A 59,458-nucleotide genomic window follows, 5' to 3' on the forward strand; every position below is an offset into this window, starting at 1 on the left:
TCATGGCCAACTGACATTGTTTTAAACTGCCTATAGACAGATTTTGTAGATTTAGGGTTTCGTTAACTGCCAATGGGCCGATGGTTTAGGTTAATGATATATTGTTATCAAAGGTACCAGGATTATAATTTAATACGCCAGACGCGCGTTTCGTCTACATAAGACTCATCAGTGACGCTCAGATCAAAATAGTTATAAAGCCAAACAAGTACAAAGTTGAAGAGCATTGAGGACCCAAAATTCCAAAAAGTTGTGCCTAATACGGCTAAGGTAATCTATTCCTGGAATAAGAAATCCTTAGTTTTTCGAAAAATTAAAAGTTTTGTAAACAGGAAATTTTTTAAAAAATGACCATATAATTGTTATTCATGTCAACACCGAAGTGCTGACTACTGGGCTGGTGATAGACATTTATTTCGATTGTAAAAGCATAACATAATGATATTTTATCAATATTCTATTTTCTCTCTTCATTATTCCTTTTTTCTTGACGTCATTTAAGTTCCGCACTGGTTTCCGTATGATCATGGGTGAAGAGACGGATCAGAACATAATATTCCTTTCAAAACTTTCAAAAACCCGGGCTACTAAACATGCCGGCAGTAAATTCAGCGCCAGTTAATTGTTTCTATTTGCTGTTTTTAGTGGAGTTAATCAAAGAAATAGCCAGAACAAAAGTAAAAACATTGTTAAAAGAGTATTGCAAGGAAAAAATATCACCAAAGTTGGTCTTCTGTTGATAAACTAAACACACAAATCAAATAAGACTGATATTGTTATTTTATTCAATAAAATTTTTATTTCGTTTAAGAAATTTAAAGCAACTAAAGAGGCATAATTGTTAAAGATCAATATAAATAACAATCGTTTTCTTTCATAGTTTATCATCTTGGCGTTTCGCATCATTGACAAAAATTTGAAGGGGACGACCATTTGTTTTCTGGTGGGGGGCCCGAAAGATTTTGAAATGAATATCTTTGCTTGTTAGAGCTGAAAATAAACCTTCTTTCCAAAGACAGGATGAAAATGATTAAACTGCAACTTATAAATGCAGGTAATAATTGTGTACAAAAGTGAAAATAAATTTCCACAAGGCCGCGAAAAAAAATTAGCATGCATATCAACAGATAATAATGACAAGTCCAATGCACAAAAAATCCTCTTGCCTTCTCCTTACCAAGAATATAAAATGAGTCGTCACCTCAATGTATATAATTCTGAGAATTTGTCAGTTAAAGTTGTCCACAGATAGTATTATACATGTCTAGTAATATTATCAGTAAGACATCAACTCTGCTTGTAAACATTCCCGAACAAATATATGTTTTTCCGATCTATAAGTACCTTTGCATACACTGTTTCTTTTGTGATAAACTAACAACAATCCTTATTACTGCATCTTTTTGTTATATCTATAGTTAGAAGCAATGGGTGTCAAAGAGGCTTTATCCATTTCCTCCATAAATCTTAGTCGTTTATGTCTGGTACGAAATAATCTTCGAAATCTGAAGTGTTGATAGAAGAATTTGAAGCTATTGAATAAAAGCAGTCCTGGATAAGAGTACAAGGAAGGTAAATAATTCTAAGAATTATAAAATTAGACGAAACGAAAAAGTAAAAAAAAAATTAAAATCGAAGCGTCAATAATAAAACTTAAAAGAAACCCGAGACAAACAAAAACCAGTGACACGAGAATCAAACTATAAAAAAACAATTTTACATTCAAAACTAAAGACGCATAATGAAAACACTGACCCTGTAAAAAAACAAAATAGGTAAACTCAGGTATTCCAGAATGACAAGGTGTTTCTGATTTTTGTTTTTTTCACGAAGGTCATGCTAGGGATTGGAGGAAATCATGTCTAAATAGATCGTTCAAAGTATAATACGTGTATCGATATCTGTAATTAGACATGTCAATAAATAGCTTATTCAACTTTTTTTTCCGGGAACTCTCCGAAAGAATATGCCTTTGCCAAACACAATTCTCAACGCTAATCCTACACCTGATAATCCAGTATATATGAGGAAAGGAAAATGTTATGCGCCGCATAGAGATGCTGACGAGAAAAAATCGGTCCGAAAACTCAGTACTGTTTTTCCAACTAATCGTCTTCCCTCCGGATATAATGAAAATGTGGGAGCAATTAACACAACAGATGCTATAATTAAAGATTATGGAGGACAGAGTATATATCGCAAACGAAGAAAGTTGTTCACCATTTAGTTAATAGAATTATACAAAATGCATACATCTTGTACCAAAATAAATCACTTCGAACACACCTGTGAAATCAAGAGAATTGAGATTTATCCAGGAATCTTTGTTTGGAACCATACCTCGACGACGTCAGCGAATACGGTATGTACGTGTATATACCTTTCCTGGGCGGATAGAGAAGGACTGTTGCGTTTGTTCAAATCGCAGCCACAGTTGTGGGACGAGTAGAACAATATGTAATTTTTGCAACAAAAGCTTTCATTACGACTGTATAGATCTTTAATTATTCCCTTATCATTAAAACGTCCTAGAATATGAGTCATTTGTCTCTGCAGTTTGAAAGCCATTGACCCATATGGGCGTAAAGCGTTTTTTTTAATAAAGATTAATAAATAAAGGCAACAGTAGTATACCGCTGTTCAAAAGTCATAAATCGATTGAGAGAAAACAAATCCGGGCTACAAACTAAAACCGAGGGAAACACATCAACTATAAGAGGAAAGCAACGGAACAACAGAAACACTGAAGTGCAACAAAAACAGACACCAACATACACAGAAACGAACTATTTGATAACAAGTGCCATATTCCTGACTTGGTATAGCCGGGACATTTTAAGAAAACATGGTGGGTTGAACCTGGTTTTATGGCTAGCCAAACCTCCCGCTTATATGGCAATATAAGCAATATCGCTAAAATGACAACACCATGTGACAGAAATACAGCTCGAACAAACACAAGAAAACGCAGCACAAAGAAACGCACAATTAATAATATAATAGTCGTTACAACATGTAAACCGCAGAATAACAACGAACATATTCCATTAACAGCACAGGACATCACAAACTGACGTATTTTTGTAACGAATATATAATTTTGAAATTCATACAATTATTTTCACAATACTAGTCCAAACAATTATCATGACTATGACGGTATTAAAATGCTATTTTAAATAAATGATGTGACGACGTCATAATTATTTGGACTAAAACAAAACTTTATCAATGGAAAATGAAAATTAACTCGACTATACTGACAAATAAGACATATGTGAAATGTACCGAAAATACAGAATCCAAACCACAAACGATAAGACATAACACAATATCCAACCGAAGCCACAACAGAAACAACATAAATAAATACATGAATGTTTGGATGTATAAATACCGAGACACGTCGTATAGCAATGCAAATTCTCACTCGGCAAAACAGTCATATTCGGGAATAGGTCACGTTCGGTACTTAGAAGATAGACGACATAGATGTTAATCCATAATCTAAGACGTGGTAAAAATGTCATTAGTTAGTTTAGACACAAAAAAAAAATTGACCGAATCATATGTACATTTTAAACGACAATACAACACTGATGACGATTTATGGTGCATAACATACACTTATTTACCACTTAAACGTGTTTGTATGCTTCAAAACTTGTCCTATTCACAAATATTCCATGGCGCAATTTCACACATGTACTTTATGAATTCAACCTTTTCTTAACTTAGTGCATAAATCGAGTAATTGGTATTAATTAAACTTCATTAATTGAAAAGTATGCCATGATTTGTGTGTGATTACGTTGACGATTACGTTTTCAATGGCAAACCGTTGTAGTAATATTTAGATACGTTATCAACTTGGCGTCTTTTGGACTTTTGAAAAATTCTGGCCACGAATATGTTATTAAACAAGTAACGTAAATTATCGTAACGTCACAATATGATTTCCTGAAAAAATATGGTAAACGATAGTAACGTCATTAATTTGCCAACCATTGACTAGGAAAATCAACGTATGTTCTATGATGGAACAACGGGAGTGTCAAAGTTGCAATTTTAAAGGTGATTCGTTGTTTTGAAAACCGTACATGATAGAAAATGAGAGCAACGGTGATAAAATTCAATCCAAAAAGTGTGGTTCTAAAGCGATAGAATGGTGCCACATGTGGAGTAGGATCTGCTTACCCTTCCGGAGCACCTGAGACCAACCCTAGTTTTTGGTGGGGTTCGTGTTGCTTAGTCTTTAATTTTCTATGTTGTGTCATCTGTACTATTATTAGTCTATTTGTCTTTTTATTTTTGGTCATGGCGTTGTCAGTTTGTTTTCGATCTATGAGTTATACTGTCCCTCTGGTATCTTTCGTCCCTCTTTTAATTTTATATGAAATAATTTCAGACTAAGAAATACTTGTGAATTACAATTCAAATGTACAACGTGTCATTCAGTGATGAATTTGTGTAAAAGAAAAGATATATCAGATTCACTACAGTGGAAGAGAGGCAAAAGATACGAAAGGGATATTCAAACTCATAAGTCGAAAGCAAATTGACAAAGCCATGGCAAATAGCAAAACAACGACGAAAAGGCAACCAACAGTCCACAAGACACAACATATAAAACTAAAAACTGATCACCACAAACCCCACCCAGAACCGGGTGTGATCTCAGGTGCTCCGGAAGGTTAAACAAATCTTTCTCCACTCTTGGCATTCGTCGTGTTGCTCATGTAAGTACAAACTCGGTGATAACTCTATTCTAATCATGGAAATGTCTATCATGCCTTCTAACTTGCTCACTTAGAAAGATTACAATTTTTGGGGGTAGGTACATGTATTTATAGAATAAATATCTCAAATATTGAAAAATATTCAATGTGTGACTGAAAAACACATTACCCCAACTGTAAAAACCTTATCATAACCAAGACCAACCCCTTTCCAACGGTACTTTCGGCTTTTCGGTGTATTTTATATTTTACCAATTGTTTTAAAATGTAGCTAATGAACTTTATTACAAAATAATATAGATAAGATGTGGTATGAGTGCCAATGCGAAAACTATCCATCCAAGTCACAATGTGTAAAAAGTAAACAATTATAGGTCAAAGTACGGACTTCAATACGGAGCCTTGGCTCACACCGAACAGCAAGCTATAAAGGGCCCCAAAAAGACTAGTGTAAAACAATTCAAACAGGAAAACCAACGGTCTAATCTATATAAAAAACGAGAAACACTTATGAACCACACCAACAAACGACAACCACTGAACAACAGGCTCCTGACTTAGGACAGGTGCATAAAAATGCAACGGGTTTAAACGTTTTAACAGGCGCCAACCTTCACCCTAACCTGCAGCAGTGGTATAACATTACAACACAAAAAGACACAATAAAATATCAATCGAAATGGCGTAACTCGATCAAAAACACAATACACAAAAACAAGTAAATATATACTGAACGAATAAGTTTGATCTATGACACAATATAAATAAAAAAAATGTTTCAATGTCAAAAAAACATATTTAACCTAGGACAAAATGACGTTAAATAAAGTAACGTACACGGGTAAATTTAAATATAATAATGTTGTTGTTAGTACAGAAACATGTTTTACGAAATAAATTTGTTATTCATAGTACGAGTACAGAAGTGAACATTTTTCCCCGTCATACTAAATACTTATCAAAGGTGTACATATTAAAAATAGTAAGATGAGATATAACACAAAATAAGTAAACATTGAATAACAGAAATGCATCACAGGTCGAATTAACACGCAAAGGTACGATTTGAGAGTACTCGCAGTTACTGAAAGCTACTGAGTAAAAAGCCAAAAACAATAATACATGCATCAGAGACTAAAATCAATTAAAACACATCACAGGCAGGGATTTAGTGTTTTAACGCCATGGAGAGTCAAAAAAGACATGACTTGTACAATGCCAAAATAAAAGTAACGACAGGCAGTAGGATAGTTAGGATTTAACCTTATAATAAATATGTATGATGTTATATATAGATAAAACAATTTCTAAATAGAAAATAAACGTGGTATATTCTACTGTACATAAGCTTTTAAAAAAAGAGGCGGAAATGGTACAACTAACGAGACCCTCAGGGATGACTGGAGAATAGAAATATGGTCACGTTTAGTCTTCCACCGACCGGCAGAAAAAATCCTTACCAAAAAAATGGGATGCCCATTTGGTTGTGCGGGATGTACAAGTACCAAGCCACGTCCGGTCAAAATGGGGACGTTAAATCGATGCTTCGTGTAAAGAAAGTGCCACGCTCTCTGCACGTTAAGAACCCTTGCAACATCGCATTTAGGGGTTCGTATGTGACCTGTTGCAAGGCAAAATGTTTGTCCCTACCCAATATAACCGCATTTTGCCAGTAGCAGTCAAAATATCCCCGACATTCATTCCGAAGGGTCTCTATTACATATGAAATATTTGTCACTGGACGTTAAGCAACCAAGAATCACTCAATCAAAATAAATAACAAGTAACATTCAAACTCATTTTAATTCGTCGTCAACAAACAAGGAAAGCCATGGAAAAAACGATATAAAGTTATAATGAATACTGCATATATATCTTTTCAAATCATCACTGATTCCTCTTTTAAAATTGTGAAATTATTTTTCTCCAAAGTGCTTATCATACCTGTACATTCCTTATATTATATACCAGGTATTGCGAGTCCACTATCGAAGAAGTTCTATGTTATTTGTACATGCTTTGTCATGAGATACCCATCCCGTAGCCTTTGTTTGTTTTAATTTGTATTAGATTGTACAAATGAAATCGACGGTATTTGGGACTAGCTAAACTTAAAATCTAATCTATCAAAGGCGTACGACATGAAAGAATTGGTGTCGTCCGTTGAAGAGCTTTGCTACCGATAGAGATACGTTTTTTTCAAATGGAATTGTTTCCAGAAATTTGTCACGGGTGTTGCAAATATTTCACCAACAAAGAAAGGAATAAACGCAACTTAAACATCAATTTGAAGAAGTCAAATTAAACTACATTGTACATAGTTTATTAAATTTAGAATTGATTTAATATTAATAAACATTTGTCCATATATCCACTTGTCGACCAGTCAACCTGACAACCTGACTAACCTTAAAACAAATATCTGATTAAAATAATGAAACTAATCCTCAATAGCTTTAATTCAAGAAAAGAAAATCCCTTCTTTTAAAATGCAATTTAATTAGTATAGCTGAATTATGTCTTAAGTCTTTTACATGGTATCCACTTTGTAAACATGTGTGTTTAACTAAATTACTCAAACTCTAAGTGGTATAGAGCCGATGAAAATGTAAAATAGCAAAAATACCGAACTCCAAGGAAAATTCAAAACGGAAAGTCCCTTATCAAATGACAAAATCAAAAGCTCAAACACACCAAAAGAACGGATAACAACTGTCATATTCCTGACTTGGTACAGGCATTTCCTTATGTAGAAAATGGTGGATTAAACCTGGTTTTATAGCTTGCTAAACCTCTCATTACACTTACTTATTCTATACTTAATCCACCCTACTTGCAAACTAGGTTAATTTACCCATTATGAATTTGTGTATTATAAGTCAACAATTTCTAAGTCTTATTAGCTATCAAACCACACCTCATTTTATACTGATGCCAGGCTTAAAATTTTGTACTTCACACGCGGATTTCGTCCATCAGAATGCTTTGATCAAAAAGTTAAAAAGGCCGTATAAATCACAAAGTTAAAATGCAAAAAATTCCAAGAGGTTTTGCCAAATACAGCTACGGTAATTTATTTCTGGGGTAGAATATTCTTATGTTTTCGAGGGATTCAAAGTTTTGTAATTTAAAATTATGACTATATCATACCATTACCATAGTTTTTTTTACACTTGGGGGTGTAGGCATCTGGGCAACTAGATCTTCTGTACATACGGCACGAATCCCCACACGGCATTGCCGGTCAGAAACCAATTGCGTATTGTTTCATTATTAGACATAAACTTAACAGATAACTGAAACTCCATGCTACACAGAGGAACAAGTGATCAGTATGCTGGAGTTTCTTATTGACAACATATTTGTTGAATTTGGAGATAGACTTTTTCAACAAATTGTTTGCATTTCTATGGGAACGAACTGTGCGCCTCTCCTTGCTGGCCTCTTCTTATTTTCATATGAGTCGGAGTTTCCTCAGACACTTGTCAAAAATAAGAAGATCAAAGAAGCCAGGTCATTTAATTTCACATTCAAATATATTGATGATGTTCTTTCTATTAACAATCTGAACTTTTCTGATTGGGTTCCATTAATATATCCCCCTGAACTAGAAATTAAAGAAACAACAGACACGGCTTCCTCCGCCTCATTTTTAGACTTATACATCGAATATGACATACACGGTCATCTCAGTACCAGAATCTATGACAAACGAGGCGATTTTAATTTTGACATTATCAATTCCCCTCACCTTAGTAGCAATATACCAACTTCACCTGCATAAGGAATATACCTTTCCCAACTTATTCGGTATTCAAGAGCTTGCAGCTGCTACTCAGACTTTGTAAAACGTCACCAATGCCTGAGCAGAAAGTTGATGAACCAGGGGTATGACAAAGAACGTTTCGTCCTTTTTCTAAAAAAAAGTTCATCGGAAGGTACCAAGACCTTGTAGATAAATATTCTGTATCAACTTCACAAATAATACACGATGGTCTTGAAGTATAGATTCTGGATACTGACGTTGTTTATCATCTGTATAACGTGTTATAGTATTCTTTTATTGTCTTTTTGAATATTACTTTTACTGTTTAGTCTATTTTTGGTGTTATTCGTTTGACGTGGCTCGGTACTTATACATCCCGTCATTGTGTTATTGTACTATGGTAAATTTTTGTATTCTTGTCTTTCATTTTTGCTTATGTGCTTTGTCTTTATGCCTTTTTGTGTTTATTTGTTACATATTTGTTTGTTTTCATAGTGATTAAGATTATAACACAATGTTGACTGTTGTACCCCTATTTTGACATTTTTTCCTATTATGTCTGTTGTTTTGTTCACACATCATTGTCAATATAATGGAATTTTATGCGACTGTCATACAGGTGAGAGGTTTAGCTAGCTACAAAACCAGGTTTAATCCACCATTTTCTACATAAGAAAATACCTGTACCAAGTCAGGAATATGACAGTTGTTATCCATTCGTTTGATGTGTTTGAGCTTTTGATTTTGCCATTTGATAAGGGACTTTCCGTTTTGAATTTTTCTCGGAGTTCGTTATTTTTGTTATTTTAAAGAAAAAAATAGGTCTTGTACATGTTTCATTAAGTTGTACACACTACATGAAAATAATTATAAGCAACTCATTTGAAATGATATTATAAATATTGATACAGCATAATCTTTGATACCATATCTAAGAGATATACATTATTTCTATATCCTTGTAATGTAATGAGTAAATAAAGTTACTCTCTGATATTTCTAAACTATTGACAGTTAGTATACTATTCCCAGTACTGACTACATAAAATAAAAAGTTCTTCCGTAGTCTATACACATGAATTTGTAGTTATCATCTCTTACTCTGACAAAATTACTTTCTATTTCTGATTAAATCAAGACTTAAAATTTTGAGTTTAACATGAGAAATGTCTATAATTTTCAAGAAAAAAAAGTTTTAAATATCTGATCTACTGCGGTGCAAAGTGCCAGGATATCAGGCTAAGATTGACTGATGTGCTCAGATATACTTTCCTGGGTGATTCCTCTTCAAATCTTCACCCCAAGGGTGACTAGACTTATGTCCTCTTCCGACCGGCAATAACAAACACACTTGCCAAAGTTGGGCGTCCGTTTGGCTGTGCGGGATGTACAAGTACGCAGTCACGTCTGGCTAGAATCTGAACGTTAAATCCGATGCCTTGTGTAGAGCGAGTGCCAAGTACGTGTCCTGTTGCAAGTCAACCTTTCTGTCCTTATCAAATCTAATATACACCATTTTCCAGTGGAAGTCAAAATTTCCCCGACCTTCATCCCGGACGGCCTCTATTACAAGACCTACCTATGGTATTTATTGTTACGTTGTTCTCATCCTGAACATGCGTAAAATATTTGCCACTGGACGTTAAGCATCCAACAATAAATCTTCAAATTTGTTATTATGAATCTGTTTTAATGCCAGTGCTTAATTTTAATGCTAAGGCTATTTAGTTTGTAGATATTAGCTGATATTACAATGATTTCCGACAGAGCGTTTCTGGTCTGGGCGTCCACACCTGACAATCTCTCCATACAATCCTAAGAAAAAGATAACCAGTACGCCCTATTCAGAGTACTAAATAACTGCAGAACAGTAGCTTTTGGTTTGTCAGACCACCAATTAACTCCCTCCAATTTAGAACGTGTGTAAAAGTAGCCCTACTCTGACACAAAATAGTGATTTTGATGTCATTGTTTACTTAAACTAACCAACAAATTTGCAGAAATGAAACTTTTGGTGAAAGAGAAAACAAATATTTATGCCATTTGGACGAAAATTTACTTGTCTATGAGTTTGCATTAAAATTGAGGATTAATGCGCTCCATAGAATACTAATTTAAGATTTCCAAAAAACCAGGGGTTATTTTTAGTAGTACTTGTCTTCCGAAAGGCAGTTCTTTCTTAGAAGTCTTTAAACATGGGTTGAAAATTGGCATGTAGAAAGGTGATACATGTACAATTCAGGATATACCTGGTTTCTATGAAGTTAAACTTAAGGTAAAATAGTAAGAAAGCTATGAAAATTGCAAAATTTGGTTGAGTTGACAGGGATTTTGAATTGGTGGTCTGACATCTTTATGGTCAGTCCGATATTGGTTTTTTTTTAATATTAATATTATACACTGACCTGATAATAATAATAAAAAACATTACAAGGAATATAAAAGTTCCGCATCTAGGTACAGAGGGTAAATTTAAATTAAATATACTTGCCTTCTTCTCTTATTTTGAAAGATTCTTTAAATATCAAAGTTAGAATTAGTCACTTCAGATTGGAAGTTTTACATTATATATTGGTAACAGGTTCAGAGGTTAAGCTGCTAAGCTTATGTCATAATTGATGTGTAATGTTCAGGACACGAGGTAATAACTGATCAAGGCACCAAGAAAGAAATAATCTACAAATTAACTAGTTAAATTATTTAAACCTGGGAACCACCAATTCTGACTAGGAAATAGACAAATAGTCACTCTTGATCTTCTTCCGAACGGCACTAAACTCTTGCAAAAGGCGTGCGTTTGGCAGTGCGGGATGTACAGGTACGCAGCCACGTCCGGTCAGAATGAGGACGTTAAATCCGATGCCTAGTGTAAAGAGAGTGCCACGCTCTTTGCATATTAATAACCCTTGCAACACCTCTTTGATGGGTCCGTAGGTGGCCTGTTGCAAGGCAAAATTTCTATACATATCCAATACACCCTCATGTTCCAGTGGCAGTCAAAATATTCCCGACTTACATTCCTGACGGCCTCTATTACAGTACGTACCTACTGTTTTAATTTGTTTTCGTCCGAACATGCCTGGAATATATTTGCCACTGGACGCTAAGCAGCCAACAATCAATCAATAAAACCTGGGACTTTTACATTTATCTTTCTGTCTTAGATTATACATATCCTTATACCTATGACGTTGAATATCTGGCAAATCTCCTGTTAACGTGGATATTCCAATCCCATCCATGTTTTTCCGATATTTAGAACGAGCCTCTTGTTGGAATTTTGAAGTTTTACCAAAGCGGCACAAAATAGAATAGCTTTAGATACTGTTTCGAAGATATGAACACGTGGGTCAAATTAGAAAATCAGCATACAATGAACCCAGCATCACGTTAGTCTTGTCTGCATTATTATCAGACGAGGCATAAATCATAAAAGATGTACAGAAGCATCTGCTAAATTAAAACAAAATCTAGCCAACTCTGAAATATTTAGCTTTAAACCATTGTCGTGACGTCAGCCTATTCATTTACCGTGGATTCTTTTTTCTAGAAACAACGCTTCCTAAATCCGTCGCTGAAATGGACTTACCAAATTATATTCAATTGTTTTCTTTGTGTACCTAATTTCATTAAGTTTGAATTGGCTAATTTACTGATTTCTGTTCACTAATGGAATTAATTTAGAAACTTACCTTTAATTTTTGTAATTTCTATATGCCTTCACTGGGAATCGAACCCATTCTTGAAATGTGCTATGTGTTACTGACATCAACATATCGACGTAACCTCTCAGTTACCAATGGGTTACGATTTAAATGTCTATTATATATATATAAATGAACATATGATATACATCAGCACAACGGACACACAGGGCTTGTACCTCTTTATATAAAAATTAGACATACGTATAGTATAAGTTGGTAGCCGCGAGGTTATCATGGTTAATATCACTGAGTTAAAGGTAGGGCCTTGCCGGTTTAGGTTCGAATCCCGGTATTTTCTTTGTTGTCCTTATTCTTTAGTTTTCCTGTTTTGTTTTTTTATTGTTTTGCATGTTCTTGTTGATATTATTTTAATAATAGCGAGTTTTACCTTTTATTTTTGGATTATTATTGGCTATTTCACATATTTGAAACGAAAATGATTACATTCTATTGGTCCATTTTTGTTTTATAAAATTAACAAAGTATGATTTCATTTGTTTTACTACATAATTTTACAAATGTATATTCGCAAATTCCTATGCGAGAAAATCGTGATGTGCCTAGAATTAGGCTCCTTGCTAGAAATTTCGGTAACATACTTTCTTTGGTCGGATTGTTGTCTCTTTGACACATTCCCAATTTCAATTCTCAAATTTAATAAGAAAAAGTTCCGAATATGTCTCATTTTGTAAAAACAGATAATAGTCAGATGCCTGAAAATATGAAGACCTTTAAAGGCAGACGTGTCGTGTTATATTTGTATTTTTTAACCAATTAATTGTTAATGCATCGTTGGACACGATAACATGGTTATTTAAACTCACTTACAATACCTTCTAATTAAGAATAGGCTTTAAGTTTGAAAAGACATTAACACAATAGCTTAAGTTATAGATACAATGGATAAGCGTTGATTCATGAAAAACAAATCATTCGCCCTCCGGGCTCATGGTTTCTTTTTCAAGAATCAACGTTTATCCATTGTATATATTTAACTTCTTTTCATGCATTTATCATGCGTAAAGACAAAATTCATTTTTTTATTAGCTATAAAAAAAATTATACTGTTCAATATAAAAAAAGTTCAGAAACATGATATTCATCAGAAAAACAGGTTCGTGTTTATTTAGGCCTGAATAGGTTGTAGAAGTCAATTGACAGTTCAAGCTTAAAATTGTCACTTTTCACAATGCGACATCTAAACCTTGATAACCATAAAAATGATATTTGACTTCTAAATATAGTAAAAAACCTGATAACTTGTATAATACATGAAAATTTATAAATACATTTAATATATTTATGTTCCATCGATGAAGAGGGTGAGATATGTTGTGATTACATTTTTGTACTTCATTTCTTATGATAATAGTTTGGGAACATTTTGTGTTTTATTACGCTTCTTCTATTTTGATATTGGGCCTCATTTTTTAAATAATCACCATCAACATTTACAATTGTTTATGCCTCTTATCACCCCCGGTTTTTTGTGGGGTTCCTGTTGCTCAGTCTTTAGTTTTCTATGTTATGTTTTATGTACTGCTGTTTGTGTTTTCGGCGTTTTCGTTTTTTGCCATGGTATTGTCAGTTTGTTTTGATTTGTGAGTTTGAATATCCCTTTGGTATCTTTCGCCTCTCTTTTAAAATGTTCATTCGACGGGTGTAAAACCATGATAACTAAAGAAGGGTCTGAATTGGATTGCAATTAGATCCCGCATTTGGACCCAAGTCATGAAAAATATGAGGTTTACGCCACTGCACAGCACCTACATTTAATGTTGTCAATATTCAAAGAAGTCGTTAAGTTTGATAATATCTATTCTTGCCAATAGTAGTTTTAACAGTAGACAGGTTGTTCAGAGACAAAATGTGTTAAAATCCATAACAAACTATTAATTGACTGTTTTCGCGCAGTAACATGAATTTAGGTATGATCAGTACTATTGTACAATCTCCTTTTCACTGTCATGAAAATCATGTAAAACAATTTTCTACCAACATAACCAAGAATGTAGCACTTTTTCTCCATGTCGACAGCCAGTCAGTATCAATCAATCTTCAAATCATATAGACACGTGTTAAATCTGCAATGACAACTTCAACTTACACAACAGTATAGATAAAGGTTTTGCATTATACCAATGTATTTAGATCATGCATTGAACTTTAACTATATCTGAGCTAAGTATAAACTTATGTGTCTGAAGAAACATGTATATATGCCTTTTTTTTTATTGAATTTCATCAACTACTACCAGAAAACTGACGATCCCATTTTCAAAATAGGACTGTCAAACTCCTTGTGAAAATTATATGGAGGACACTATGCAAAATTAAACACAAAATGACAAAAAAAAATGATCGAAGATGACTCCATTTTAATTTTTACCACAGTTATGATGGTCAAATGATTATTAGACATTTTCTATATTGATTGTGTGACTTCAAACTTTTATAACTGTGGGATTTTCTTTTTCGTGTAATATTACAGCAGATTCCATTGAGTGTGTAGCCAAAGGTAATATCTTTGGTTAGCTTGCTTGTTAGCTAAACCGTGAAGTCATTATTAGGTCAAGTATACTACCCTCCTTTCGAAGTAGCATAGTCCAACAGACAGATCGATTGGTTTTCTGTCGGACTAGTCTATTCTTAAAGTAGGGTAGTTTACCTAACCTAACAATGACTTCACGGTTCAGCTAACAAGCAAGCTAACCAAAGATATTACCTTTGGCTACACACTCAATGAAATCTGCTGTAACATATGTTATGATGTTGATTTTCATTGATGTTCTAGCGAGCATATCCGTCGTCATCTGTGAAACGGATATTCCATAAAGGTAGACAAACTCGAGATTGAGTCCGTAAAATTTTTGAAGTGATGACTTCAACTTTACCACTTGGAACTCTTGGTTTAATAGCTTCTTTGTAAGCAGCAACCGTTTAGCAAGGCATTCATGATAGAAGATGCAAGCTCTTGAATATCGTATCAACTGGGTAATATATACTCCATATGGGGGCTCTGTTGTAATGTGGCTACATAGAATTGGGAAGCTAAAATCATCTCCTTTGTTGTTAAGTTTTGTTCTCAAACGAAACCTATTGTCAATTTCTATATGTAAGTCAAGATATGAGGCAGCCTTAACTGTATATGTATCCTTTGTTCAACGATGCGTTCATTGAAGTCGAAAAGTTTTGAATTATTTGGTGAGAGGGCAGCATCTATATATAGCGGAACGTGAAATTAAGGGATAATACTAGTTTCTTTTCATTCTTCCTTAGAAGCATCCGTATGAAATCTGCCACGTATGAAAAAGGAATAAGTCGGCAAGAAGAGAAGCACAGTCGGTTTCCAAAGGGAATGCTGATTGCTTGTTGAAAAACACGTCATCTGAACGTAACAATTATTTGTCAATCAAGAAATCAAGCATCTTTGTATTGTCAGTTTCCGTGATTTTTTTGTGTGAATCAAGAGTGGTTTTTTTTACAAAGAACGATATGTATCCCTCCTTTAGAAAAGATATTTGTATCTACGTTGGTCATACGTTTTTATGAGACGAAGCAGGACAAAATAAAGGAATATTTAAATCATATTTAAAGAAAGACGGGTGCATAGACAATGAAAAAAAATCAAGCTTAAAAGATCGGCTTTAAAGTAGTTTCGTTGAAAATATGAAAATATTGATTGATTGTTATTTGGTTTACTTTAAATTGAAAATATTTCATGCAAATTCAGCACGAGAACAAATTAACAGTAAATACAATAGGCAGGTTCTGCAAGATATGCCGACAGGGATGAATGACTTTAAGTTTCTCCGATTCAATTTCACCAAACGCATTCTCTGAAGAGTATTTTAACTGCTTGGTAGGGACGTAAACACACTCCATTAAAAGATATATATTGAATAACTAATCCAAGAATTGTAATATAGAAAAGTATTCAATGAGTGACCGAACAACACAATAATTGGTCATAATGCATGATCATGAATGCGCATAGCGCATGAGTTAATTATTAGTGTTGTCTGGTTAATTTATTTCACTGGAAAATGATCACGGTAATTCATTGCAACCAATGTAATAACCCCGTTTTTTCCGTTTTTTTTTCATACGAAATGTGTAACCATTGTTCGAATTCGGATTCAGATTTTTTTTTAAATTGGCATATTTGTCTATACTTGCTTTAGGGACCGGTCAATATTTTATTGGGGCGTTGGGACCTGTGCAATTCATATTTCTCCCTTAAAAAAGTCTATGTCCTACCCTCTGAATATAACAAAAAAGTTTCTGTCCTATATGAAATACTACTAAATAAGTATATGTCCTATCTAATCTATGAATAAATCAAACAGACTGTAACTTCATTTTTATCAGATTAATATAGATCACATATAGAAGTCTTTGAATTTGTCTGGAATTTTAACTGATCTCCTCCTTGAAGTAGGCAAATAAGATTCCTTTTCAATTTTACTTTCACTTTCACTGCCACTACTACTACTATTACTACTGTATTCATCATTAGTATTATTATCATAATTGTCATTATCACTGACAGAACTGTCATAGGCTCTTATTACAAGGTCATCTTCTTCATCACTTTGGATTTGTTCATTATCTAGATCTACATATATGTATAACTCATATATTGACGATCACAAATTTTTTGCTGGTGTGAAATTTTTGGATTAATATTATATTTAGTAACTTCAATGGTGTTCAAATATTGCAGAGTTGAAATATTAGCTCCCCACAAAAATAACCACTTATATGGTACATGTATATGAATTTATTTATACAATAATATTTTTTTATGTTTTCCATGATATGCAAAAAAAATTTCTTGGTAAGAAGGCATAATGCACAACCCGAAGGGGAGTGCATTATGCCTTCGAACCCAGAACTATTTTAAATTTGCATATCACATGGAACACATAATATTACTGTCATTATTACTCTGAATGTTCATGCGCAGAGATGATCTTGAATTAATATGCCAATTATCCGCCCACACATACATGTATTCATTGTGATTTTAATATATATTTAAACCGTGTTATATTAAAATCGATATAACACTTTGAATGTGAATATAACCCATTTGATATTACGATGGATCTTATTTGAATCATAATTCATTCCTTATAAAAATATGTCAAAACTGCAATTCTAATGAAGAGTAATACTCTACAATAGTTTATGAACAATTTGTATTATCTTTTTTTTTTAATATATATATTTTTTTCTGTCTTTTGACTTTGTTTTTTTCTTAATTTTCTAGTCAGAATGTTTTATTGTTAAATAGTTTTCCTTATTTTTAAAGATGTATATTTTATTTAATCCTACCTTTATTTAATGATTTGCATTTGGTTAATTTGTACCACACTTATGGCAGTATATCATATCACTTATTAAAAGCTCCATCAATGTTCTCTATTTACATTTGTTTATTGTTGTTAATTTTGTTTTTTATTAATCATGTTAATTTTATGGTTTTTTTTTTTTGTTATTATTTATTTTTTATACATGTATATTTTTTTCAACCTTTTTAAAATCATTACATGATTGTTCTATATTAAAACATAATATTAATGTCTGTATTTCCATTGTTGTTACTTGTTTGTTCCTCAATTAATCTTGTTTATTTTGTTGTAATTAAATTTGTATAGCCTATTTTCTAATTCATACATGTATATGCCATAAAAATATTGCTGTCCTATCAGTGCTGAAAACTAAAAAAGTAGAAATCCTATAAAAAATTAAGTTAAAAAAAATGTGTGTCCTACTGCGTTTTGCACCGGTCCCCCCCCCCCCCCCCCCCCCCCCCCCAAATATTGACCGGTCCCTTATATAAAATATAACGATACAACTTAATTTTGTGCTATACATTTTATGGTGTTTGGAAAGCACGTTATTTGAAGGGCAATGAAGGGAATTGAATTACATCCAAATTGTCAGTCTCTATAATGTATTATAAAAAAATATTGATGTTGTAATGTTTATGCCCTTTGGGGCCCATAATTGGAAATAAAATATCTTATCTTATATCTGTTTCTCGAAGCTTAGTTACTTGATGCTCAATAAAATTGTTGTTTATATAAATTCTTAGTTTAAAAGTACAAACATTTAGAAAAGTTAACTGTAATGTGTTACATTTCCGGCTGCGTTGAAGACCCATTGGTGGCCTTTGGCTGTTATCTGCTCTTTGGTCGGGTTGTTGTCTCTTTGACATATTCCCCCATTTCCATTCTCAATTTTACAAGTTGTCCCCTTATTTTTAATCCTGTAGATGCGTGTGGTAAAACTTATAAATATTATTTGTAAAGAGCAGAAAAATATTTCATATAACATTGGACAATGCCTTAGAGTTAATACAAAACATATTTATTTCTTTTAATGCTATCACCTTGAAGCACTATTCTGTCATTTTAATGATTGATTTGTGTTTGTCAAATAAGATTAACTTCTAGTTGTTCCCCTTTGCCAGAAGAGGGCGTCCTACGATAACTTCCGTAAAACGAAAGCCAGCTGTCAGGATGGTTGCACGACTGTTTCTGTTGTTTTTATTTATTTTTGTCATAAATGCAGCAAATTTGAAGCCTAGATTTGAGTATAAATACAGTTTTAAAGGACCACATCTAGTGCAAAGCGATAATAGCATTCCTTTCTGGGAATACGGTGGAGGTAAGGTGTTGATATTCGGCGTGTTTTGGTTGGCAGTTTAGTACACGTGTAACTTGCCGGTCAACATATGGTCCGTGTTTACATTTTTTGCATGGAATTTTAAATTCTTAGAAATATTTCTTATAAACTTACCACGATCTGCAATGTAGTTTTAATTGATATATATGTTATTTTCCTAATGCAAAATTGAATTGCAGACTAGGACAGGCTGGGAAAGATCCTCATAAAATTATGGGTACTCTCCTCATTTACAGGTATTATACCGCAAAAAAAGTGTCAATTATCAGTGAAAATAATATAAAATATGGATTTATAGATATTTTCTGTCATGGTGCAAACATTAGGGGTCCAGGGTTTCCTTTTAGGGTATGTGTGATTGTTGGTAATGATTTTAAAAAAAAAAGCAACGATCATAATTGCAAGAAAACTGCAGTTAATTTCCATTCCTAAATCTATAGACGGCTCATGTTAAATCAAAATAAAACAAATCAGCTGAGTGATTATGCAACATCCTCATGACACAAATCATTGTAAAATGATAACTCAAACAATTGCTCTGTTTGCTGTCAAATTGTTTTGAATGTTAAATCCAAGGAGGTACAAAGTTGTCTTTGTATTCATTTCACTTAATCATTAGCAGTATTGGGTCTCACTAATTAGCGACAAGAAGAATAATTTTAGCGACAAGAAAACATTTTTTTTATTAAGATTACTAATATTCCAAATAAATATTAAAAAATATGCATTTGATTTTTTTTTATTATAAATATATGGGCAGGAATAAATTGATATTTTTTTTTATTATATTGATAGATGAAGAAATTAAACATTTGTGAGGAAGAAAGGGATTGTGTAGTTTTTTTATTATCTTGATAGATGAAGAAATTAAATAATTGTGAGGAAGAAAGGGATTGTGTAGTCCCAGATACGCTTTGAATTACATGTATATTGTAAGCGTGTTTACATTCATATCTAACACAATCGTTATACACTATGTACATGGTGGTTTGCCAATTTTTGAAGATGCTTTATTTGTAGAACTCCCAGCCACGCTTTGCCATCTGTATTATGTAAGCATGTGGTTCTACCTTGGGGTCCATATTTTTTTTAAATTTTTTTTAATTTTTTTATTTTGTAGTCATTATAGTAATATTTACATTCATATCTAACATAATCTTTATACATTTTGTCCATGGTGGTCCAATTTTGATAAGCCGTAGATTTTTTACCACTAAGGTTCACTGTATTTTAGCCCTTTTTGAAGATGTAGTATTTGCACTTTTAGTACGTTTCCTTTGACAAGGATTACGTGCACATGCACTTGTTTTGGGGATTGTCAGCCCACCATCTGTTGAAGTGGTGGACTCGGGGTTTGCGTTTAACTTTCTCCCATAAGTCAAGAATTTTTGCAATGCAAATGTCTTTTCTTTCTCCGATTTAATCTGCAAGAGAGATTTTGTGCATTGAAAATGACTTACTGAGGAGCTTAGCTCAAAGTCTCTATGTCCATAAAGTGCGCCATTGACAAGACTTTCTTGCAACTTTATTTCTTTGTGTATTTTATTAATCAACTCTGGAAGTTTCTCAGGCTTCCAATCTTGATTAAGTTTCAAGATGTGATTAATTGATTCACAATTGTTGTTTTTCCATTGCAATGGAATTCTTGACTCTGTTTTTCGTGCATTGTACACGTAATCCCTAATAGTAGGAATAACTTTTTGCATAAGGTATGGACCAACGAGGTCTTCATATTTTCTTTCTATTTCAGTTACCTTAGTGGAAAAATCTACCGTAGTATCTGCTTCTATCAGACCACTATCCCCAAACAAGTCTGATAAAATTTGTTTTGCGTTTTTGTCATTTAAGCCAACCTTAGTTCGCAAATGCCTAGTAACATTTTCACTCAAGTGTCTTGTGCACAAGGTTAGTTCAGAAAAACATTAAACTATTCATAAAGTTAATATGATAAATATCGTTAAATGAGGAAATACACAAAATAAAAATGATGAAAAATATTCACATTTATGTTTTCCTCTTGTTTGATTTTAGTTCTTTGTATTTCACAATTTGTGTCTATATTTTCTGGACAATGATGCACAAATAATGCATTTTGCAAGTTTATTATATATTGTACAAAGAGAGTTTTAAAAACAAATTATAAAATAAATATATTATTGTTCTAAAACACAAGTAAAATTAATATCATAATACGACAGGGTAAACGTAATACTTGCTGTTATACATAATAAATAATAAAATATCACAAATAAATGTAGCAATTAGATCTATGTTTCAAAATTTTTTTCTATCTATTTATTGATAGAATATTAACTTTCTTGTCGCTAAAATTGTTTTCTTTTGCATATTCTTTTAATTTAATATTTATTTTGAATAAGTAATTTTAATAAAAAAAAATGTTTTCTTGTCGCTAAATAGTCTTCTTGTCGCTTCTTGTCACCAAAATTATTCTTCTTGACGTTTCTTGACGCTTCTTGTCGCTAATTAGTGAGACCGGCAGTATTAGTTCTTGGTCACTTTAAAATCTTTGTTTTCCTTGTCAATCTCCATTGTTTTTTTACATGCAGCCCTCAAAAGTAGGTTTAAAGACCAGATATAAAATTTCATAGCCAGGAAATAATTTTCAGATGGCGTAAGAAATTTGTTATGAAAGTCTAGTCAGTAGAGCTAATGAAGACTAGATAAAAAAGCATATCACTAAATTTTCTATTATATAGAATAGTAGACATAAAATAAGTTTGTCTTAGTTCAAAGCAAATATTGCTTATAGTTAACCCTTGTACATCTTTTGTTCTGATCTTCTTTATTATACTAGTTAAATCAACATTGATAAAAGAAACACAATGACCAAACCATGACTAAGTTAACAAAAAAGTAAATATTCATTGAGGTTTGATAATAAATTTGGAATTTTCTTATAAATTTTCCAGTACCAGTTGCAGTTGTTGCTGCGATTTTACGCTTAATCGTAACATTAGAAGATGTACTTGGCTCTTCAGAAGCCAGAGTTTCTATAGAGGAACTCTCCGTCCCTTTCTTTTTGTTTCTTAGCTGGTGAAACATCTTTGTTTTGGGTCAAATGTGGGTAGTTGTTTTGAAAAATCTGGACAGCAACATCTGTTCGGCTGCCATGATGTATTGGCCCCAAAAACACTTCATCATGCGCTTGAATTTCCAGTTAAGTTAAGCGCTTTATCATGTTTATAGACCCCGTTAAGATTAAAAATACTTGAAATCATATTTAAGATTTAGCATACATTCAAGCGCTCGTATGACTGTGAATAAAACTTAATAAAATACGACCAGAGGCAGGTTGATTATCCAGAATTTTACGGTCGCCAGGTCCAAATAGTACCAGTCACCAAATGGCAATGCAATGTAATTTAGGTCGCTAGGACGCTTTATAGGTCGCCCAGGTGACTGTTTTAATAGCCTAAATTGTGGGCTGAGATGTGCAACTTGTAAATCACAAGTCTCCTTTATACTGATGTTGATGGGGACTTCACTTCGTAGGCAAGATATAGTGCCCTGTACTTGTACATTCCCATTGTTTGCATTTTGATTATTTTTCATTGTCTTGATTGTGTTTAAACTATGGAATGTGTTAATTCAAAATGTTTTCAACAGTACAATTAATTACTATACAGAAATATAAGGAGATGGGACCTAATGACAAGGATTTAAACAACTTCAGGTCAAGTATGGCCTTCAACAATGAGAAAACCAATTCTTTGTGTGTTTGGAATAGGGGGGGTACAAAGATTTGATTGTTTGTATATTAATCATGTTAATATGTACTATATTACAGTGACTAATCCAGTGTTATAAAAGGTCCATGTAGCCAAATAACACACTTCAGATAAGAACTATATGAGTTACAATATTAATTTACTATACTATGATAATCACTATGAACTGGTCAAAATCAGCTGGGACTCACCATTTCATTTCAAAAAGCGATGAGTCTCAGGACTCACATGAAAAATCCTAGTGAGAACCTAGCATTTTAAGTATTTAGAGAAGCGGTTGAATACAGATAAATATATAATTTTAAGAACGCGTCCCAATTCCAAGCTGTGACATGAAAACTCTCTGTAATGTAAGGGAGAATTCTCCAGAATTGGGATTCAGGGTTGGGCTATCAGAAAATTATTTAGTCCCCACAAAAGATGAATGGTTGGTGTTTTAGCTATATATATATTTTTTTTTCAACAAAAATCTGTTCAATTAGACATGCATGTAATTGGCATGCCTGTCCAGTGATGGAAATAAGCAGGGGCCAAATAGTTCATGATCCCTCTTGAATCTGCCTCTGATACCAGTCTGCACCAAAATATTTTCCAACTATATATATAGCTACTAGTTCGAAGACCAATATTGGGACATTTTTCTGTGTAAACAAAGTTTTGCAAATACATACATGTACTAATGCAAATGAAATTTTACTAGTCTGGAGCATCAGACTAGTCACTAGTGTCTAACTGTGCAGACTGTCAGTGATTTTGCTAGCGCTCGTCATTTTCGTCATTTACGAAACGGTTTTCAAAATGACGAAAGAATTCCAAATCAATTTCGTCACTTAAATTTGGAAAGAGTAAAAATATTTTCGCATGAAAATACTATAATTCTACCTGTCTTATTGTTTCTGACAAGTTTATGACTGAGACTGATACAGCTAATGTCTGTAAAATGTAGGTGTATATAATGCATATTGTTAACCTGAGTTATATCTAAGTAGTATTACAATGTTTTCTTGATTCAGGAATCTTTTAATTAGACCAATTCTTTAAAGTGCATGTCTATGTAAAGTTTCTGATAAGAAATTCTTTTACTGTAAACCACTTATTTGAAACAGATTGAAAAGTGTTGTTGAATCGAAACATTCATGGAAATGATTCTTTTCTTTCCTTTCTTTACAGATGCCATTGCAAGTGCAGACAACATCAGAATAACACCATCACTACGTAGCAAGAAAGGTAAGGTCACAATCAGTATCCAAGTGAGGATTTGACAATGACATAGTACTTTATCTCAAAAGAGGGCCCAGATGGGGTTTACAGAATAGAGAATAATGGGAAAAGTGCAGAATAAAGGAAAAAAAAAGAATAGACAAAAATAGTCAAAGAGATTAAAATAGAGAATAATCATAATAATAGGGTGCTAAAACATAAAGAATAAAGAAAAATGGTATAAAAAATAAAGAAATGAAGGACCCTCCATCATGTCAATCCTGAAACTCTCAAAAAGGCACTTTTAGTAAAACTGAAATGAAAAAACAACACAAGCATGTAAATGAAATTGTTAGAGTCAAATAGGGCGCTTTAATTTGATAAAAATTGGGAATAGTGTATTTAATTTGAATTTTTAAACTGATTTCTCATGTATGGTTTTTTAAATGGGCATTCCTGTAATTGTTGCCAGGGTAAGTTTATGTGATGAATGATTTATTTTGCTTTTTATTAGTGTTCCAACAGAGGAAGAACTGCCCATATGTTGAATATGTTAAATATGAAATTGATTATGTTTTGCATAATCATGTGTTAATCACAACATATTTCTTTACAATTGAGAAAATAAGAATTCATGAGTTTACACTATTCATAAGTACCCAAGCATTAAGCTGATTTTGTTGTAACATGTGTTAAGAAAATATTCTCCATGTATTCTTCACATTAAACAGTTCAAATTACATGGAATGTCATTCCTTATTTTAATTTTCCAATAATCTACATGCATATATTGTTACAATGTTGCATTTAGTTTGGTATAACTGCTCATAAATTACACAAGTTAAAAAGCAAGCATTTAAAGTTCTTAGTGAAAGTTCTTAAATAATTTTCAATATATTAATTTGAGTATGTGCTTAGAAAATTAATATCATGTAAGGAATATTCTATATATATGTATCTTAGCTTTTTATTTTTTATTATTTATCTTTTTATCAATATACATACATTAATTTTAAGGAATACAACTTTAAAATGGGCAGACAAACAAGGGGGATAATCTGCACAATTTTCTTCAAAGTATCTGAAATAAAAGACATTGTTACATGTAGATTGAAGTTACTTAAGTGAACAGTATGACTGACACTTAAACTGTCCAGTGAAGCCATGTAATTGTCCAAATTACCTCTATCCCCTTTTGTATTTGCTGACAAACCAATAATAAATAGTTGTACAATAATCATAAATTTTAGTGTTGTAAAAAGGAAAGGATTGCTCAATGTATAACGCAGGGCACCATAATAGCCAGGAAAAGGGGCACGGGGCATCAGATATAAGGGTATGGCACTGAACCCTGCAACAGGACAACTGCCAATCAATGTTAGCAGAAGAATAAATTTTAATGAGCTGCTGATATGCAGAAATATTTTTTTTGTGGCTTATTTTCTTCATTCTTTTATTTCATACATGCAAGTATCAATTATCATTGCACAAACATTTTTTTGTCTTTTCCTACAGAGTATTAAAAGTAGTGATGGATTCAGTTATTTTAGTAACATGATCTTGTTATCTCAATGACTGTAACTCCTGAAAGCTTTTTTCTGATAATCCACATCTTAAGTTGATATATTAGTGAATTATTTTGCAATGGAAAGATTTAATGGTAATTTAAGGCTATTATGTCTTAAATCCAAATCATTGTTCTTTTACTTTTCTATAGGATGGGCATGGTCAAAAAACCCTATCACCTTTGACCAGTGGTCAGTTGAGTGTGTATTTAAAGTGACCGGTAGAGGAAGAATTGGTGCTGATGGATTGGTATGTTGAACTTAAGACTGATATATTGAAAGATACATGTATATTAGATTTAAAATGTGTAAATTTCAAAAAAGTTTCCATTTTAAATTTTTGATATTGTGGTAAATATTTACATAAATTCCTTTTTACTTTTTACCATAGAAATATAAAGGAAATTTTCAGACTTTCAGTTTGAAATATTTTTATAACAATAACTCAAATTCACATTTAAAATCACTTTTGAAACTGGAGCAGGTAACTTTCTATCTGATCACAGTTAACTACAAGCCCTACCACCCAGGCCTGTTGTCTGGTCAGTAACATTTGCCTGAAAAGAGGCCTCCCATGATTATGAATTTTAGAAAATTTTATGGCAGACTGTTTTTCGAGCTAGTAAGTCTAAAAAGTTTTTGTAAAGACTGTAATCATGAAGATATTAGTTTTACCAACTGGAATGACATTTAAATTAATACCGGGTAAATAAAATTAAGCCTCAATATAATTACAAAATTATGACAAATTAAAACTTGATATAAATTACAGGCAGTGTGGTATACAACACAGAAGAGCCAAGAAGGAACAGTATATGGTAGTATAGATATGTGGAATGGACTAGGTGTCTTCATGGACTCATTTGATAATGATGGACAGGTGAATATCAATAGCAGTTTCTATATTCTTGGGTTAAACTTAAATTTCTAGTTATGCAAAATGCCAACCATTACGGTTTGTCCGTAATTGTTACAATTTTTTAGCCGAAATTATAGTGTTACGGCAACAGTCTACTTTTTACCGATTTCCGTTCATTTCGGGTCCTCAACTTTTTTTGTCGTTTAGATAATAATGTGATCATTTTGACGCTTGATTGTAGTTAATAATCAGGGAAGCGTAAGCGTTTGAGTGATTCAGAATATAAAACACTTTTGGGTTTCTCGGGACTTTCTATATGTTAAGTACGATTTATCCATTTCTTGTTAGATTCCGAATAAATAATGAACGCATTTGAAATGAGTCCCTTTTCCCTTACTTATATTCCCCTGTATTTGCTTTTCAATTGATTTCACGATGTCATCAGCAGGAACAAGTGCTTCTGCAGCAAAGAAAAGAAAATTGGGGCAACGTTTTTCGTCCTGAATATTCCATTGAGTTTCCTTGTCTTATAAAATCAATTTAGTCAGGTCAGGAAGAACAGAACTGACACTTGTACACGTCCAAATCTTTCTGTTTCAACTTTGTCGTCAATAATGGTTCTGAAAACATTCATGACCTCTACCAACAAAAAGTGCTACGACACACATATACAAATAAACAATTGAAAAGTGCTAAGTCACCAACATACCAGACACTCCAGAATTAGACTTTAGTTATACTATTGGAGGGAGATGGAGGGACATTTCAGGAAATTAAAATTTGTAATGACAGTACATGTAAGTTGAAACAGTTAATTTAGATTTGTTAAATAAACAAACAGGTATTAAAATAGCCAACTTTTTATTACAAGTCTTTAGTCCTCACTTGCTCATCAACTTTGCATCTAGTTGTCAAAAATAAAGGAAATAATTTGCCCGTCACTTTGCATCTAGTTGTTTATAGTATTATTATGGTAAAAAAAATGAATTACTGTGATTACTGAAAAAAATCACAAATTACTGAAATCTCAAATTTTGTTTACTGATTGCACCACAAAGGGGTTGGCATCTATGGTTATGCATCTTCATCATGCTTTTATAACATGTGTTTTAAGATGAGGCAAAAATGGGTGTAGAGGGGACTTCCAAAATCTCCCCACATGGCCCACAACCATCATACTTGCTTCGAATGCTTTTGCACATAACAATGTGACATACTACAATAAATGACTCAAGGTTCATGTCCAAAAATTTTAAAAAAGGTGGGAGGTTATAGTTTTCGGACAAGAACTCAAAAATGCTTTGAGCAGTTTTCATATAACTTTGGTGACTGGTTTATATCTATTAAAATAAGCTTCCTTTAGTTTTTTATAAATTTCTGAGGAGTTATGGAACTTTATTCATTGAAAAAAGTGATGGGTGTATCTTGCAATCATGGCACAGCTCTTTATTAAACTTCTTCCAATTAAATTGAAAAAAATATATCAGTCCTTTACACAAGCTAGAAAGCTGATCTTTCACATGTATACCTGATATTGAAAAAATCACAAATAATTATTCTTCTCTCTTAATTTTGTTGTAAAAATCATAATGACCAATGCATGCAATGAAAAACTTGGCTCAGAACCTAAATTTTGTTTTGTTTATTAATTAATTTTTTTTAAGTAAACTTTCAAAGTACAGTACCAAGTGGCTTGTACACAAATTGACTATAAGTTATGGTAAGTATGATTTTTTTCCAGCACAACAATCCTTATGTAATGGCTATGGTGAATGATGGAACTAAACAGTATGATCATCAAAGGTCAGTATTATGTGAAAACTAACTCACAAAAACATGAACATTAGTCATGTGAAAACTGACACCGGAAAAACATGCATATTTGTCATGTGTAAAAAAAATAACATGTAGGAAAAACACATATAAGACACGTGTAAAATACTAACACTGGAAAAACATGTGTATTAGTCATGTTTGAAAAATAACGCAGGAAAAACTTGCATATTAGTCACGTGTGAAAAATAACAGGAAAAACGTGTTTTAGTCACATGAAAAAAATAACACATGAAAAACATGCATATTAGTCACATGTGAAAAATAACACATGGAAACAAGCATATTAGTCAGATTGCTGCAATTAGGATTTTAGTCTGGAATTGTTGAATTATGTTTGCTTAATGTCCAGTGGCAAATATTTCATGCATGTTCAGGATGATCAACAGTTGTTAAATTGTGTCAATCCAACCTATCTTTTGACCTAGATTGTTTATGATTTTGAAATTTCAGACTATTTCAATATAAACATTTGTTTATATTTTGTTTTTAATGAATACTTAATTTAAAAGTATAGAAAATTCCTTCAAACTATGAGTTTTTTTTTTTTTATTTTTGTCTAAAAAAAAATCTTAATTTCTTTGCTCACAACACATGTTTGTGGAAAAATCTTCAATATAAAAATAAGGAGCTACAAGTGGTATGATTGCCAATTAGACAAATATGAACTAGAGTTTAAATGAAGTGGAAGTAAGCAATTATAGTTCACTGTACAGCCTTCAACAATGAGAAAAACCCATACCCTGTAGTCAGCTGTAATAGGCTCTGAAAAGAAAAATGTGAAACTATTCAAACAAGAAAACCAACGGCCTAATTTATACCAAATCAAAAGTATGTTCTAAACTAAAAGCTTGGAAAGTGAAAAACATACACTGTTTGAAATCAGCATAAAAACCAAAACTTGCAGATTGGTTGGTTTTTTTTTCATCCAGGAAGACCAGAGTTTGCACTAAATTCTCTGAAAAGATCAGATTGAAACTCAAGATACTAGCATACACAAGTAATTTTAAAGTGGAAATGATGTGAAAAGATTTTTTTTTCTGCTTCAAGCTTTTAATGAAAATAATGAGCATTAGTTTGGATCATGAAGTTTTAACCGTCTTGTAGCAGTATGGGTTTTGCTCATTTTTGAAGTCTGTATAGTGATGTATAATTGCTTAAATTCACATCATTGGGATTCTATTGGATAGTTGTCTCATTGGCAATCATACCACATCTCCTTATTTCAGGGATTCAAATTTGCTTTAAATATTGAAATGTCCAGGAACATTTGAAATTTTCAGTGAAAGGTTCTCCGTAAGAAATCAATGGTCATGTATAAAGCATCAGTGTAAAGAATGGTAGGTCCTTGACTTTTGTAATTTAGAAATGAAAAGTCCTCTCCTAGAAAAGACAGGTCCCGGACCTCGGACCCACACTAATTTGAACCCCTGTTGTTTTGTTTTGAACTTCCTTTGATTGAATTACATATAATTGTATATTACAGTGATGGTTCTCAGCAACAGCTTGGAGGATGTATGAGAGATTTCAGAAACAAGCCCTACCCTGTCAGAGTTAAAGTGGAATACTACAACAGAATATTGACTGTATGTACATTGTTTGATGTCATGTAATATTTTCTTCATCTTAAATAATGATAAATGAATGGATTATCCTATGAAGTCCAAGAGAATGGAAAACTCTTATTACATTTTATAAATTGAATCTTATTCGGGCTTTTTAAAATGACTTTCTGAAAAGAATTTCATGTATAGGCCTAGTATTCTTATTAATCTGGTAAATATAGGTAATGTAGAAAGAGAGACAAAAGATACCAAAAAGATTTTCAAACTCATAAAGTCAAAGACAAACTGTCAATGCCATGACAAAATAGGAAAAAAACAACCAACAGAGAAACTACAGTAGATACAAAACACAATGTGCTGTGACTGGTAGATTCAAAACACAATGGGCTGTGATTGGTAGTTTACATAATGTGGTAGCTCAAAAGTAACAGTGCTATAGATAGGTTTGGAATGACATAATTTGAGTTTGGGTTATTTCCCTTGGCCACCTTTTTTGAGGGATAATTGGTTGATTTTCTTATTTAACTAACCAAGTTGAAACATGCGATAGAAACAAGCCTGATAAGAGATCTTTACTACATTTATATTGTAGTGATTAATTGAGCAAGGCTAAAAGAAATAAAAAAAAAAGCTCAGAAAAAACCCACTTTTTTTTAAGACTAGCTGTCAGTATAACTAATTGAATTTGGCTGATTAATGAAGGAATTTGTGCACTAAGACCTCAAACATGGTGAGGAAAGGGGAGTAACTCTTGCTCACATTAGGTCAATAGAAACCTATCTATTTGTTCTAACAATTCATAAGTTTTACACAAGATGGACTGAAAAAACTTTTTGAAGAAACAAATTCTCACTCTGTTTACTCATAAGCTATAATATTTCTACATTATTGATGAGGCAATTTTAGAAATTAACATGCTTGCCAAAGCCAGTGTGTTCAAAATGTAAAATTTAGCTAGAAATTATTGCAACTCGCTCGTAACACCATGAACTAATTTTTATATATAATCCACACAAAAAATTCTAGATAATGCATTAAATGTATCTATGATCAGAAAATAAATATTATAGATAACACTGTATTCTGTATTCTTTAGGTATTTATCAACACTGGTCTGACTAATAACAAAGATGATTTTGAGTTATGTTTACGTCAAGAGAATGTAGATTTACCTAAAGGTGGATATTTTGGAATATCTGCTGCTACAGGTGGACTCGCTGGTAAGTTTGGTTAAAGTTATTTTGTGTAAAAAAAGGTATTTCTAGTAAAATAATAGTGTGTTGTTTTTTTTAGACGAGGTATGTTTTTTGAAAAAAAAGGTGTTTCATGTGGTATATATATATTATTTGAAAATAATATTTTAGCTCTTGAAAGATCAGGCAATGTTTTAAGCCAATATTTTAATACAATTTGGAAATTATCATTGAAAAAAAATCTAGCAAAACATTTTTAATGATACATAGTCAGTCACCTTGTTCTATTTTTGTCGAGCCTTCGACTTTTGTCGAAAAAGTGAGACATAGCGATCCTACATTCCGTCGGCGTCGTCGGCGGCGTCCACAAATATTCACTGTGTGGTTAAAGTTTTTGAAATTTTAATAACTTTCTAAAACTATCCTGTAATTCTACCAAGCTTGGACAGAAGCTTGTTTATGATCATAAGATAGTATCCAGAATTTTGTAAAAAAAAAATTCCTGTTTTTCCGTATTTTACTTATAAATGGACTTAGTTTTTCTGCCAGGAAACATTACATTCACTCTGTGGTTAAAGTTTTTAAAATTTTAATAACTTTCTAAAACTATCCTGGATTTGTACCAAACTTGGCCAGATGCTTGTTTATGATCATAAGATAGTATCCAGAAGTAAATTTAAAAAAAAAAAAATCCTGTTTTTCTGTATTTTCTTATAAATGGACTTAGTTTTTCTGCCAGGAAACATTACATTCACTCTGTGGTTAAAGTTTTTAAAATTTTATAACTTTCTTAAACTATCCTGGATTTGTACCAAACATGGCCAGATGCTTGTTTATGATCAAAATTTAGTATCTAGAAGGAAATTTTTATTAAAATTTTGTACTTGTTTATCCATATTTTACTTATAAATGGACTTAGTTTTTCTTCCAGTTAACATTACATACAGTCTGCAGTTAAATTTTTAAAATTATTTATTAAGATTCATAAACTATCCTGGATTTTTACCAAACTTGGACAGAAGCTGCTTACAATAAAAAAAATTGTATCGAGAGGAATATTTTTATTAAATTTTTTCCTCATATCATTTTTGTTGAGCCTGCGATTAATAGCAAAAGTAGGCGCGACACTGGGTTCCGCGGAACCCTTACGACTTTTTCAGAAAAATACTTGTTCTAAAGCTTTAGGATCAGCAGTTATATTATCTTTAAATTTGCTTTAAGAACCTTGTCTTTTTTGTTTTGATGCAATTGAACTTTTCCTTTTTCAGATGACCATGATGTGGTTGCATTCTTAACCCATTCTCTACATGATGCTGATCAACTGGTAATTAATCTTTAATTCTAAAATAATAACGTTGCATGTTTGTTTCATAAGAATCGATACTTTCATGTGCAATATACAAAATGTGCTTCTGTCAACGCTTTTACACCCCAATAAGATTTCAAAAAGAAGCATTCAATTCTTATATAAAGCCTTAGGGCATTCCATTAAAATGTATGTGAGAGGGTAGGAAGGGAAGTTTAATTATTGAATGTGGGTCATGGGACTTTTTTCAGTATGCGTCTATTACCATTATGCAAAATTATCTAAAAAATGGTTCTTGGTTGTAGGGATATTTTGAAAGTCCCTTCCTACCCTCCCACATACATTTTAATGGAATAGCCCTTATCATACCCTCTCTGTATCAGATTCTGACGGTTGTAATACATATAAAAAAATTCATACCATTCCATATTAGAATAGAGAATATACCAGGGTTATCATAAAAAACCATACATCAAATAAAAACCAATAATACCATGGCCAAAAGAAATTAGACCAAAAAAACTTTTGAACTGTTTCACAATTTTCATGTTGGAGCTTCCAGGGCCAAAAGAAATTAGACCAAAAAAAACTTTTGAACTGTTTCACAATTTTCATGTTGGGGCTTCCATGGCCAAAAGAAATCAGACCAAATAAACTTTTGAAACTGTTTCACATTTTTCATGTTGGGGCTTTTTTTAGCCAACTATACGGTATGGGTTTTGTCATTGTTGAAGGCCTTAGAGTTGCCTATAATTGCTTACATGCACTTCACTTGAACTCTGGTGAATAGTTGTCTTATTGACAATCATACCAAATCTTAATTTAACAATAAAAATTGTTTATAAAATAACCATTGAGCAACACTAATCTTCTCAAAAATTTGGTTGAGCTCAGGTGCCACGGAAGGGTAAGTAGTTCCTGTTCCATATAAGAATCAGCATGTACTGTAAATTCATTTTTTTTCACCAGCAAAAATTTTCGTGAACCGAGGGAAAAAGTATTTTGGGGATACTGAATTTCATAGTTTGATAAATTCTGTGCACAAGTGTTTAATGAATTTCTATTCTATGAACACTTGAATTCTTGGTTTCACTTTAACATCCGATATCCACGAAAAAAATAACCATCAATATCAATGCAATGAATAAAACACATTTGGTTTATGGAAAGTGTATAATGTTTCAGGGGAGTTGCTTTTCAGCTGATTTGATAATTTGTTGCTTTCAAGGTTAGGGACAGGGTAAAGCGCTCACAAATTTTAAATTCTGTCACATTCTTGATGTATCTGTCCCAAGCCAGGAAACTGTAATCTAATGGTTGTCATTGGTTGCTGTCTGCCATGTTTGCTTTTCTATTTCATTTTTGTAGTGCATTAAACAGGCCATTTGTTTTCTCTTTTGAAGGGGAGTTGAAGGTAAAATGGGAAAAAAAGTAAAGTAATAAAGTAAATAAAAATCAATATCAAAATGGGTGTCAAATAAACAATATATACAAATGAATAGTTTCTATATTTTGAAGTTTTTAACTAACAAGAAATGTTATAGATAGATTTGTGTTTTCTACACAGGCAGCAAAGACACAAGTTTCTGAACAAGAAAGACAGAAATATGAGAACGAGTTTGATACCTATTATAAAGAATTAGAAAAAAATAAACAAGAGTAAGTATACTAATTTCTCTGGAATGATTTACATTTCCAGACAGATGATTGTTTATTTTATAATCAGTTGTGTTTTACTTGATCACAGTTCTTCATTGGTCAAATTCAATAATACTGATGTAAAAATTCTCTCTTTCCTCTGATTTCACTATTGTTACAGGATCTCTGCAGATCATTAAAAAAGAAAGATAATTTTTGCTTGCATATTATTTAAAATATCATGGAAGAAACAGATTCCACCACCATATATCTAGCATAAGTATGATTCTTCTCTCAATTGTGACATATTGAATATTTAAATCACTTTGTGCTTTAAATTTGTATTATAAATATTGCTATTTTTCAGGTATAAAGAGCAACATCCAGATCAAGTTCGCCAAGATTATGAAGGAGAGGTAAATAGAAAAATATCTACGTTCATAGTTACTGTATTTAGAATTTTCACCATTAGTTTATTTTCCCTTATGATGTTAAGATGATAAAATCTTAAAAATGTATTCTCATGTAAATCTAATCTTTTTTGGAAGATAAGAATTATTGACTAGCAAATGCAAAAAATAAAACATCAAAAACATTATTGGACTTAGAAATTGCAATCTCCACAAAGATTAATCACTGAGTGTTAATCTGTTTTCTCTAATTCTTACCCAATTTATGCCTTTCCTGACCTGTTGATTATTTTTATTTAATCAACGTGTGGTACGTTTGATCTCAGTTCTCCATTGGTCAAAATTCAATTATGACATCATATTTTCTTGCTTTCCTCTGAATTTCCTATTGTGACGTCATGGAAAAAGGCGACCATGTCTGATGACGTCACATAGAAAGAGCACAACTTTTTTGTAGATCATTCGAAAAGAAGGATTAAAATTGTCTGTATATCGTCTAAAAATTATTAGAGAAACAGATTCTACCACAAAATCTTGTGCAATACGATATTTATCCACTCTCAACAGTTAAATTTAAAATTATTAAAATGCTCAGCGAGCCTCACGTTTTAAATTTGAAAATTTAACTGTCTCGAGTGGTTAAATATTGTATCACACTTGATGCAGTGGTAGAATGTATATTTCTCAAACAAATTTATTTAACTGAAATTCACATACGTTAACTTGTGACCAAATTTATTCTGTTGATGAAGTACAGTCAAACCTTGTGTCGAACTCGGATGAGTCCTGGTAATTTCTCGGTCCTGGTAAAATTCCTGTTTGATCAATGCATAATTACCTCTGATGAGTCGAACTCGGTTGATTCGAATACTCGGTTAAGTCGAGTAAATTTTATAGTCCAGTCGAAGTAAAACTAATGTAAATTGACCCCAATGTCTCGAAGTTTGTAAGTAAGAATTTTCGAAAGATGCAGACCTAATGATAAAAATTCAAATCGAATGTATTTCTGATGTCACCTAATCATATTCAAAAGAGATTAAAGCTGAGTAAACATATTTGTTTGTTTAACAGTTAAAATGACATGTTTATGGTGAGCGCTAATTAACACCTTCGTTGATGTTAGTGTGTTGAACATTTTTCACCTGAGATAAAAACGAAAGGAATTTAAATGACCTAAGCCAGGATTAAATGAATCTTTAGATTTAAAACTCATTAATTACAATAAATAAAGGATTAGGACAATTATAACAAATTCATGATAATTTAATGTAAACATAGGTAAAGCAGACCACCTCATCAGAGACCGTTCAGAACTTATTTCGTGCCGCGAGTGATTTCATAATTTATAGTGACTGACCTTTGTAAATATTTATGTATACTATTGATTTTATTTGTGCATGATTTGTATCTGTACTTGTGTGTTTAATTATTACGAAGGACCAAAAAAATGAAGATTGAAAACACAATCATAAAGTGTCATATCGAAAAAAAGGCACACTTTCATTGTATCTAGTTTACACAAATCTTATACTGTATTTCATGCATTACAAATTTATAACAACACACTCGACCTCGGATGAGTTGAATACTTTGGTCCGGTCCCTTCAACTTCAACACAACGAGGTTCGACTGTACTCAATTTGCCAACTTATTTTTGTGGATATTTATTGTGGTGTTCAGCTCTTTATTGTCGACATCTTGATGATTTGTTTTGTGAGTTTTAAATATCTTGATGGATTGATATTTATAAGAGAAGATTCACAACTGTTTATTTTCACGTTGTTTTTTCTGCTTGCAAAAATTTATTAGTATTCAATATTATTTTGTTTTAAATAAAAAGTAGGTAATGCTAAAAACACATAAGGGGCAGATTAATGGATTGATAGTGGCATACTATTTATATAGTGTCTGAAAGTTGTTCATTACCAGATAATTTTTATCCATTCAGTTAAATATATATAAATATCTTAAATATAAATTGTATTCTTTTGTTTTTAGTTTGATAATCAGGGTGAGAGAGAATTAAGGATGATATTTGAAGGACAGAATTCTATCCACCATGCTGTTAAAGAACTGAGAAAAACATTAGACGAGTTATTAGGTAGACAGGAAATGGTTCTTACAAGAGTGAGTCAGTTGTCAACAGGTGGCGCTGTACAAGCTCCACAAGGTGGTGCTCAACAGGTTAGTTGTGATCAATTATTTTTATACCAAACAAAGGATCTGTACAAAGAATTATTTCGTATGATAGATGAATTATTTGAATATTCTCAAAAATGCTTTAATCTAGACAGTATTTTTTTCCATCAGCTCAAATAAGATTTGCAATTTCAGAAAATGATGTGTTATGGGTATATATATTTTTTAAAGCATATTCAGCCAATGGTATCATGTGTCATTATTTCAACATTCTGGTTTAAACAGTTTTTCTAGATTTTCTATACAATAAAAGGGTTAATGCATGAATATTAATGAATCATATCCCTCACAAGTTCATGCAATATATTATTAGTTACATAGTGTGCTAGTGACCTAATACGATATATATGGGGTCAGTAAATTCCATATGGGGTGAGAGGGAAGCTGGAATCCCCATATGGAATTTACTGACCCCATATATATATCGTATTAGGTCACTAGCACTCTATGTAACAAATTTATCTTGCCGACTATCTTAACATGTGGTATTTAGACTAGTGGCCTTTCAAAATGATCAAGTCTTCAATACCGTTAGTATTAAGAATCTACTTCCATTGGTCTATACAAAAACAAATGCCAACAATAACAACTTGTTAGCCTTAAATGTGTTTTATGAATTTATTTCAATTGTTCATCATCAATTTCTTTGTCTATTGAAACCTTTAAGATTTTTCCTCAATACCGTGTTGTTTTTATAAAGGGACGTAACACCACTACTAACCGTGTATTGAAATAAGCCCTGCCTACTAACCCAATATGGAATATACACGGTCTCCACACGGTTGCTTTTAACCAATCATATTCCTAGAAATGAATAGGAAGTCAGATAAATTTTCATCTCAGGACAATGTTCACCAAAATACATGCCATAACCCTATAATACTGTTATAATGGTACAACAATTTATAAATACATACATTGAAATACTTTAGTTTAAACATATTTTATTCAGAAAATAATCTGAAATGGATCGAATAGCAGGCTAAAGCATATATACATCCTCTCCAATACAAAACAACAAACAACATGTGGAAAATATTCAAATGAATAAAGACAAATACATTCTAAGGGAAATAACTCAATAATATAACATAATAATGGATAAATGCATAAACGTGTTATGGAGAAAATTATAATAAGCTGACGGGAATCCTATAAGAAAATATATAAAATAAATAATAACAAGTATCTAATTTAGTTGTTGAATACTGTTTTCTATTGTTAGGTTTTATATTTATTACTTCCTCAATCAGAGAACAAATTTAACCATTTGAAATACTTTAAAACTATATCAATTATTTGTTTGGACATTGCAGCAGATGGGAGGAGGAGGAGTTCCACTGTTAGATACTATAAAAAGACATGAAGTAGATAGAGTTATGAATAATCAAAATGATTTAATACAGAGTGCTAGAGAAATGAGGTAAGCTTAACACCATTTACTGGGGATTCATTTATTTTCTTTGGAAACAATTTTCGAAGATTGAGTAAAACTTGCATTTTTGTGGATATTTAATTTTGTGGTTTTGCCAAATTCTGCATGCAAGTCTATAGAAAAGGAGTAGGTTCAGTAAGACCCCATTTTGGCCCCAATTTATAGCAGTTTTACAAAATTGTTAAAATGTAAACTTTTAGCTATTTATTGGAAAGTAGAATACTTCTGTTACATAAATATGTACTGTTTTTGACAATACAATGGACATATATCGGGTACTAGCATCATTAAGTCATGCTAAATTACTGAAATCTTTACAATTTTAGCATTTGAGTTAATTATTAGACATTTTCTGTCTTAAATGGAAGTGGCCGAATTTGTGTTCATTCTTAATATTTAAATGTAAGTTGTATTTGATGATAATAATAACATATATAAAGGTTGATAGTGAACGTGGATGCGGCCACTTTCATTTTTGACAAAAACCATCTGAATAATGACTTAATTTGGCATATTTGATAGATTTTTCATATCTAAGCTTGAATTTGAGCGTCTTTAATGACTAAGTCAGTTCAAATCTTTCACATAAACTAATTGAATCGACTGAAGTAGACACTTTAAAAGTGTTTGAAAAGTGTTGAAAATCTTTCATCAGATGAATCTGAAATTTGAGGCCAAAATCAGCCCTTACTGGACCTACTCCATTGTAATTCATTGAACATTTAAACTCATGGTTCACCTTTACCAACGAGATTGATGAAAATTGGTATCACAAGAATGATAATGAACCCACAGTTTTAAGTTTTTTTGTTGGGTTTCTGTCCATCCATACTTTGTATATCCAACTCAAATAAACCAGGAACTCATTTATAAGGAACAAAGATTGATTTTAAACATATAATTTTTTTTTGGTTTTTGGTCACGTGATTTGTCAGGTATGGCGTAGCATTCACTTTGCTATGTCTACAGAAATGAGGTAAGAATGGGTATATCACAACTGCTCACAAATTGTTAAGTTCAATCTAATGTTACTTTTAAGTACATATTTTATTTATTTTGTTATATCAGAAACATTATTTCTTTAACCAATTGAAAGCATTGGTGGCTAAGGGGTTTAGATGGTCAACATTTAGCTTTAGAATGCAGATCCATAATATTAATAAAAGAAGATGTGAGGTATACATCAATGAGATAGCTACAGAAATCCAATAAAAAACTAAACAGGTCTATAGCTCGCTATGTGGTATGGGTTTTGCTCATTATTGAAGGCTGCACATTGACCTATTGGTCTCTGATGGAGAGTTGTCTCATTGGCAATCATACCACATCTTATTTTTATCTAGACATCTTGAAGCATTGCGTAATTCAAAAACTTAATTAATAATTATGTCTTTTTCAGAACATTATTAAACGATATACAAAATAGAGCCAACGTTATACAACAGAACATGGGCCAGGGCGGAGGAGCTGGGGGCGGGGGTGGTGGCATCCCACATCATACACAACAAGCTATATCAGAGTTACAGGAACATATGAAATATGTCAGACAAGATGTAGTTAATTTAGTTAATAGACCACAGGTAAGAAAATACTATAGTAAGACACAATTTACTCTATATCCACCGTGCTTGCAAATATGGCAGTATTTGTTCACAAGATGTAGTTAATTTAGTAAATAAGCCATAGGTAAGAAAATACATATACAATGGTACAGTATACTTTATATTTGGAGTGATATACACCACAAGTAAGGAATTTCAATAAAACTACACAATGAACTAAATGTATTTTTAGTGTTAAATACTCATTGCTGGTAAATGTGGCATTGTTTTGTTTACAAGATGGAGTTAATTTTGTTACTAGGCTATAGGTAAGAAAGTACTATACAACAACACAATTTAAGTTCATATTTAGAGTACTATGTTCATATCACTGGCAAGTTAAGAATCAATGCAGTGTATTCAAGAGTGTTGATCTTCCAGAACATGCATGAAATATTTGACACAGGATGTGAAGCAAACAACAATCAATCATCAAGAGTTTTAACCCTCAACCATGATAAACTTTCTAGGTTTCACTATGATCCTTAGAATTATTAAGTTGGATTGAACCTAAGTTACAAGCATAAATGACTTATAATCTAAATATGTTGAAGGGGAGATAATCAAACTTGCTTTCTTCAATATACTATTAGTATTGCAAGTGGGGATATCCTTTTGCGAGTTCACTCAGTTTTAGTTCTTACAGTTTGAAATTGGTTGCAATGATAAAATAACAAAATATAGTGCTAATTTGTTAAATTATTTTATTAAAGTTTTGTTAGATAAATGCCATGACTGTTTATGTCTCTGACAGTGTAAATAAAGTATAAATAGTTAAAATTAATACTTTTTCAATTATTTAAATAAAGTTTAATTTTGATTGGTGATTATTATTATGGATTCTATTTTTAGGCAGCTGGAGGTGTCGCCTGTCCACCACCATTAGCAGTGTCCTGTATAACACCAACATTATTTTTTGTTTCAATAATAGCACAATTTGTATTATTAATAGCATATATGGTTTATCGGTGAGTATTTTAATTGATTGGTACTTCTTTTGAGTAATTAACCAAGAAAATATTATAATTAGATTTTCGTTGATAGATAAAATTGAGAATGGAAATGGGGAATGTGTCAAAGAGACAACAACCTGCCCAAAGTGCAGACAACAGCCCAAGTCCACAATGGGTCTTCAACACAGCGAGAAAATCCCACACCTGGAGGCAGGCTTTAGCTGGCCCCTAAACAAAAATTTGTTCTAGTTCTGTGAAAATGGACGTCACACTAAACTCTGAAACATATAATAGAACTAAAATTAAAAAAACATACAATACTAACAAAGTCCAGAGGCTCCTGACTTTGGACAGGCACAAAAATGCGGCGTGGTTAAGGATGTTTTGGGTATAGAAATATGGTTACTGGGACTTCTCCTGTCTGGCAGTAAGAGTTAGCATGGAAAATTTGTCAGCAAACATTATGCCAATTTAGTTTTATCAAATTACTTTGCAAGGGCCATGTTATTATTCTTCTTTTATTTATCCAATTAAGACCTTTAAACTTTTACATGAAAGGACAAGTGACTATGCAAAAACTGAGTTATTGGAAACCTCGAATTTTGTTTTACCTTAAAAGTGATAAATTGAGTAATTTTCATTGTAAAATACAAATTTATACATGAGCCTTAAACTGCTTTATTGTATAATTATTGTCTTGTTTTGCAGGTCAAATAAAGAAGCACAGGCAAAGAAGTTTTATTAGGAGATATTGTTATTTATATTGGTATGAATGTGAAGATGAATGAGAGAAAATATGTGATGAAGTTCAAGATCATGACAGATATTTTATGAAGTTCAAGATCACAATTTTTAAAGTGCTCAGGGTCTCTTATATGGAGCATTAATAGATATTTACTACTTGGTTGATTATTAAACTTGATTCTTATCGATAAAACTGAGGAAATATTTAGACAAAAAGAAGATCTGATTTTTTATAGGTCTTTTTCAAAAGTGTTTTAACAGAAAAACAGACAAATGAATGCACTTTTTGTAAACTCATAAACTCATAAATGATTTCAATTATGTAATGTTGACAAGATAATTATATATATATAAACCAATACTATTTTTTTATGCAAATGAACTTTGTTTATATCAATCACATTTTCGTGTCTGTAGTGAAATAGTGCTTGGTTTTGCATGTTATAGGGATTTCTAGATAAGAAAAAAATTTTCTCATTTAAAACCAATATTTTGATCATTTAAAAAAAAAATTATACTTCTCATGAGAAAAATTTTCTGTTACTTAAGAATGTACAAAAGTGCTTTTGAGGCATATTTGATGCGGTTGAAAACAATATTTTTTTCTTGTTTTATGGCAAAATGTACATTAAATATCAATCTTGATGACATTCCCATATATTAACATTCCCTTTGACTTAGCTGTTAAAAAGATGGATTTCAACATTTATCTTCCAGAATGGTGTATTTTTCTTTTTAGAAATATTATACAATGTCTGGATGAACTAGGAATTTGAAATACATGTACCATCTTTTTGGAAAAATTACAGCCTCACGTCTACAAAAATATCATTTCAGATAGTGTCACTTTCAAGCAATAAATTACCATTATGTTAAAAGACTCTTTGGAGAACACTGTAAATATTGGTAATCCTTTTAGAAAGAAAAAAAATCTTAATCCTTTAATAAGATTTATGAAAATATGCATGAACTGACTAGAGCTTTTAGATGTGCTAGGTAAAATCATCTTGATTTGATGAGTTGATATTCACATTTAAAACATCAATGTAGAAATTTAGCTGATTTTTTGTAAGTTTATATATTGGAGAGTCACAAATCAAAAACTGATTTTATATTGTTAATTCAAGAAACTCTTAAGGCTGCATCAAATTGTTTGATATATAATTATATTACTTATATTATTTAAGTTTGAATTTTAAATAGAAATTGACAGTTAAATAAAGATATCTGTTCAGCTTTTACAGTTAAATAAAGATATCTGTTCAGCTTTTACAGTTAAAGAAAGATATTTTTTTAGCATTAGCTGATGCAAGATTGAAGATTTAGTTAATTTTTAATTTAGATCAAGTTGACAAAAAAAATTGAAAATATGAATGAAATATGTCACAAATAGATGAAGAAAAATATACCCCATAGAATTTTTATGCCATTAATTTTATGAATGTTGATGTTTTCATAAGGACTTGTTGTTGTTAACGAATTTTGTTGTCAAGAACATGGTGCTAATCACGGTAAAGAAGATGCTTGAGTAGAACTATAAATTTTATAAAACAAATTAGAATAGATGTAGATTTTTGTATATCTTGATTCAAGATCAGCATTATGTTTTCAAGCAATCTGCTTAAAATACAGATCCTGCTTCCAATCTATGCTTACAAGGATCTGAAAATGCTCCATTCTACATTATGTTTTAACGACCTTTCCGGATCCTCTGGTTTTGTTGGAATGATACAGCACCTTCAAAAATTTGAAGGCTGAAATTTCATTGGCTGATGTAACTATTTCCAGAACGGAAAATAAAATGGAGTGTTGTCAGATCCTAATAAGCAAAGATTGGACACAGGATATGTTTTTTATTCAGATTGGTTTTCAAGTTAATACAGGTAGCAAAATCATTGTTACATCATAGCTATTTACTCTTTCTCTATGTGAAAGATAAATGACTATCTTTTGTAACTATATGATACAGCTGTGTAGTTTACAGATGATATTTATAAATTTTAATATGTTTTGTGTGATATAGAGTAAAATGATGTTTGTTTACATATCTGGGTATATCTCTAAACCCTTTGATAAAAATTACCTCTTTCTTGCTAGTTATTCCTAATGAGAAAAAAAATTATAAGAATTCAAATGTTTATAATTAGCTCAAAAGCTTATCAATTTCACAGCTGTATAGAATTTAAACTTGGAACCTAAGTAAAAAAGTAGTTATGCCCCAAAATTGTCATTTTGGTCTGCAATATCAACAACTTCAATATATATTTTATTTTCATTGAAATAGAATTTTAATTGGCTTTATGTTTGTATCATTCTTATCATTACCATGTTCAGTTCTAAATCTTATTTGGTGCAATATATTTCTATCAGTGCTTCTTGCAGTTTTAGACTGAAATGTATATTTTCTGAGTGGTCTTGCCTTGTTTAACTTAATGGTGCAATCAGTTATAAAGCATTTTCAATTTTAGTCAGGTTGGCAATTTATTTTATTTTTGTTCTTTTTCAAATTCGTTTTTCTTTTCTGTTGGTTCTGAAATGTATAATCCTGTATATTTTGTAATTTGCTAAAATTTGAATAGCTTATTTTATAGATATAAAAAGGCTAGTTAATAGATTAATTTAATGTTTATAAAGTTCTATAAATACATTATAGTGTAACCATTGTAGCAATTATGTAGGTGAAATAAATTTAGTCGATCTGATTATGATTAGAAATCTCTATGTAGTTTTTAGTAATAAATATCATTTAGAATTCTGGGGATCAAACTATTAAGCAAAATAATTTCAAATCCCCAGGACCCACCAATTATTGAAAATTTATAAACTTTGCTCAAAATACCCCACCTTCAATGCCAAATTTAGATAAATTAAGTGCAAGTCCGACGAATGTACAATGAAGCCTTTTACTATTATATTGTATTCATTCAGAATTAATAGTACTCCCCCACCTCAGAAAATATGTGACAGTGAAATCTATAAATAAAAGTGATGCAATTTATTTTACTGTATAAATTAAGGACAACAGTTAATATTGGTAATTGACTCATAATAAATAAATTTCTATAATAAAAAATTCGATTTTGAAGGTTATTAGAAGGAATTTGAATATATACTTTCATAATATGTTATAGACGTTACATAAGAAACAAAATCAGACACCATATTTTAATGAAAATGCTGTGTCTTTCATGAACTCTGTAGTTTTAGCAGACCTTCTCTGGCTTGTGTTATGTAAAATTATTTTATGTAAATTGCAATTTTCACTGTCTTTTTATATTGCCAAAATATTATTCTGTATAAAAACTGCATCATAATTATTGTGCACTTTATTAGCGTTAAAAAAAAACCTTTCTTGAACAAGCATAATATTCATATAACGTTGACTAAAGATCTGTATGGTGCTTTGAACATTAAATATGCATTCTTTTATTTCCATATTTTGATAAACTGCTATCATTTGAATTATGTCGATTTGATAAAAAAAAAAAAGAAGAATAACCTTCATATTATGTCTCAAAAAAATTGATAAAAGCAGTATTAAATTATAGGAAACATATATTTGAGTTAAATGATATGGTCTTAAAAAATGGTGATTGTATTGCTTTTTAAATGAATTCAGATATTTGATAAATGCATTTGACTAAAACTGTTTTTTTTTTATTAAGAGAAAAATGAAGAACAAAAACAGGTTCCTTTTCACTGAGACAACATAATTTTGTTGAAACAACTCATTCCAACAGTTTATTTTATAATTTTGAGAAAACGAATAACCTGTTGTTAAAAGATTCAAAAATAAATAAATGGAGACATGGGGTATATGTGAATGTGACAGCAACCCAGATACACAAACACCAAAGACACATAGGGTAAAACAACATGCAAGTGATATACAATCTCATGGTCGTAATTGATAGTCTAGAAAAGTTACAATGATTTAAAAGAGTAAACTCTAGTAAATTTGCATTTTTGAACAATGGACACTAATGGGAGATAAATGATGCATCCAAATAATGCTATAAAATTCAAAATGTAAGTTTTCATTTTTGTGAAACCTATCCCGCAATATTGATAAAAACAAAGCAAATATTTACAGTATCAGATTGACTATCAATGCTTATTTCTCCCAAGTGGACAAAAACATTAAGCTATAACAAGAGACATTTGCATTAATGTATATCAAGACGTTGAATATAAATTCCTATTGTTACATATAAAGAGAAATATTTAGATTGACAAGTCATACATATTAGTAGTTATAGCTAAATCGGCTGACTGATACTGACGTTTTACCTGCTTAGTTAAATATAAAGGATGATTCATTTAATAAATTCATATGACAAATTTACAATATGCTGTTTAATGTAGTGAAAATAACTACAGTGAAACCTGTTTTACGAGACCTCAAGGGAGAGCAAAAAAAAGGGCAAAAATAGGCAGGTGATCTTTTTATACAGGTTCAATTTTAATGATATGCACTACAAAGAAACCTAAAATTAATGGTCTTATAACACAGGTTTTTGCTCAATACAAGTGGTCTCTTAAGCAGTTTTGACTGTAGATAAAAGAACTAGGAAACTATATTTTTTAAATGAAATAACATTCATTTGAATATCAAGTATAACATATTGTCAGCATGCAAATTTTATAAAGCTAAGGTGTTAATATTTAATGCATGTTGATATATTATATAAATTTTATTCCATATTGTTGACATTCCATTTTACATGTATTTTATCATGGATGACTGTTGAGTAAAAGCGTAATGTCATGTGAGAGATTTAATTGATTGTATATGATATATGCAAAGGATTTATATTTTTATTAAAATTTGTCAAATTTAATTTGATTTGCTGTGACCAGATTCACAGATAATTGTAAAGAGGGAGGTGCTCATTTTCCAAATTCCCACTTTTCCTTTTCCCCAGATTATACTTTTGTTACCTCCTATATCCTACTTCCCAAAAGCATGTCACCCCCTCTGTTAATAACTAATTATTCAGATATATTTTATTAATCAACTAGGAATTCAATGATTAAGAAGTTTGAAACTTGGATTTCCAACAACAGAAAAAAATATGTAATAAGTAATTTTCAATTATTGTAATTTTTTTTTTGTTACTAACAGTTATGTTGTGTATTAACAGAAATACTATAAATTATTCATTGTATGGTTGTATGATTGGTTAATTCGTTTTATTATTATGCTTGTATGTATGCCAAAAACAGTTACTTCAGATCTGGGACAATTAAGCATTTATTTCTTTACAAACAGAACTCTTTTTTTTCCTTATTACAATATTTACATTTAAAAGCAACTCTTTCTTTATAATATGCCGATGATAAATTTTGAAAATGCAGATCTCATCTTTTTTATTTTATTTTGATTTTTTGATTGTAAAAAATTACAATGTCGAAAGTTTTTAAAACCTATTTTGTATTTAAGAATTAACATTGAAATTTGCCATTTAAAAACGTTTTAAATTTAAATCATAGTAAAAAAATCCTTGTTTAACCAAAGCTTCCATAATAACCATGTTACCAAGGGGAGATAATGTTATAGTGATAAAAGATGGCTTTTCCATCTCACTTAGAAATCGGTGTCACAATTTTGTAAATACTGTTAATTCAGAAACAGTTGCATGCACTTATTATTGTGATGGTTGAACAAAATTTTAAAAATCTCTGATAAATTATTGCAATTACAGAAAATGGTGCATACAAATAATGCTATCGAAATTTGAATTGCAAGGTTTTATTTTTGCAAAACAAATCCTGTTGCAATTTTTTGCAATAGTTCTGAATTACAGTAACAGGAAATTGGATGAATTGTTGCAATTTTTTCTCATTGATATTACAGTGAAATCAAATGTTAAAGCCAAAGCTGTAAGGTATTACAAAAAAGAAATCATTTCATTTAACTATCAAAAATATGCATGTAATCCCATTCAGTAATGTACGTACCGTTTTGTAAATGGTGAGGCATTATTTACCCCTGCAAAATAACCATAAAATTATAGAGGTTTTGGTATCATTTGGAAAATATTTACTTGTTGACATATTGTCCAAAATTAGGATATTAGTTCTACTAAAATGATCACTAAGGAGAAATGGCAAATTGAATCTATTTTTTAACTACTGCAAAATTTGTTAAGTTTGTTATGAAAACATGTATGGATGAAGTGACAGCAATCTTCAACTACATTTCTGCCATGACTGTATTTTCTAGTCATTCCTTCTGTTGAGTATTTGGTGTCTGGTACATTAAATTTCATTATCAGGAATACTGTTATTTTATTTAATGCCTTAAACAACTACTACTGTGTGGTGTTTAAAGACCTAGTCTACCCCATGGGATCTTGCATGTTCAGATGCCATGGACAGTTGCTTATTTAAATGTAAGAACATGAGACAGTGGTCAGTCATACAATTAAAGGGTACATGAGTGGTGGAAGATATCGAAGGGATATTCAAACTCGCAATAGGAAGACAAACTGACAACACCATGACCAAAAACAAACAACAGTCTACAAAACACAACATAAAAAACCCATGACTGAGCAACACAAACCACAGCAAAATTCGGGTTGATCTCAGATGCTCCAAACTTACAAAAAGACAAACGATCGTTATCTCACAAATGAGACAAAATGAGTTGACAATGCATGTACCACTGTTTGAAATGAAAAAGAAGGGATTCAAGACTCAAAATCCTTACACGCTTCATAAACAAAAGCAAGGATCAAGGCTTTTATTGCTGTTCTTTTGTCTCAAAGTTACAATGAGTCCTTCTACACACAACACATGCTCGCACCTCACTGCAAGTTCAAGATGTAATTACAAAATCCTATCCAGTGGCAAAACTCATAGTTAAGAAAAAGAGAAAACAGCTAATAATGTCATGAGGACAAAATTGGACAGACGGGATTTGTTACAATGTCTGGAATATGTATTTACACAGAGACATGCAATGAAAATTGAAGACAGTTTTAAAACAACACTTTTCTACTGTTATAGCTATAGTTTTAAAAAGTTGTCTTGATGTCTTTTAATAGTAATGGGTCAGAAAATATTTGCCCAAAAATACATGCAATTCAAATTGACGTTAAAAAGTCATGCCTTCTGTTTATTATCTGTAAAATCTAAATACCGTAGTTGAATGACTAATTGATTGATAGTTGGCTGTGCAGATTTTTTATCGTATTTACTGATGTAACTCTTTCATTTTGCCTTTGAAAAGAACATGCAAGGACTCTTAAGTATTTTCCCCCAACGAATTTTTAATGTGCAAAAAATGTACTTCAGTAACAAATTTTGAAATTTTGAAATTATGAATAATACACGAAGATTAAAGTTAAAAATGCATAAAACTTCATTCAATTACCTGGGGGGGGGGGGGGGGGGGGGGGGGGGAGTAAAGGATCAATCATATTCAAGATTCCTTGTGACATTGGAAATCTCAAAAATAAATTGGAACATGCGGGATAAAAGCTAAAGTTGCCTTTAAGAAGAAGGAAAAAAAATGTTTATCTAGGGCAAGTCACAAGTAATCAAAAAATGAGTTGATACTATGAACTTGATAGTCAATAAACTAGAGGCTCCAATGAACATGTATCCTTGACCTGGCAATTTTACATATAACTGATACAATGCAGCAAGGACATTTGTGTTGATTGGAAACTATGTAAGCTTTAATCTGGTCTCGCAAAACAGAGTTCCTGGTTATTTATTACGGGTTTCAAGGTTATATAAGTAAAAATGAAAGAACGGGTTAAAATTGAGACTTGTGAGCAAAAACTCCTGTAAGGAGTCGATTGACAGTTCATTCATATTGGCTTATTTGTAGATATTGTTTTCATTCTCAAAATTTTTCTCTATCTACCATTTCCCACAAAATATAACCATGGGTAAAAATCCTCATTTAGGTGCTGAGTGACGATTTCCGCCACGTTGACTTATTTTTCCTGCTGATCATTATACTATTTATAGTTTCTCTCGTGTCTATTATCGTTTCCTCCATAAACGCAAACATTGGTAAAATATTAAAACAATACGTTATAAATTGCATGCGTCCAAAGCGTTTCTCTGGATTTACCTCCCTCAGGAACGCTCAACGCGGAACATTTGAAGGCAAGGAATGTATAAGAGCTATATGACCAAAAAGGACCTACAAATCGCCATGCAATGACCCTGGCATCTTTGCTGTTTTTTTTATAAGCAACAAAAATTACTCCATGGTAAAAATCATCATTCAAGGGAAATAACTCATAACAGAAGTCGACTGACGATTTCTTTCAAAAACGCATGAAAATGGACAACAATCGTAATTCGAACAAAAACTTAAAGGAACAAACTGACGGTTTCAGCCATGTTGACTAATTTGTAGATCTTATTTAGAAATAATTTATATGTTTACAATTTCTATATATCTGCCACAGTTTCTGCAAAAAAACTCAATAAAGTAGGAAATCGTCATTCAAGGACAACAAATCCTACTAGAAATACATCGACAATTTTGGGGGAAAAAATATTATTCATATGAATCAGTCTTGCTAAATAGAGTTTCTCTCAGTCTACTATAGTTTCCTCAAGAAATAGAAGAAATCAAGTTAAAGTCGCCATTCAAGGACAATAACTCTTATAAGGAGTCGATTTTCCTGTTGACTTAAAATAATAGTCGATCCTTTTTGCTATATACAGTTTCAGTTTTACCCTCATCCATATCTGTGACATTCTAAATTGTCATGACACAACCATCTTTACACAACTCATATTTTGACCTTTCCATTAAATCAGTTCTTTTTATGGGTTTTAGGCCAAATTTCCTACTATAGTCATTGCTCTTGCTACGAAGAATCTTATGCTTATATTACATCCTTAATGTTAAAGAGGTTATCTAAAAAATAAAAAAAGTGACTTAATATTGAAATTGCTTACGATCCTAAGGTTTCATAACTTTGCTAAAGTAACTCACCGCTGGAAAAAAATTGGAAAAAAATTAATCAGTTATAACAAAGTTTATCTTCCTTAATGGAACTTAAAAACAGAAACTCAAATATTTATTACATTATCAATGTCCAAGTCTGCTTTTTTATTACACATGTTTCACACAAAATGTTTATTTCATTTTTCTTTCCCTACAATTTATGTGGGAAGGATGTGCTGAGAACATGTACAGGAAATATTAAATCGAAATTGACATATTTCCTCAATAAATGAATACATGCACTACTTTTGAGGTCGAAAATCATAGTTAAAATTCACTTTTAAAAAACAAACAAGGAAAAAACAATTCGACTATTAGTAGTAAATAGTAGTGAAATTATTTTGTTCTATAATATTTTTCTACATCATTATAGCTTGGAATCACAGTTAGTAAACACAATTTTGTGCATTATTGTTACGCTCGTTTTTGTAACATGTAACCTGGAAAATATTTATGCAAGAAAAATACCAGTGCCTTGCTACTTCCAAGTGAACTGTCAATGTAAGAATGAAACAGATAATTCGAATTTGATAATTGATTGTTCCAAAACAAATACCAGCAGCATTCCAGACTTTCCAAGAATTGCGTATAGTATAGATTTACAACACAATCGAATTCAGGTTATAAATGGAGAAAAGTTTCGACCTCTCACTCACCTGACCGTGCTAGATCTGTCGTTTAACGTCATAGCTGCTTTTAATAGACATTCTTTTGAAGGTATGAAGAAGCTAGTAGTTCTTAAACTTTATAATAATCCTCTGCGATTTAAAGGGACTTCAATTCCAGTAGATGCGTTCAAACCGCTGAGTGGACTAAAACATTTGGGCATTAAAAATATTATCCCGCCTATTGACCGCTCGAGTTATTATAATATCCCAGATGAATCACTATCAGATTTAAAAATGCTCGAAACTGTGGAAGTAGATATATTAAAAGCAGATCAATTTGGACACGTTTATAAATCTTTGATTCATCTGCATACAGTTAATATGGGTAAATGTTGGTTTTATCAGATTTCTAGTACTACTTTTAGATTTGTACCCTATTTAAAGAACCTTGATATAGACATTTCTTGTTCTATAAGGTTTTTACGCAACTTTCATTATGGTATGTCTCGATTGAAAAGCTTAACGCTACGCAAATTAGGTACAAAGTTCATTATAGAAGATTTCCCTCGTATGGTTTGCGAATTAATGCAGACACCAATTGAAATATTATCATTTAGGAACACATTTACTGAGAAAACAGAAGACTTATCTACCATATGGAATACTCTTTGTCATTGTTTATACAGTTCACGTATAAAAAAATTACGAATAACAGAGAACAACTTTGCAGAACCCATATCGGAATTAAGAAAGCCTCCAGACAGCTTACGTTTCTTGAACCTTTCCAGTAACAAACTTAATCAGTTTGGTGTCAAATTAAATAAAATTCGCATTTTGATTTTGAGTGATAACTTTCTTGGAGGATTTCTTCATTCAAACAGATATATGATAACAAACAAAAGTGTGTTAGAACATGTTGATTTGTCACAAAATATTATTTACAGACTGAACGTCGGGTTGTTTCATGGACAGCCTAATTTGAAACACATTATATTACGTCAAAATGGCTTACGCGAAGTCACATTCAACTTGCCACGATCGCCTAAACTTCGATTTTTAGATTTATCAAATAAGTTGATAACGTTATTTAATGTTAGGAATATGACAATGTTTGACAACAGCGCCAAGATATCTAATCTAACTATTGATATATTCAACAATTCCCTAAGCTGTGATTGCGGAACATTACCTTTTCTCATTTGGATCAGGAAACACGCGTGAGATTTTTACATCTTAGACAATACAGATGTGTACTTGATGATGGATCAGAGGTGACATACAATGCACTGAACGAAATAGTACATCAACAACAAAAGAACTGTGTCTCGTATCGGATATTCTTATAGGTTCCACCATAAGTGTTTTTACCGTATTCGTTCTTCTTCTATCCGCTCTTGTTTAAAAGTACAGATGGAAACTGCGGTACAAGTTTTATCAGGCAAAAAGTAAACACTACAGCTACAAGGCTTCGACCGAATATGGCGTCGATTTCTCTTACCATTCTTTCATTTCGTACTCTGACAATGATAGATCATTCGTTATAAGAGATTGCATTACAAACTTAGAAAAAGACGGAGAATTTAAACTTTGTGTCCATCAACGAGATTTTTTGCCAGGTCAGGACATCACTGTTTACATTACTAATGCTATTCATGAAAGTAGAAAAACCATTTGTATAATAACTAAAGCGTTTTTCGAGTCTTATTACTGTATGTTTGATTTCAACATGGCGAGGATGGAAAGTATTTACTCCAGAGATGGCAAAAACATTATATTCTTAATATTTCTAGAACAGATTCAAACAAAGGATATACCACTTGTGATGCTAGAACTCGTTCAGAAACAATCATATATAGAATATCCGAACGATGAACAGGGTAATATAGTGTTCTGGGAGAAAATCAAAGAAGCGTTCCGTTGTTGAAATATAATTGTTTGCTCCCTTCGGACATTAAAGGGTGGTTACTGATAAGTAATATTTGTTTTTCTTAATGCAACGAAGTGACTTTTTAAAGGTAACTAAAATTGATATTGCGGTCAAATGCTTCCATTTTTAGCTCATCTGACCCAAAGGGTCAAGTAAGATATTCTCATTACTTGGCGTTCGTCGTCTTCGGCCGTCATCGTCCGTTAACTTTTTAAAAAATCTTATCCTCTGAAACTAATTAAATTGGCCAACTAGAACAAAACTTGACCACAATCATCATTGGGCTATCTAGTATCAAATTTGAGTCCAATAATCACGCCAACCAACCAACATGACTGACATGACTAAAATAGAACATAGAGGATAAATTCAATCTATATTATCTTGAAATTGCTTACGCGAAGCCACATTCGACTTGTCACGATCGCCTAATTTTCGATTCTTTGATTTATCGAATAATTTGATAACATCCCTTAATGAGAGGACTATGGCAATGTTTGAAAATATCGCGAAGAGATCTAACTTAACTATTACTTAACTTGTACAACAATCCCCTCATCTGTAACTGCAGATCATTACAGCTACAATGCTTCGAACGAAGATGGCGTCGATAGATCATTCGTCATAAAAGATTGCATTACAAAATTTAAACTTTGTGTTCATCAACGATTTTTTTTGCCAGGGCAGGACATAACTGTTAACATTACTAATGTTATTCATGAAAGAAGAAAAACTATTTGTCTGGCGTACAAAATTTCTATCCTGGTATCTATGATGAGTTTATTGTATAATAACTAAAACGTGTTTCGAGTTTTATTACATGTACTGTATGTTTGAGGTCAACATGGCGAGGATGGAAAGCATTTACTCCAGAGATTGCAAGAACATTATATTATTAACAGTATACCAGTAGCCATGCTAGAACTTGTCCAGAAACAATCATATATAAAATATTCGAACGATGAACAGGGAAATATAGTGTTGTGGGAGAAGATCAAAGAGGCGTTACGTTCTTCAAAAGATATTCTTGAAATTTAATAGTATGTTTGCTTCAGATGTTAAAAAATGGTACACGACAAAATTGATTGATTGCTTGGTGTTTAACGCCACTTTCAGCACTGTTGTGCTTTTTAGGGGCGGTCAATTTTTATTGGTTGAGGAAGCCCGAAGAGAACCACCGACCTTCGGTAGGAAAACTAACACACGATAAATAGATTACTGATACAAGTAATATTTGCTTTTCTTAATGAAACAAAGTATCTTTTAAAGGTATCTAAACCAAGATCAACGTGGCAGTAAAATGCTTACTTTTTTTAGAGAGGAAGGGGGTTTTTATTTAACAAGTGTCAAACAATAAATTGACTTAGTGTTTACATAGCAATTAAAATTGTTGTTTTTCAGAAGGTAAAGAGAGACCTGTATCTATGTATAAATATTATACTTTTTAATAATAATATTTAAAAAGAATACAAAATTCTTCTAATATTGTTTACATTTCGATTTCCGATTATAATCTAAAATAAAAGTTAATATCAGCTTGAAAGACATTTATACTTGTACAAATAAAAAGCTAATATTTTTTTAACAATTTAAGAATGTTTGAAATACTTAAAAGAGTTGTTTTCAAAATTAATTATAAAATATGATCAATATTCTGTAATTAAACGTCGCATTAAATATATACTCCAATGAGTGTCCGCCAAGATCACCTCGAGAAACTGCTTTTTCCACTTCACTCAATGAATCTGAAGACAATCACATCAACTTGAACTTGCAACCGCTTACAAAGACAACATAGATCTTTGACTATTGGTAAGACAAGCTGAGTTTTAAATCCATTGTCCCATCAGAGCTATTGAAGATGTATGGTTTACTACACTTGAAGACGCTGAAGAGATTGCAATTGACACGAAAGCTTTCAACCGCCAACAATGGAACCCCTTCTTCAACGAGGAACTAGGCAAATAGAATCGCTTAAAGTGAGGAAGCAAGTCAATATCTTTTTCCTTAGTTGTATTTGGTAAACCCTTTTAGAATTTTGGGTCTTTTATGATGTTCAACTTCGTACTTTATTTGGTCTGTTTAATTTTTTTATTCGAGCGTCATTGATGAGTTCTTTGTAGACGAAACGCGCATCTGGCGTAAAATATTTCAATCCTGGTATCTATGATGAATTTATCGACATTCTGATAGAAATTCTCCAGAGGATTCAAGCCTACCAGATACAAGGAGGAGCTGGGAGAACTCGCCGACTGTCAACCCCGAAAGAATGATTTTTTGAAGGTGAACTTGCCGTCTTCGTCTACATCGATCAAGACAACTTCCACCTCCACATGAATATACGATAGCAGTGTGCAGTGTATTATATTGACATTTAACTAATATAATCAATATACATTTGTTCAGTAAAAAACTTATCATTTTATAAATTATTCATTGTACTTAATTACAAATGTTTATAGTGCAGAATTTGTTGTTTAATATCGTTAGCTTATACATTTTCTTGTGCAAATTTTTTTTTTTTTTTTTCGTTACTTAAATTGTCGTTTTTGTTAATTATACTTTTTGGGCTTAATTTAGAGAATGTAAAGTGCTAAATTTGTCGTATGATACTATTCATATGCACGCAAGCTACATGTAATAATCTATATTGTAATTGTCCATTAATGCAAATATTCATTTTGTTATAATTTTATACGATTGTAAAACTATTGCGTTGTAAATCACTGTAAATGAGTGCTCTATGATTACATGAATATGTATTTTTCCTAATTTTGACATTTTTGATTTTTTTGTGATTCTCTGTAACTCCATCATTGTCCATACACAGGTAAATTTTATAAATTTCTCTTTCCAAAAAATCACGTTTCTCATGGCCAGCAATAACTTATTACCTGTTTACGAAAATTTCAAATGTTGGAGAATCCATTATTTAAGATAATGAAACGGCGTTTTAAAACTATATTCTAGACAATTTTAATTTCCCGTTCTGGAGAAACGTGATTTTTTGGCAAGAGAGATTAATGAAATTAATCTGTGATTGAAGTTACAGAGAAGCACAGAAAATTAAAAATGCCACAATTAGAAAACAATTAATAGGGAAAAACTCTATAAATCCAGAAAAAGAATTTGACTAGAAAAAGTGTTTTCAAAGTTTCCTAATGATCTAGGTGTTCTTTATTCAGAGTATGCGGGTCTTTTAAAAAAAACTATGTGGTCAATTATGGTCCCAAATAACCTACATTTTTTTTTTATATTTAACTTAAATATATATGTTTGATTATAACATATAGTGGTTCTACCGTATAACAAAACAGGCATAAGTAATGAATAGTTCAAACTGCTGCTATTTTGTATTTTCCGTTTTCTGACTGTGTAATTCGTGTAGGATGAGTGCCATGCTCACTACACGTCAAAAAAACACTTGCAACTACTATGAGAAATCCGTACATGTATGTGACCTATTGCAAGGCAAAATATGTTCTTATCCAACGTGACCAAGTTTTCCAGTGGCATTCTAAATTTCCCGCCTTTCATCCCGTTCGGTCCACCTTGCACAACCTTCCTTTTGTATTAATTGTTAATTTTTACTCGTCCTGAATATTCATGAAATATTTGCCACTGGACGTCAAGCAAACAACAATCAATCAATCGGTCTATGCAATCCTAACTGTAATCATACACATTTAATAATTGTTTTAGAGACAAATAAAAAGAAATGTTGCCGTTTTAAAGCAACACTGGTCATTACATACAAACATATTTGAGTCAAATAGATAATTAGAAATACATTTCTTACAAATATTTAACACAATTTTTTTCTTTCTCTCTACGCCGGTGTATATATTTCCAATGGTTGCGTTGTGTTCATTTTAATCTTTAATTTAAAAATTCAAGGATAGCAGCACTATTTGTATGTAGATTCATGAAACCGGAATTTCATGAAACCGGAATTTCATGAAATCGGAATTTTATTGCTTAATGATGTACAAACAAACGATGTCCGACAAGAATTATCAAAGTACTGACGTACTGAACATCGGATGACTGCAAGTTCTTGTGGATGGTCACTAGCACTTGTCTCAGAAAAAAAATCCCATCTCTATACCTGTAAGTGAGGTTAATGTACAGATATATTTTTTTTTCTTAGACAAGTTCGTGCGTGGATGATAAATAAATGACAGGGACTTCAACCTCACCGTAATAAATTTGATATTGAAGTGATACAAATCAGAATACTCTGGTTTGTTGTTATATATTATATTAATATTTGTATATTACAGTAACATGTGTATATAATTTTCGGACAACCGATGTAAAAATGGTTTCTACAAGGAATCATGACTGGCGTCATAACTGTACAAATCCCAATGCACATAAACATTACCTGTCGCATGGGAAAACATTTCGGAAATCACAGACTGTATAAGAATTATATTTGTCAATCAATAAATTCTTTAAAATTAAATGATTATTTGTAGCACATATAAAATGTCATTGTATTTTGAATTGACACTAGTTTTACAATTTCGGATAATTAATCGTTCACAAGACTTGAAAAAGGTTTGAGTACCCATGAAAGTCCCTATGTTGACAATATAGACGTACTTCCATGCATGGTCTACCGTGTATCATAGTATCTCCAAGTCATGTACTATTCTGTCAAACTGTGCAGTATCATAAGAACGCATCTTTATGGAATAATTCAATAAAAATTAAATTCCAATTGATTATTAGTCCGTTAAAACATTAATATACATCTCTAACTTGAATTAAATAAACTTTAATTAAGCTGTTATCTGGTTACATGAACATCAGACATTACAGACCTATAGTAAATATCCCCGGGTATTTAAACACGGTTGTAATTTATTGTAAATCAATTGAAAATGTCAATAAATGTATCCTTAGATCAGATATAAATAAAGAGGTACTTGAATAGGGTGAACTATTAACACTTTTGATGAAACATAGACATTGTTATCAAGGAGTGTTTTATAGCTTGATTTACATCATGGTTTTGCTAAAGGCGAAGTGCGACCTGCAGTAGTTTGCATTTTTGTAATAGTTCGTCCTTGTTAGGTATATGTCTCATTGCTACTTTTTGCTAGTCATATCACATTTCCTTTTTATAATGAGATTGAGTTAAAAGTCCGTTTTTGCCTGCTTACAAGTTAAGGAGTTCGCAACACGGAACATTCTGCAAAACAAGCAGTTTTTCCCCCGATTTGTTCTAACAAACGTAACCTCATGTGTATGCCTTGACGCAACTTAACAAACCGGCTAAAATTATTTATTAAAGCGATCACTATTCGGTAAAATTATGAAACAGAATACTATTTACTCTGAAATATTCTGTCATTATGATCACTGTATATTTTTTAGAATTCAATATGAAAAATATATAATTCAAATTTACAAATATGTTCAAAATTCATAATGACTATAGTCATATTTATTATGAATTATCTTTATTTTACCTGTGTTACCTGTAAAATGAATGCACGCAAATGTAATCAAAAGCTGCGCGCAAACGTAACAAATTTTAATCCCCAAATGCGCGCAAATGTAATGCGCCCGTTTTCACGATCAATGATCCAGGTAAATATTTCAGCTTTATATTTGATACATTTCTGGTATCACTGTATTCTGTGGAAATCGGGTAAGAACTTAATGATTTGCCAATGTATTTCAGAATTTTGGACTTGTATCTATATACAAATTGTAGCACTGGAACATGTATGATACATCTGGAAATCACTTAGATATTCAAACCTTTTTCTACTGGTCACTTTTTAATTTCTTTATTTTTTTTAATTTTCAAGGAAACAAACGGCATGCAGTGTTTCGATAGTCTGGAGCACTAATGAGGTATTGTGATCCTCAAATGACTCATAGGACTGTTACAGTGGTTATCAGGTTTATCACACAATAATTACATTACATGTATGTTTCATTATAATACGTTATTTTGATTGGCTAACAGCAATCTCGCGTCATTCTGAAATTAACATTCATTTCAAAATGAAATGTAACATTCATGATGGCACGAGCTTCCACAATATAGTGCACAAGTAAACAAAAGAAAAACTTGATAGAAATCGTGCTTTCATGATCCTAGCAAAAAAATGTAATTATAAGTATTGAATGCTTCTTTTAGTAATTTTATAGGGTTGTAAAACCGTTGACCGTGCGCACATTTTTAGAATGAATGGCTTCCGCACTTCATACACAATGTACTTCGGTCAACGCTTTTACACCCCAATGAATTTACAAAAAGAAGCATTCAATTCTTAATAGCATTTCATAAAGAACACGATGAACAGCAGCAATACAATGGCATTATACTCTTGGATTATGAAAATTCCTTGATATGAATTTCGAGAAAAAAATGTCTCTTAGATATCCAGTTTCCGCCCCTTCCCTGTTACTATTCGGTTCATAAAGATGTCTCTTAGATATCCAGTTTCCGCTCCTTCCCTGTTACTATTCGGTTCATAAAGATGTCTCTTAGATATCCAGTTTCCGCCCCTTCCCTGTTACTATTCGGTTCATAAAGATGACATCCGCAATTGGCACGAGTTTTGATGCATTAAAAACTTTACGATTTCTTCCATTTGTTCCTTATATTTGCAACTCGAAGCTTAACAATCAGGCAATCAATTTTAAGCATAATGTTAAAACCTCGAAAAGGCTCCTTTAGATTTTTAAGTTTCCTAAGTCGTATCTGTATATACAAAAGAAAACATAACCATCGACAGATATACATACATACGACTTGA

General features: G+C 31.7%; 1 protein-coding gene across 1 annotated transcript; it reads left to right on the forward strand.

Moving 5' to 3' along the window:
• Nucleotides 1-18,708: 18,708 nt before the first annotated feature.
• On the forward strand, nucleotides 18,709-44,090 carry LOC127721607 (protein ERGIC-53-like). The gene is made up of 15 exons (XM_052228369.1): nucleotides 18,709-18,890; nucleotides 23,828-23,884; nucleotides 25,575-25,672; nucleotides 26,195-26,302; nucleotides 28,023-28,084; nucleotides 29,601-29,700; nucleotides 30,776-30,899; nucleotides 32,141-32,196; nucleotides 33,746-33,837; nucleotides 34,184-34,232; nucleotides 36,225-36,410; nucleotides 37,742-37,848; nucleotides 39,260-39,440; nucleotides 40,314-40,429; nucleotides 41,123-44,090. Exons 1-15 carry the CDS (start codon nucleotides 18,743-18,745, stop codon nucleotides 41,157-41,159), a joined length of 1,521 nt encoding a protein of 506 aa, XP_052084329.1. The 5' UTR covers nucleotides 18,709-18,742; the 3' UTR covers nucleotides 41,160-44,090.
• The last annotated feature ends 15,368 nt before the right edge of the window (nucleotides 44,091-59,458 follow it).

This window comes from Mytilus californianus, unplaced genomic scaffold (genome assembly GCF_021869535.1).
Source record: "Mytilus californianus isolate M0D057914Y unplaced genomic scaffold, xbMytCali1.0.p SCAF_12, whole genome shotgun sequence".
In the NCBI taxonomy this organism is placed as follows: Eukaryota; Metazoa; Mollusca; class Bivalvia; order Mytilida; family Mytilidae; genus Mytilus; species Mytilus californianus.

Bases quoted from the DNA above. Each gene is read 5' to 3' on its own strand.
- LOC127721607 (XM_052228369.1), top strand. From the start codon at position 18,743: ATGGTTGCACGACTGTTTCTGTTGTTTTTATTTATTTTTGTCATAAAT. The intron at 30,900-32,140 runs GTAAGTTTGGTT...TTCCTTTTTCAG, and splicing joins TGCTACAGGTGGACTCGCTG to ATGACCATGATGTGGTTGCA. The intron at 36,411-37,741 runs GTTAGTTGTGAT...TGGACATTGCAG, and splicing joins CACAAGGTGGTGCTCAACAG to CAGATGGGAGGAGGAGGAGT.